Source organism: Trichoplax adhaerens, genomic scaffold (genome assembly GCF_000150275.1).
Source record: "Trichoplax adhaerens TRIADscaffold_3 genomic scaffold, whole genome shotgun sequence".
NCBI lineage: Eukaryota > Metazoa > Placozoa > Uniplacotomia > Trichoplacea > Trichoplacidae > Trichoplax > Trichoplax adhaerens.
The window spans coordinates 6826460-6898548 of record NW_002060945.1 but is presented as its reverse complement, the minus strand read 5'-3'; the positions used below and the strand labels follow the sequence as shown (position 1 = coordinate 6898548).

Below are 72089 nucleotides of genomic sequence, written 5' to 3'. Positions count from 1 at the left end.
TATCGCTTATTTCTTCAAATAATTGTAAGCACTGTGTGTTCAAAGTCCGATTTAAAATTTAAAATTGGAAAGGGATAATACTTCGTAGCGAGCAAATTTACGATAGCCTTTCGCATAGATTTTTATAGATACATGATATAAATTTAAGCGCGACGATGAAATTCATTCAGTTCCAAATCTCCGCTTCTTTTACCAGTTGGGGTACGCATATGGTCATGACCATAGTCATCGCCATGGATATGCTCTTCAATACTAAATCCCATTAGATCCTTACGGGTTAAAATACCGACAACTCTGTAAATACAAACGTTTCAGTAATTATTGATCGTCAGGCAATATTGGGTCCTGCCATAAATTCTATTTGGATAATTAGCTAGCTTACCTGTTAACTTCATCGACTATAGGTAAATGCCTAAGAAATTAATAAAATAAAGTGTTATACGATAGCTATTTTCTTCATACAAACGAGTATACCAAGTATATGTATATTCGGAGTCACAATCAATCCGAAATTATGCTATCTATACTACTTAAGAATACGTTACCTCATTCCCATCGTGCGGAAGAGAATATAAGTTCTACGTAGAGAGAATGACATCTGAATACTGGTAACAGATCGGTTGATATACGGAATCTAGGTATGTAAGTATAGAAACGCATAATCAATAACCATTGTAGTATAGACTTTCGATTTAATCAATTCCAAAACAATACAAAAAGTTTGGAAATGTGGTCCGATATTTCAAAGAAACTTTTATGTTTTAAAAAGTAGTATAATCATAAGGTATTTACAAGATTAAGATAAGATTGTTGGTAAGCTTCATCTGAAGCATATTTCGCCAGGGTTTCATTAAAATTCACTGGCAGAATCGCTTCATGCATCTAGATATATATATACCGAATGGAATGTTAACTTCAACGTTTCGATGAGGTGCTATAGTATTTTATTATATATCGATAATATAATTAATACCATATTATAACGCAGAATGCCAATCTCGTGAGCATTATTTCCAAATTGATCTTCAAACACGGAATCTCCAACCGCCAACAATACCTCTAACTCATCTCTGTAAACAGATTATCAACATGCTATCGTGAAATTACAATTCTAATTAGAAAATAGAAAAGACTAGAAAATGAATTCTCCTGATTTACCTCGACATCATTCCAACAAATACATCTCGGCCACTAACGGCGTCTTTCCTAATGACAGGAAAACCGCCATGCTTAGTTTCTTGGAGCAATCTTGCCAGTTTTGCTACGGATTCGCGCTCATATACACACTGTATTATTATTAATCGTAGCCAATGAGGATGTAAGTTTGTACCATTTATCGGAAAATAGTAAGAACTATATATGCAGTATATTAATATTTACGGCACTCCTAATTAATCTAGGAGACGTACCTTAGGCTTTTTGGTCATAACATCGCCAGCAGTATAAAATTCTAGGTTTAGTCTAAATATTATATTTAAAAATAGACCAATATTAATGATGCACTTATTGCATTATCATCCTAAATGCGTCATCAAACGTAATTCATTCGAACATGTTATGGTGTTCATCGTGTAAGGATAATTCGTTGTCTAAAAACGGAATACATTTCATTTCAAGAAGAGCGTGATACAGCGGATGAGTGATATAATCACCCAATACTTTTGCACTTAATATTGCTACCATGACCAACAATAGAAATTGAATATCGTTGGTAATTTCCATCTAAAGCATTAAGAGCAAAGTAGCATTATAAGGGCTACATTAGTCTCCTTCGCAGTCAATGCGTAGGATAAATTGATAATTTTTAATTCAAGGTATATTATAGAATGGAAAAATTTTGTACCATGATTACAGCTAAAGCCATCGTTAATCTCGATACACCTCCAAAGAACGACGCAGCGCCGACTAACGCGAACGCACCGGGATCCATCCACGCCCAGTAGCCTGCAGAATGAAGAACTAGTTTTCAGATAAATTGTTTATTACCTGCGTCGTAGTTTATGGATAGTATTTCAAAATCTTGCCTGTTTGATGAACACCGAACATAACTACCAATAATCTGCCAATAAGGCGACCGTATAACGCTCCAACAAGTCTGTAAGCAGGTAATTTATATCCGTAAAATTATTATTATAGTATGTATAATTACACATTTATTTGATATCAATATAGTTACGGTCTGATAGTGATAGAAATAGTAAAAGAATTATTATTAAAAGTTTAATCAGAAAATTTAGTGCCAATTGATTAAAGGGTTACTCATAATTTTACTTATATCCTTTACGGTATTTAGAGTCAATACTTCTGTAAAATAAGTAATGTACGAGTTAGCTCCTTACAGCATAGGCACTACAAGACCACTTGACACTGCGCTACCGGCAGTCCAGCAGGCTAAGGTGAAATACAGCACTAACACTGTTGCTAATGGGCTGAAAACGTTAGTCAGATGAAAAGAATAGTTAGATGATATGAAATCACAGCTGCAAATGAAGTGTATTAATAAAATCGGTGGTATAAATACCCAATATCAAATTGTAGATAAGTTTGTCGGGAAAATAGACGATGAATAGCCTCTTCTCCTTGTACTGATACTAGTGAGGCCACTAATGAAAAAATAAAAGTCCTGATGTAGTAGGATGCAGGTAGACTTGGCTTAACACATCCAACTTACCTTGATTATAGGTTTGATTGGTAAAATATACTTGAGAGCTTACGTTCTTCGTTATACCAACAGGACAGGTATAACCAACGACTTCGTTTTCGGTATGAATTTTATACTGGTCTCCACGTCTGCATAGTGGTCCCTGGTAGACATTAGCAGTAGTGTTAACATTCTGACATTGATATGGAGTACAACCAAAGCCACCGGGTAACAGAATGGACATGGTTGCAGTAAGGGTCTAGACAACCAAGATAATGGTAGATTTTAGATTATAATGCGTACCGTGTAGGGCATTGTACTTCATACTTAGATTATAACACTTACCATGATTAATGTAACTTCGGAAACTCGAATCAAGTTTTTTACCCACGTCGATTTAAAGCGTCCAACTAAGCGACGGCGAGATCGAGCGATCTTGATAATAAAATTGACGGTGTTAATACTTAAATTCTAAATTCTAATAAAAATTGATATATTGTAGTTGTTACGTTAAATGTGATGTAATTACCTTTAAATTTAGAAAGGTAAAGAGTGCACCTAATAGGCCTCCAATCATTCCAATAATTAAGGATGGTATGAAAGCCAAGATGTTTAAGGAAATTTCTTTTTTAACCTGTTTCATAAGTAATTATAAATGTTAAAACAATCGTCTCAAATAGAATTACAATACAACTGATAGTAATTGCGAATAAATACTTCGAATAAGATGTATTTTCTCGATTTAAAGGCACCAAAATCGCCTGTATATCGAAAACCTTGAAAAGCTGAGTTGAATAGATCCTGAGTAGTAATTGATTAAATTTTAAAATAAGAACATTGGGATACAATTTTAGTCGATTGGTTTACTGATTTGAAGGAATAATTATTTACTGTTGTAAATGTCGATGTCATGCAGCAGAAAAATGTCATCCAGCCATGCTTTAAGCTCCAAAAAGACGATACTTCTTCCATAGTGAATAGTAATCCACCAACAGGAGCCCCAAACGCTGCAGATACTCCAGCTCCTGCTCCGGCACTAATGAAATTACGCCTATAAATTGTGTCAGTTTTGAATATTGAATACAGATGATCTATTATTATATTGATATTGTGACGCAATTAATAAACTATCAAATACAGTTGTAGAAAACTATAGATGACGTACTCATCTTCTGGATTACGAAATCTTCCAAATATAGGTAGAATACAATTAAGGATTGAAGATTTGGCTTGGCTTAAGCCTCCTCCAATAAGTGCCCTATATTAAAATATTAAATTTATTATATTGGATACGCTCAGTGAGTTAAGTTTAGCAAATCTCGATTGATATTAGCTCTTCAGTACCCTAAATGAATCATAGGTCCTTCAGGTCCAACCGGTAGACCAGATCCAACCGCACATACACAAGATAGAAACTTGATGACTGCAGTCTTTATGCCAAAGACGTTTCTAATAAGAGTACCATTTAAGAACCCAATTAATTCGGGCATGCCTGATCCACCAGCTGGTAAGTGAAATAGCTGTAAATTGTATCAACAGACTTTGTTAGCTATTTAATAACAGTAGAAATTGAATGGTGCAACAAGTTGATTGACTGAATTTGTGCAATTTGATACACGCGTATACCAGTATTTCTATTGATACAGTACTGTAGTTATTAGATACTTACAACAACCAATAAAGAGGAAATAATAGCGAATCCAATACCAATCAACGCAAGCCAGACCCATGCCATTCCAAAATTTCTTTCCTATAAAAGGGTATGCGTATAGGTACAATCAGAACCAGCAACAGTAAAAATTGCAAGATTATTATATTTTAATACTTCAAATTAGGTAAGGATAGGAGTCATAGCTTACCTTGACGTACTCATAAGCGCGATCCCATTTCAAGCTATATGATAAAAGAAAGAACATCTTTGATTAACTGTACACAAGTAATATTGGATATGAAGTATGAAAAATGGCGACAGTTGAATTCATTTCTCTCCTGGATCAATAGGAAAGTAGTACAATTTTGATGACTTATACGTATATCATTCTAAATAAATACTAAATATCTGCTGACTGAACTGGTTTATTTCCGTTACAATTACACTCTTCCATATTACGGTAAATTGCTGGTATAACAAAAGGTACGCTACCATCGTTTATTGCCGAAGGAGGTAAAGGTATCTGTCAATAAATAAGTAATATACATACTCTGCAATAACTCCAATAGTTTGATGCATTAGAAATCCTGTAATACCAACAACAAAACCAATAATACCCATCATTAGCCATTTATCCCAATCTAATCTTGCAGGTTGTTGACGTAGCCATTCCTATATGCAGTAATAAAATTAGATAATTCTAATTGTGTGGTAAAATTTAAAAATTTAGATAGCTATTTATGATTTAATAATTAAATTGCTTTAATGCATCGGAAAATGATTGACTTTTGCAGCATCAAGGGCTTGTTATCAATTTTGGGTTCAAACGGTCATCTTATTTACTGAATGGATACGCTTACATCTTAATATAAATATATATGTCACAGCACCATATGGTAAAATGTCTCACGTTGATCAATAAACACACCCATTTATCTATTTATTCATATTTTGATTACGCTAGATTAGCTGGATTTGATTGCACACATAAAACGGAGTAATTGCAATAGTCAGATTAGCAGATGTATAGGCATTTATGCTGTTTAATTAGTGCCACAGAGCATGGACTGCTAATTATTTTATTATATTTAATAGCACACAGTTCGCTAGCAATTGCTTATACTGTACGTACCAAATGACATATCTTTTGAGTCAATAGGCAATCAACTAATATTTTTAATGAAGCTAGCCAACAAATTTAATTTTATTACCAATGCTAACTTTATGTTGACAGTTTCGCCTAAGGTATTTATTATAAAACTTTCTTAGGCAGTAGCTTAACGCAATGTCTACTCCTCTACAGTAGCACGCTGTATGGTTGTACGTGTAGTATGGATTGCCTTTCATAACGAAAATTTATAGTTACTTGTTGGTGAGAAACCCATAAGGAATTATTAAGTTTGAAAATAAAAATTCAGTACCAGACAACCTTGTTAAGCAATTGATTTCAATACTCAAATATTCATTCATTATTTATTACAGTCCACTAAATCAGAATGAATACGGATGATAACTGAATTAAATGTATAATACATCAGACGTATTGTTTTGATTAGCAATATTTGAGACCGTTATTAATATAATGTGCCGCTAATTAATTAGCTAAAGATAATTGATTTCCAAGATGGGAAAATTCTTCAAAGCTTCAATGGTGTATTTTGGTTACAATATTAGCATAGGGAAATTATCGCACAATTAACAATTTAAAACTTTCATGGAATAGTAATAATTCATCAGTCACTATAACTTTATAGTAATGGTAAAAGAAGAAATTAGTTTAAAATCTGGATAGGGCACTGTGTTTTCAATAAAGCTTTAATCGTCTCATGGAAATTATAAACTTTTATTAAAAGGTTGATGATACCACATTGACTAGAAAGTGTAGAAAGCTATCGCTTGATAAATCCTAACTAATTTTGTGCTAGTCCACCTCGCGATGTGCTAGCCCTAGTTTGTGGTCACTCGACGAAGCAACAGAGTAGGGAAAGTGAGCGATATTGCCATTTTGATGACTACGATTTCAGTACTACGTTTCAAATGATAATGAATGAGACTGTGGACTATAGCAGTATCGTTCATCATACCAATAGCTATTTTAGAAAAACAACAGATCTAACACTTGTAATTGTCAAGTTTCACACAACGGGCTAATGTTACTTTGTGACAATCATGTACATGAAGAAGTAGTTTGGATATTTGCTTCAAGTAGATTGATCACTAATATGATGAGGAGATTAGATCGATTACTTTGTTGATCTTACTTTACATCCATTGTAAAGTGACAAACCTTATAAGCACAGCTATATGGCGGTAAGTAATCGGCGCTTTGGTATTGAGCAAGCAAGTCTTTTTCATGTTCGGTAAATTTATGATTAGAATCGGTACCACCTAGATCGCGGCCCCACTGGAAAAATCCAGTACCTTGATCAGCAAGATGCGATGTACTTTCTGATCGATTTCGGATTTGGACATTTGGATTATCACTGTTTCGATGAGCCATCGTTTGATGGTAGTATCAGACAATACTCTCCTTTGATGTACAAGTTTTGGTCTGCCGTAGAGTAATAATTTCCTGTGGAATAAGAAATGAAAGGATTACAAAGTTTTCCCTTAATACGAGTATATAATTATTATTATTATAAATGGTCGAATCATTCATTAGGTGGAACATGGTTAAAACGATACGATAGGAAATTTTATCGATCTACCAAACTAGGAAGTAGTCCATTAAGTCAGAGAAAGAGACATTAATCCATGAGCAAGTTTGTCGATGAGTAGTAACAGTAATCAATTTATTGGGGTGTTTGATCGGAAATCCTGAGCACAACAACACTCGTCTCGTAGTAGATCAGCTCATGCAATTCAATCATCGTGTGTTTATAGTAAATAGGATAGAAATCATCTATTTCAATTTTAAAGCGGTGATGTATCATCTACAGATCCCATGCACATTGAATGTATTGAGTTTATTTTGAGGGAGTTGATGATCTTGTTGTTTTGTTGCCATGATCCATTGAACAGTTACGTTCTACTGCACAGTCGCTTCCTCATTGAATACAAGTAACATGGATATTCTAGCCAACTTGCATAGGTGTCTTTCCGAGGTCAGAAGTAGCTGTTTCACAGTAGGTATGACAATTATTTCTAGTTGTATAAGCATGTAATACGAATGCATATCTACGTATGTTCTCTTTTTAAAGTCATCGCTCTTTCCTGAATGCCTGACTCATTCATTTTTTCTCTACAAACTCCATGATGGACAAAAAGCAAAAAAAAGCCAAGTTCGACCCCATGTCGTATCCTATGATCGGACCGATATTATAACATGACTCAAGATATGTATGGAAAATATCATCCTGCTATACAAGTACAGATAGCATGGAGTGCTAATATATCTTAAAGTAATGACTCTTTCTTAACTGCCTAGCTATCTAATTTATTCCATAAACTCCATCATCGATCGTAGCAAAAGAAAAAGTTCAAGCGCAATTGTATACGACTACGTCCATCATTTCTTAACGGACGAATACCGTAACATTGACAACCGTTATCAACGGAAAATATCCTGCTCGCAATGACAGTACTATTGCATGAGAAAATATCATCCTTACAGTACCTGTAGAATTGCATTTCTTAGCTAATAGACATGAATTGATCAGCCTACCTTAGAGATAGAAATAGTGAAGAAGAGAAGAGGAATTACCTAGCAGCTTTCTTGCCCACACTCTTGCAACGCTATGAGCCAGCGCGGCGGCGCTGGATCGCTTTAAGAGCTTTGGCCAAGGGGTGGGTGGGGTAGCAGAGTTGATCGATTTTGCTCTATACTGTATGAGAACGTAGAGCACTATCGGGTGTATTGCTGTCAAATCGGTGGGTTCAGAGTGGCTTGTATGGTGGTAACCACTCAGCCACGAAATCGCATAAATGATAGCAAGAGACTTTTGTATGACAACAGTACTCCCTCTTGCGTAGTTCTACTCAAATACTATAGCTAAAAGCGCAACACGATGCTCACCATTGAGCGTGCGTAAACGGCAGTCTGTCGGTAGGCGAGCTACGCAAAACCCTCCTACAACGCTATATATAAGCTACATGACGATGTGGCAACGATTCAAACGATAACGGCCATGGCGGCTTGCAGGTTGCTTCTTTTTCAATATTTTGCTTATTCTCCATGATATCGCAGCCATTCGATCGCGATATTAGGTCTGTTTTATGCGTTACTCTACTCTGTCACTCATAGTAGCTCTCAATGTCGATACTTCCGATAGACATTGAGAAAAGTACCGGCTAAATTGTACCTTGTAATGGGTCACTAAGACTAAATAAACACGAGCAGACGGTGTTCAAATTGGTTTACTCTTCATAGGCGTTTATGTTGCAGTATTGGATAGGATTCAAGCTAATTTATCCTATTAAGGGGTTGCTGGATTGATACTGGCTTAATTTATAGGATTAGCTAGCTACTGTTTACGCTATTCTATGGACGAATCGTCGACAGGATCCGAGCATAAGCTGCATTTAATGATAGGCATACGTACATTGTTTATATTTTTATTTTAAGCGATGACTCATATTGTTACTGGTGTCTTCATCACTTTCTAATAACTAAGTAAGCGAATATTCAGTCACCATTGATGAAGGACTATCGGCTGGTCAACGGACACAGCATACGCCTATAATCATACCTAGCAAAGTAGTTGTGGTAGTTCCGGAAGATGGATTTGATTTGGTATCAATATCAATTCTTATTACTAAGTTATTAGTACTGGTCGTAATGTCACAACAAATTGATAATTTAACTTTAAAAAATGGATAATTTAATTTGACCATCGTTCATGATTCTGATAGCCATACTGAATCTCTTGGAGTAAGCTAATACATAAAATTGATACGATAAAAGGCAGAATCGCTGCATCCAGATGAACCTATTAGCATTGATATATGGGATATGTGATATATAATCAAAATAGAGCATAATCTTATAGTCGTAGTCATAATATTGACGTCATTCCCGATGCTGATGGTCAGGTCGAATGTGTTCGGTTCAATTAATGTACAGTCTGAAATTTATGCGATGGAAGAGATGTATAGTATAGACACATAGTAGTTAGCAGATTAGCTTATTACAATATAAATATAGTATAAGTATAATCATGGCTCTAATATTAATTAATATACTTCCCAATTTTGGTAGCCTTATCCAATATTCTGGATTAAGTTAATATACACATAAATTTAATATCATATTGCCATTCATAAAAATAATTAAAAAAAATTTTTTATATGGTGCACAGGCTACATACAAAAATTAGTCTCTTCTTTAGTTGCAATTTCGGAAGTGGTGATAACTTACATACTATTACAGCTTAAAATAGACAACATATAATTTATTTTACAAAAATTTAAAAGCAAAATATCAAGTATAGTAGAGAAAGATTTCTGATCTAATTACCATAGATCGTACCACCTTTATGGCGTGTATCGGCGATTTGATTACTGACAAGGTTCCATTCTTAAAGGCTAAACAGAAGGGTAGAATATTTTGGGGGATTATCATTAATTAAACTGGATAATTATGAGCAATTTTCTCAGCGTTTTAGCCTAATAGTGTTCTTGCTGCTTGTTATTATCTGTCAAGTGTCTGAATAGTTAGTGCAGTGTTGATTTTATTCCCAGCTAAGGATAATTATGAGCAATTTTCTTAGGACTTTAACCGAATGGCGTTCCTGCTGATTGTTATTATCTACCAACTGTCTGAATAGTTAGTGCAGTGTTGATCTTATTCCCAGCTCTATAAAGTTTTATTTTATCCATATTGATATTGTGGTAACGATTGATTAAATTATGAGCCAAAATCTATTGTGATAATGTTTCTTGAAGTAATTCTAGCACTTGCTTTTCTGTCAAGTCTGCATTTTTGTTGACACAGATAGTTTTATGGCGTGACTTCGAGCCCTAGCATTAAAGTAAATTTCGCATTTAAGTATCCTAATATAATAACCCAATAGAAGACTAATTGGCTATTAGTTTACGAATACTCATTAATCATGAAGCGGCATATGCATTAAGATATTTCACTCACTTTATCTAACAAGATTGAGCTTTTCTTGACTTTTAAGATCTAAAAATAAAAATTAAAGTTCAGCGATGTTAAAGATAATATATGGAAATTGCAAGTAATGGAATCAATAATGTATTATAACATCAAGTTTTGGTAAATATACGCGCTAATACCATCCAATGTCGATATAGACAATAATATTTTAAAAAGTCACAGTATACTGCATGAGATGGACGATTCTATTTCAGAGAATGGGGTGCATATACAGTATAGTAATTACTACTATAATTCAAATCAAAGTAGTATAACTGGATTGTTGATATATCATGAAATAACTGAAAATTTTGTATTGCATACTGATGATAGAAACTTGATCAATTCGCTATTTGCCTCTCCTTCTCTGGCTGGAGCTGCAATTTGGATCCCAATTCCATCGGAGCTAATATCTGCAAACAAAGATATACGTATTGCATTTATTTTGTATTAGCTACATGCTACAGCATGAATTTAACAGAGTCTAAATCACTTCGGCAAACGATAAGGGTTTATTCAATAAACAATATTAGTAATCCTCGAGTATTAGTGGTAAAATACTTGTATAATTCGCAACACGTATCAGGGTTATCATTATTACTTATAATTCTTGTTATATCCTCGTTAGTGCTTTATACGTATTTACTATGCTATGAACTGCACACAAAGTAGATTTATGATGCAACATTTTCGTATTTTACATGTCTTTGATGTTGATCATATCAGAAAACCGATCATACTGGTCTATGCTTACTAGTAGAACAGTCTACCGTGTTTAGTGTTAGCATGCCTATGTGTAGTTATATCCACGTAACACGTATGTATAAATTATTCCGCCACATTTTCCATTAGCTAATATCAGTGCTTGATTCAAAAGTAAAAGTAAGTAAAATCAGTGGTTAATGTAAACCATTTTACAACATTTTCGATTAGTATTCTCACGAACTTACGTAGGATTGCATCTCTAGTTCAATCAACAAAATAAACATGCATAGACTATCAGTATGTGCTTCTGATTCTGTAATACGCAAAATGTCTCCGAAATGATATGACAAGACTTTAACTACTTATTAATCTTGACTTTACTGCATCAATTCAGTTCTTTTACCAAGGACTGATTTACCTCAATCTCTCTAATGACAATGTACTCACGAGTACAATCTTATAATCTAACCTACGACATGATCTAGTTGGGTTTCATTATGGTTTCCAAGATAAAAATGATCATGATGAGAGGGTATAAGCTATCATTTTTACCGAGATTTAATGCCTTATGAAATATACCACAAGGGGTTATAATACTGTAGAACCTATCCACTATAATCACTCCTACTGTACCTGTAACAGCGTTTTCCTTTGAGCCCGGTTTGGCCTTAATCGTAATCAAAACATCGCCAATCTTTGACCTAAAGACGGCATTATCCTAGCGGATAGTGTGTGAGATTGAGTGAAATATCTCATGAGATGAGAGAATAATTACTGTATAAATCATGACGTTTACAACAGGACTTGTCGATTGGCTCAAGTTATTGTTTGCGGTAGGCATTTACCGATGATCATATACGAAATTATGATAATTGTTCTACTCACTGCTCGTTGATTATCGCAAAGCGACGATGGAGGTTTTTCGTCTTGGCTGGTTCTGTTTAAGGTTTTCTTACTTTTTCTGCCGGCCATAGCGATATTCGTCGTGTAATGGATTCGAGAAGCCAAGATAATGCTAACAGATTTCATGCCATAAGACAGATTGTTGCATAAAGATAAAAAATCATGGACAGTCGCTTGACAGCAGCGTCGAAAGTGGAATATATTGATTGGTGATTCACTCTACTTGTAATTTGTAAATTATCTAATATAATCTGTTGTCGTCTGATGCCTTTACTGGGATTTGTGATATTATTCGATACCTATGCATTACTATGCATTCTCTACCTTGACATCAATTGCTAGGTCTAAGAGATGATAACTGTCTTAAGTACAAACTGCTCAAAATAAAATTGATCTGATGCAGTCCAAACCTCTGCAAACGACGTCCAGAATGAATTTAGGCCTGCTGTTCGTGCAGGTAGAATCGGGCTTAGAGTTAGTTCTGTATGAAAAACTAGCAAGCACTAGGCTATTGACTACTCAATGTATCAAGTCCTTGCCAGTGTGCATTAATTAATGAATGAATTAATGATGCATTAGCAATTTGGCATGTCTGCAGAAGCTCGATATCTGCCATCGCTTAGGCGAGTACGACAGTATCATTTTGAGATAGTCCATTATGAATTTAGGCCTGCCGTTCGTGCAGGTAGAATCGGGCTTAGAGTTAGTTCTGTATGAAAAACTAGCAAGCACTAGGCTATTAACTACTCCATGTATCAAGTCCTTGCCAGTGTGCATTAATTAATGAATGAATTAATGATGCATAGGCAATTTGGCATGTCTGCAGAAGCTCGAAATCCGCCATCGCTTAGGCGAGTACGACAGTATCATTTTGAGATAGTCCATAGTAAGCACTATGCGGTCGGTTCCTCTAGTACCATAGTAACTCTAGTACGTTGGTGCTGTATGGATTGATTTACTGTAACTACTTGACTATAGCATTTGTATCGCTTACAAATCCCTGTTTTAATTTTAAGTAGAACCAGGGCAAGTACTCACCAGTAGTGCACAGTAAGCTGGAAATCAATCTCCAATTTTACTGTATCCAAGTCCAAAATGAATCACATCTTTATCACCCAGTCTTGGCGTCTTTTAATAGTGTTATTCCTCTTTACATTCAATGGAATTGCAAGCGATGATGAAAGAAGAAATCTTGTCAGTAAACCTACCACGAATAATGGATACTGTGCAGAGGGGAATAATTGCAAGCAGGAGGAAGAACTACATATCGTGATGATTCTCACTCGGGCTACGCCTGGTAGCCGTTTAGCAGTACGCTTTGAGGAAACAATCAATTCTGTTTTTAAGCACACCACTTCTAGACTACATTTCTTATTTGTAACGGATAAGGACACTCGATCGGTATTACATCAAGCAGTTAACAATGCTAAAAAGAATTGGCCATCTTGTGTCGTCAAGAGTACTACCCATTTTGTGGAAGACGTATTGAAGAAGATCTATTCTTATGTAGAGAAATTTCAACCAATGTTTAGTAGCAAAGGAAGTTATTATAATGATGCCATCTTCTTTCTATCGGTTGCTATGCATAAATTTCTACCAGCACAATTTAAACGTGTTGTTATGATGGATTCTGACTTAAAATTTACGACTGATATTCGAAATTTATTCAACTTATTTCATGAATTTCAACCGAACAATATTATTGGGATTGGTCGTGAAAGTCAACCGGTCTACCGCCATGTCTTTTGGCAGTATAGGCATGAAAATCCCAAGACTAGAGTAGGAGATCCACCTCCACATGGATTAACTGGTTTTAATAGCGGTGTTTTATTGTTAGATTTAGAACGTATGAGAAAATCCAAATTATTTGGTCAAGTTCTTGATGAAAATTTACCGGAAAATTTAGCTAAGAAATACCATTTTCGTGGCCATCTTGGTGATCAAGATTTATATACCTTACTTCATATGGAATACAATGATATGTTTTACGTTCTTCCTTGTACATGGAATCGTCAGTTATGTACGTACTGGCGTGATCATGGCTATAAAGATGTTTTCGATCTTTATTTCAAATGCGATGGTAAAATTAATGTTTACCATGGAAATTGTAATACACCCATACCTGATAATGAAGGGTAATTGACAGTATGTTGCCCTCGTAATTGTATTGCAACAGTTGAAAAAATATCCTATTTAAGGAAAGCGTTTTACTTTATGTATAGTTACGTATAATCACTGTAATACGAAGGTAGTAAGTATTATTGCAAACCAATTTGTGATTGATATATTGCTTTAATACACGACATTAACGTTAATAATTGCGTCATTGGATTTAAATCATATAGGATTAGTGATATAGCTGCTATAGTGGACATAAAATATACAAATACTGTCGATTGAAAAACTCGATCATGTGAATACGAGTAGGTTCTATATTGAATTAGTTTTACGGACCTGGAGATGATCATCACTTTACTAGAACGCCACTAATCTAATGTGCAGGATAGGAATTACCAACTATAAATTATTTTGTAATTTCAAACTGATTACCAAATGCCCTTTAATGATATCCAAGTAATTATTGTTATTATAATGAATGATGAAAGCCATTTTCGCCATTCATCTTAAGTGATGTATACGATTAGTAAGAGTCTTAATGTATTGCGTTTGGGTATCCTTGGCTTCCATTTGAACATATCTTGCAGAGAATGCCTTTCTACTGTATATACTGTACCCGTAGTAGTAATGTGTCGATCAAAAAAACCATATGTAGTGTATAATTGTGCATGTCATTAGATGGAAACTCAAACAATTTTGATATTTTTCTTATATATAGAGTCAATTTGTACTATTAGTTTAATTTGACGAAACTTGATTCTAAAATTACTGCCTTATTTTTTCTGAATTTACATGATAGTATTATTATACTTTTATCGTGCAAATATATACAAATGAAAATTTGATATTTTTTAATCTATCCAGTATTCAATTTGAAATCCATCGAATTGTAAAAGTTATACCCATGAACAGTCTTTCATGCTGTACTCGTGCGTGTATTAAATTTAATTTTTGATGACTTTGTGAGATTTACCATCCTATGCAGCATATCTAATGTTGGCCAGTATTGGTATGCAAAGGTTATTGCAGCTTAGAAAGCTGAATCTGCTGTACGTTGAGTGTACAATCAGCTGTGTATTGAGATATAATTGGAGTAGGAAAGTGTCATAATAAATATAGTTAGATGGAGTAATTTTATTATCAATAGGATGTTTGTTCTTCGTTATAATTTTATGATGGTTTTGAAAAGTGCATATGCAGCAGATATTTCGCATTGTGCTACCTAGTCAGCGATTCCGTGTATTGCTCAACGCTAGAACTTTTAAATCTAAGCTCAACTAGATACCACTTATGATTTACGAGGATATAACTTTAGTACCTTATTTTTAGTCCTAACAGTACAGTATATAGTGCGAAATTCATAAATATCGATACGAATAAGACCCATAGGATTGTAATCTATAAAGCTATTTTTCCATAAAACCCTGAAAAATTACAATCGTGATCGCGGCTACCAGGTTAATAAGCTTCTTGTTTGCTCAGAAAAGTATTTGTAGGTTATGTTAATACACTATCATAGATAATGTTGGCAACGTAGGTAATATTCTGAACCTGTTGAGCAATGTTGATACTGCCTATAGTTCATCAAGAATTTGAATAAAATATAGAAATGTTAATCAATAATAAATCAACATGATAAACGGTATTAATTGTCTCATTTCTTTTAATTACAAAAATTTTTTTATAAAATCTTCATCTCAACGATTGCTCTTGGAATAATGATTATTTTTAGTCTTTACGAAGGTAATCAAGCAGTTTTAATGGGAAGCTCTCTTCATAACTATTACTATGTTATTGTCCAGGTTCTTCACTCAATAACTCAAGCGTTATAATATTTTGTAAGAATCAATTTATTGTTCAAAATACCAAATACTTATACCTTCTTAACGTTATAATATCTGCGAGAATTAGACGTTAAGCTACATTTTAAGAATACCTAACCTAATCGAGCTCAATACACGCAGCTATAACAGGTAGGACTCAATCAGTATCCTTTATTAATAACCTTTGTAAGCGAATAGTGAGTGATGGATCGATCATGTTGGCTATGGGTTTCATGTTGACATCAAATCCACGATTACTCAACCAAATTAAAGTTATTGCTCTATACTGATGAGGGTGTTATTGTCAATCCTAAGGAATGCACAAAGTCCTTCCATTGGAATGGTGGCCAGTCAGTCTTTTGGACTGATTGCAACACCTGCATCTACGTATATGTTTATCCTTTCTACGCAACTAATCCGTCGGTGCCGTTCATTGTAAGACAAAGCAAACAGCAATATCTTAATAGACACATGGTTGCAGCCTTGGAATACCTGAGATGGACTTGAACATTCCTTAGGATTATCCAATTTCCAGTCTTCAGCGAACTATAAATCAGAGGCCATTTTAATGAGGAAAGTTGGTTTGTCGTCTGCCTGTCCAGTTGTCTGTACTTGAATAGGCATTGGGCCATTGGGCATTAGAGTAGCGACTGTTATGTTTCGAGTATAGTGTTCTATACAGTACTTTATTCGATAGAGAATAGACTAGGATATCAAAGCTCAGCAGGGGGTGACTATGCTTGATTGACTGTATGTTCGATATTGATTATCAACTTGCGAAATAATTAACTTAATTTACTATTAGACCGGCTGACATATTTGGGGACCTAGACTAATCGACACTAGGAACTCGGTCAGGCAGACAGACAGTCGTCGTTGTGGGTGGCTCCCGTTGTCCAACGAGGCGGAGAGAAGGTTTGCATGGAATAATTTCCAATTCTCTTCCCTTTCTCTCATCATAGAATCGATTCTAGTGTCTAAAAAGAACTTGAGATCTAGACGATTGCAGTAGATATTATTTAAAGTTGATTTCCAGGTCAAGTTATTGGCTGTTAGCATGAATAGGATACTAAGACGAAGAAAGAAGCTTCGCGCTTACATTCCAGCTGAAGTGGAAGATGCTGATGAAGACGATGAAATATTACCTGATGATTTCGCCGAATTGACTTTTTTTCAAACGGGTAGAGAGTTTGAAAGTACTTATACCAGCCATTCTTACACGAAAAAAGAGCAAGAAAAGCTGTCAGAATATGAAAGTTTTGATTATCTTTCGCCGCAAAGCGATAGCTACCAGGTATGACTTGATGAACGTGGTTCGAGACCGGGCTCCACTAGACGTTGTTAAGATTTAGACCTTTAGACGTACCGCCTACTTATAAATAATATCGCCTACCTTTATGTATTCAAAGTCAAGAAATAGCTTGATGTAAATATAAATGAAAGTTTCCATACATCGTTAGAAGTAGAAAATACACAAGTTAATTAAAATTGGGATAATTACGGTACTCCATTAAAGTATATGCGCATAGAGTGGGTTACCGACGCTCGCACAAATTAACTTTCATCCAGCTTCTTTTTAGCCAATATTCTTACCTAGCAATGGTGCTGCTACATCTACGATGTATAATTAGTACCACTTTTTTAGCTTTTCAAACCGCTGAAACAGCTCGATAACATGCTGCATAGTTTAATTTATTCGTCTATCAGGAGTTCAATGTTGATTTTCAACACTGCATTATAGACCGTTATCGTACGATAGACATCACGCCCTACAGTATCATGTTCAATTAGTATAGATTGATCATAGATTTTAGAGACGTGTAAAATGAAAAAGTGAAATTTTCTAGCAATAATGAGATTGCAAAGTGTCACCAGTTATAATGATGCTATACAGGATTGGTTACGAACTGCTTCCGTCCAGGTAGAATGGGATCGATGGCTTATGATGGGTCTGATTGGATTTGCCGTTGGTGTTGTTGGATGGTTATTACATCAATTTATCGATTTAATATCAGAGTAAGCCACTAACATAATAAACAATTTATCGATAGTCTACCGTATAGTATTTGTACATCAATTTATCGATCTAATATCAGAGTAACTAGTCCAAAAACAATTTATTGACAGTCTGCCGTATCGTGTTTTACTGGATATTCAGAAATAAATAATTACTTAGTGGGGCTAGAATTAGAGGAAACTACGGTTACAGTGTTTTTAATCTAATTTTCTAATATCGGAGTAAGACACTAGTCCAAAACAATTTACTGACAGTCTGTCGTATAGTAGTTTACTGGATATTCAGAAATAAATAATCACTTAGTGGGGCTATGATCAGAGGAAACTACGGTTACAGTACTTTTAATCTAATTTTAATTTTATTAAATGCTGTACTACAACATTACAAATAATGCTTCTATATAATATAGAACGACCTGATAATATGATAAGCGGGTGTTGAATTTTTCTTTCTTTGTACCACTAAATAGAACAAAGTTCTCGGTTGCTGGAAGAATGATCGTGGTATGTCGGTTTTTATTCTAGCGATCTAAAATAATTATACCGAGATTTCTAGGCTATCAATACTTTGATGTGCAATCTTTACATATGAGTATCATCGAGTTATGTAAATTATCTATTTCATTACATAAGTCGATACAATTACTGTATACTGCACATTCTTAAATTTACTCTTTGGTTGGATTAAGAAAATTTATACTTATTTCAATATTGTGTTCTATTATAATTCTTAGGAAGGAAATTTTGGTGTTGCCTGGATCTTCACTATCGGTTATAGCATGCTATTTGTTCTAGTATCCGCCTCACTAGTAGTGGTTAGTACTTGTTAGAATGCTATACTAGCCGTGGCAATATGTTTAGCATATACGATAGCAAGAAATAAATGCCTATTTGCTGCTAATCAAAGTTTGCTATCAATTATCCATTCTCAATATTATTTTTACTCTGTATACAGTCAGAATGTTTCCTTTTATTCCTTGTCTGTAAATAACGTCCTTGCATTGTTTCGAGCTACATATTTTGTAATCTACATCAGCTCTAATTAAGAGTTGATTAATTATTACTCTCCAAATGTTGCAGTTCTTTAGGCCATCGGCTGGTGGCTCGGGTATGCCGGAACTTATTGGCTTCTTGAATGGAAGCCGTATTCGAAAAGTATTCAGTTTCAAGACTATGATAATAAAGTTTTTGTCTTGCGTTTGTGCAGTGGGTTCCGGCTTACCGATCGGCCCAGAAGGGCCAATGATTCATTTAGGGTTAGTAAGTACTAAGTGTGTAAACACTTTTATTTTAAATTGTGCTACCTAGGATGTATGCTTTCTAGATCAGCGTTATAGAAAACTTACTGCCATGAATTATTATACTCATAGTGATTATATGCAATACCAGTAATGATTGCTGTCAAAGATACTACAATACATGTTTAGTAATAGAAGGATCGCATGTATTTTCATTAGAAATTCTCATCCTTTACTATTTACTTCAGTAATGCATGGACTCCGAAAAAAATTAACAGTTTTTTTGGTAGTTAATGAGCTTTGCGATAGTCATGAATTTTTGATAAAGTATGTTAAAACCTTTTAACCATAACTTGACATGAACCTATCAATACATTGTAACCAATCGATAGTTGATTGATTGATAACTAAAGTCAAAGTAATTTCTTGTTGATTTTCATTACACAGAGGTCTTGTGGGAGCTGGACTGAGCCAGTTGAAGTCAGATACGTTTAAAATCAAATTACCTATTCTTGAAAAATTTCGAAATCCGAAAGACAGGTAATAAAATAACAAGTATTGGGTTTTTATGAATCTACCGAACTTCGCATCTATCCCGTAAAAGTGAACGTAGTATGTGAGATCGGATAATGCCATGTAATATCCTCTATATTATGTTATAATTAGACGTGATTTTATAAATGCTGGAGTTGGAGCCGGTGTTTCTGCTGCATTTGGGTCTCCTGTAGGTGGGCTACTCTTTGCTATGGAAGAAGTTGCTTCATTTTGGAGCATAAAGCAAAGTTGGATGACGTTCTTTTGCTGTATGGTATCAACTGCTACTACCGTAAGTAATTCTGCAATCCTGAATACGGTTAATGCAACTAAATAAAAGTATATTTATCATCAATCGTTATGATTGATTACTTAGGATCTCTTCAATTCGGCTTTTGATGGGTTTAAGTATGCTGGTGAATTTGGTGCCTTTAAAGAAGACAAATATATTATTTTCCAGGTAAATTTTAGCTTCTTTTCATCCACTATAGTAATGTTACCGTAGTACATCATTAAATGCTTACATATAAATACCTTTCCGCTGTATTTTCAGGTGAAACGTGGTATATCTATAAACCTTGTAGCTTTTATTCCATCCATTATACTTGGTATTATCGGAGGAATACTGGGTGCTTTCTTCACTTTTTTAAATGTTAAAGTAAGAAATTTCAGATATTTCCTTCTCATTCTTTCACATTTTTTATTAACAATATTTATAATTAGAAGAATTTGGGTAATTCTAAAGATAATATCTTACCTTAAGCAGATATTCGCCATAATTACTGACTAATATTAAATTTTTTTTATTGGTATCAAGATTCGAAGATATCGTTCGTCGGTAATGAAACGTATAAAAAATAAACGATGGAAGACAGCATGTAAAATCGCTGAACCAGTTCTTATAATGGTAAAGAATTCGAATCGATTTGTTTTGGGATCTAAAAATGAAATTCTCAATTTTTAACTACAAAACACTGCGAGTACGTTGTTAATTATAAAATTTTGAATATCTATACTTTTAGGCAATTATGGCTACTATTTCAGTTTTCCTACCTGCAGCATTCCCTTGTACTCCTTTCCGATGTCGACTGGATACAGATACATCCAGGTAAGATCTGATTGGTTATCCATGTTAAACGATCGTACAACAACGAATCTGTTTATCTTTAAAAATTGACCGTTTCCAATTTTATCTTTAGCCCTCAGTGTTTAACAGATCGTAGACACCCATTGCATCTTGAACCGAATGTACAACTATATACTTGTGAAGCTGGTGTTAACATTAACTATAATGATACCACTGTATTCTACAATAGATCTTATAGTCAAGGTAGGTTCGATTGTTATTTGATGTACATTTGTATACGAGTATAGTAAACATATCATAAATACTGTAGAAATGATACTAATACTAGTACAGTAGTTGTCAACACATTTATTTGATTAAAGATTGCCAATGCAAATTAATGTAATCTTTCTTGCTTTTGGCATAATATTAGTTGCAACGTTAATGTTTGTGACTGGTGAAGAAGCTATAAAACATCTTTTGTCACGCAATACCCATTTAGAATTCGATTTTGGGTATGTTAGGAGCGACTTGACTTTATCTTCTATGATAATGAAAATTTTCACATCAATAAATGTCATTTGTACACATGCTAGTAAATTTATAATTCTTTAAAAAATTGTAGGCCTTTAATAGCAATTCTAGTTATTTATTTCCTTTTATCCTGCTGGTCCTCTGGGACGTCAGTCGCTAGTGGTCTTGTTGTACCGATGCTGTAAGTTTAAAGAAAATAAGATTTAATAAAATTGATAGGGTGGCTAAATTTTACGGCAATCTCTATAAATTGGTATAGCTTAATAGGTTCATTATACGGCCGCATTGTTGGACGTATCATGGTACATATGTTTGGCATACATCGTGCAGGTACGCGTAGAAGAACAAAAATGAGATGCATAAAATAAGTATTAATAGAAATGCAACATGCACCTATATTTAAAATTTTTCAATATTCTCTCAACGCAATGATAGGATACTGGACATGGATAGATCCAGGAGCATTTGCTTTAATTGGCTCTGCATCATTCTTTGCTGGTGTCTCACGCTTAACAATGTCATTGACAGTAATTATGGTATGTAAAAGAGTCTGGTTTATTTTATTTTTTTTCTTATTAATAATAATAGAACTAATACTTTGATATAACTTTCGGACATAAAGATGGAAATTACCAATGACGTGCAGTTCTTATTATGTATAATGACTGCCGTCATAATTGCAAAGTGGGTCGGTGATACCATTACCCATTCGCTGTATCATGCATTAATGGAAATGAAGTGCATCCCATTTTTAAACTGGGAACCGGTTATATTACATAACAAGAAAGACAAGTAAAGACTTTACTTACTGCATTTTAAAGAATGAATGAGATGTTAATTTACTATACTTTCTGCTTGTTTAGCGTTAGCATAGAACTTTTTACGGCTGGACAAATTATGGCGAAAAATCCTCTGGTAACAATGTTTTAGTGTAAAATTTATGATCGTAGAGAATTAACATTATTCTATTGACTAGATTCTGCGATCGCGAGAACGCGTTGCAGATATTGCCAAGTTGCTATTGAATTGCCAACATTGTGGCTTTCCTATTGTTAAAGAAGTTGAAGGTACCGAGATAGTTTGCGGAATTATCAAAAGGTAAATGTCTGTAAATGTTTTAAGTTTAAGTGAGATCAATATTCAGATTCTGAAATTCTTATAAATATTACGATATTACAGAATGTGTAAGATGTGTAAAGAGATGTTGTTATTTTAGGCCAGAGTTGAATTTGATAATGTTACAAGAAGATTTATTCGAATCTAATGAAGCAAGTCCTGTTGATGTTCCCGTGCTAGATTATCAGCAGGTAAAACGTTTGAAAATGAATTTGTTTGCTTCTTGGAGCTTGTCTTTATTGATTTTCATGAGTCCTTTTATAGTTTATCGAAGCACCTAAACATCTTGAAAAGCCGAATGAAGGCCCAGTTAAAGAAGCTCTTGAAAAGTACTGTCATGATGAAAAATATAATGACCTTTACATAGATTTGGTAAGTAACAAGTTATGCTGCTATGGGCTATAAATACTGATTCTGCTAAACTGTAATTACTATACAAATAAGTTAAGAGCTCGATAATATTTGTTAGGCACATTATTATGGACAATCGCCGATCTGTGTACCAGAGTCATATTCCTTGTATAGAGTTTACGCTCTCTTTCGAACTCTTGGCTTAAGGTATATTTTTTGACAATTTTATGGTTGGTATAAAATTTGTCTTCTTTTAAATTGTACCTAATTCGATCTCTATTGCTTTCCAGACACTTAATTGTTACCGACACTAGTAACAGGTATGATCATTCCGTTAATTTATACAAGTCGATACGTATACGGTAGCTGTTAAAGTTTGATGATAACTCTAAGCTTATTGTTCTAGGATTTCTGGTATCATTACCAGAAAAGATTTGATGGGCCATAGTTTAGAAGAACGACTTGAACCGTTCGTGAAAGATGCTCTAAAAAGTGAAATGAAAGTGACGGGTGATATTACGCAAGAATTAGATAATAATAATATCAGAGATACCACACAAGAGTTAAAGGATAATGCCAGTGGTACTACGCAAGAGTTAAAAGATAATGCCGGTGATACCACGCAAGAGTTAGGTGATAATGCCGGTGATTCTTAATATTGTTATTTTTACTTGTATAATTATCATATGTAATACTCGTATACTGATAACATGGTTTTAATTCAGTACATGACCACATGTACAATTTCGGATAAATTTAGATGTAGTTTTTGTACAGATTGATAATTTATCCAAAAGGTGATATACGTACTGTATATCTGGACAGTTTTTGCATAATGGAATGATTTTTTTATAGCTGGATTATAATCTTGCAGAAAGTTGATATAATAATTAGTCATTTTGAACAAATCTAAAGTTAATAAAATGTAAAAATTTCATTTGGCGCACTCTTATGAAGCGCAACATTGACTGATAACGGCTGTATTAGACTTTTTAGAGTTTGAATTACTGTTCTGATTGGATGTTATATCCATTTTTTTAAATCTATCGGTTATACATTTAATTTTAGCCCGTTTTGGTTCTTACTTTTAAGATACTGCGTTTTTATGTTATGAATTGTGAACTATTTGATATTACAATTGCAACATGCTGACATATTGACACGAGTTGTAGTCTTTATACACGTATGCGTGTCGAATTGTTTTCCTATCATATGAAATAAATAATTTTGATAATTGCTTAGCATAGGTCTCCATTTTATTCGCTGTTATATCAAATTGAATAGTAGAATGTACAATTTTCAGTAAATGATTCTTACTAGTCGATCTCTCGCTCGCTACACTTTGCGTACTTATACTTTTACCTTTAATCATGGACCACTACTGTTTTTTCTAGTGGTCCATACTTTTACTGTACAATTTAATTGTCCACCGCTTACTAATATGGACGAACTACTATACTGTGTATCACATTTACTCCTAAACGTTCCTTATTTATCATATGTTAGTAAAGTCTGTAATGCTTTTCGAAGTTCATTTCGAATGGGTATCTCAGCTAGTACTGCATATACGAGATACTGTATATCTATACGAATTATAATTATTATTAGTGAAAATGAGTTTACTTTGTATTAGCCAAGTCTCTAATTGTTCAAAATATTTCTCTCGATGGATTAAAAAAAATGAATTAAAAAGTCTAATCATGGAGACCATTTCCTTTTTTAGTAGTCCATAGTCCAATACTGTAGAACACTGAGGACTGCTACAGCACTCCTACTAGAGTTTCCCATATCGGGTGCCGTTCACAGACAAAAATTAAGCTACCCCAGTGCTGACCGTTTATGCGAAGGGAAGGTCCAAAATACTAGATCAGAGCCTTCCCTCGTAACCCCCCGCTAACAGCAGCACTAGGGGTTAAAGAAGGTCCTGAAAGAAAAGTCGGAAGCTTTCCCCAAACTACTATAGATACGTCATCGTTCTGCCCCATATGTAAATGTGCAGTGCATTGTACAACTATGCCTGCAAAGTCCACATACAGTATATAGTATGCACTGAAAAGTCGAGTGTTTTATGATCCACAGTAGTAGACTGTACAGGAAGTAAACTACCGGTTGGTCTCTTCAGTTAATTAATTATATACTCGTTTATTATTAATTGCGGTATTTATTTACATTGCATCATTTTTTCACCTAGTAGACAGTCATCATCTATTATTTTGTTTCGTACAAAACTTGATTGTTGAAATTTTTGCTACCAATTTTAAAGCGATTGATGTTGTAAATTATCCATCATGAGTGTTACTCACGATGTGAAGGGGCTAAAGGAAGATGACAACAATTTTGTAAGTTTTATTAGGATTGATTGATGTTGTAAAGAAGTCAAAAAACTAGTTTAACACCTAATATTCAATTCCAAATGCGGTACAGTTGAAAAATGATTGCATACATTTGGGATTAACCTTGCTGATGGTAGTCGATTGCGTAGGCAAAATGAAGAATAGAACTAGAGATCGAAATGATTCCATAAAGATCTACGTTATATAGTTTATTGTCATATTATTGAAATTAACTGTTTAAATCTTTGTTTTTTACCGATTGTAACTACAGTAACTAGCAATTAAGAATTAATATATTTGTATGCAACTCTCCTTGTTAGTCCTGGCGCGAAGAGATTAAATTAATTTTTGTCACAAGCAGATATAATGCAGTACGCAAAGTATAACGAGCATTGGTTCTACTAGTATATTATAATTTACGGTACGTAATTTACTATCAGATTATTGCGAATCCATCGTTAAGTCTTTCCTTTCTACGTATTGTAGAAATACTTTCGACAGCCATCACAGTGACCACAGTAGTAGTAATGCACTTAGCTTGTCAGGAATAGAAAGATCGAATCACTTCTCCTTTCTAGCAGACTCATTTTATACGATAGCATGTTCATGATCTGCAAGAAGGACATGGACTCGTATGATGTTGCAATGAATGGTGGGATCCTTCTTCTTAGGTTAATTATAGTTATATTAGTCGAGGGAAAATCTCAATTCCAGAAAATGCCTACTATACGTATAATAAATGTACATTATATTGTAGATGATGCTACTGTCTGATCCGCTTGTCAGCAGACAGCACCAATGATATCAAGGAATCAAATTAGTTCTCTTTTTAACTAGTCATTTTGTAGATTAAAACTTAAAACTTATTGATGATCAGTTAAAAAGGACATGCACATTGTACAGTATATTATATTTTAACTATTGTAATGGATAATGATACCCCTCTTATCTGGTTGATAGTTAAAATTACCCTACGAATAAGATCAGCAATTGATCATCATCTCCTGTAACAATTAATTATTATTTTGATCAGGATATCAATTTTACTTCAGTTTCGGCTGACAAGAGCTTGCCATGTTTCTAGTTTCAGTGGTTATGATTGTTTGTCTGCTTTATTTTAAAAATCCTCTGATCATTTCCCTGTTCGTTTGGGGATTATCGGTATTTTGCTCAGCGTTGTCGATGTTGTTTGTCCTTCGGTGTTCAACTATGCGCGTATACATGTTGCACTTTTAGATTTCTATATGTAAACGTAGCGTAAATTACTAATCGATAATGAAGCTAAGTTCTCTTTTTTAAATTTTGATCTTATTAGGATCCAATTGATTCGGACGTGGACTCATCATCAGATATAAGTGGCTATTTTGTTTTAAACACGCAAAGTAGCTTAGATAGCCCTAACATTTCCAGTAGCGACATCACTCATTTTTTACTCAATACTGACGATAAAGCTATAATCAGTGATGCAGATAGTTATTGCTTAGTGGATGACAGCACCCTCACCGATGTAGACCAAGATACGCAATGCAGTCAAATCGAAGCTTCCTTAAATTCTGATAATAAATCTGAGAAAAATGAGTCTACGATTATTGCTCAGGCAGACGAGGCTGTAGAATTAACTACCGATAATGATACAACATCAGTTAACCAGATTGTACCGGATGTGATGGAGGCAGATTCTAACTTTTTGTCTGAAAGCGAAATGACGGAACCGAGTGGCATTATTCCTAACAAGTCTGCCCTAATTGAATCAATCAATCAAAATAAAAAAGTCGTTACTATTGGGTGCAAGAAAGAGTTACTAGCACCTTCAAGCTACACCATTATTGCTGTGATTGTCTGCTTGATTAGCATGATGATTATGTTTCCTATGTTTCAAGGATCTTCTAAGCATATTATTGCCAATGAGATGTCATTAAAATGCGAAAACGACACCCACAACGTGGAAAAACCGAGCGATATTTGTGTTACTAATGAGGTATTCTTACAAAAACATTTTTCTGTGTTAATCTATAATATAAATGAATACGTGGAATGTCTAAGGCATGAAGTTGGCAATGACCCATTAAACAAGTGCAACGCACTATTGCAAAAATTTGCAGACACAAATTATTACAATAAGACTAAATACAACCTTGCCACTCAAAAGTGGATTGCTTCCATAGAGAATGAATTATCTAAACTAACTAAAGGAGTAAACAAACTACTTATTCAGGCTAAAGTTGAAAGAAAATGTGCTGATAAGACTTGGCTAGAATGGATAACTGGAACAAGCAAGAATTTTATGAGTTGGGTAACAGGTACAAAGGAAAACAACAAAAATGGAATCAAAAATAACACAGAACCTAATAACAACAGCTGGTTGCGGAGAACTGGATCCGCTACAAAGACCTGGTTAACATGGATATCTGAAAAGAGTAAGAATATTATAAACTGGCGTGGACCACTAGGTGCATCTAGTAGTCCATCTAGCTATAAAGAGACAATTCAAAAAGATAGCCAATTATCGAAGCATTCCACCCCTGAAAATAGACCTGCTGATAAAAGTGAAAGGAAGATCGATGCAGATAAGATACATAAGAAGGACGAATCATCTAGGGATTTTTTAGCTGAAAATAAACACACTTCTCAATCCTGGTTGACATGGATATCCAAAAAAAGCAAGAAAGCGACAAGCTGGGTAATGGGTAGAAAGAAGGGAATGGGGTATGCCGATAAGTTTAGGTTGAGTTGGCTAATGGGAAAGAGTAAAGATACTACAAATATATTAACAGATGAAAAGAAAACTGAATTAACAGATGAAAAGAAAACTAAATTAACAGATGAAAAGAAAACTAATAAAAACAATATTCAAGAGAAATCAGAGCCAAAATCGCCTAAAACTTCATTTCCTGCAAATGGACATACTGACGAAGCTCGGCTAGCACAGATACTTGAGAAGAAGTGGGTAGTAGATGAAAAGACGGACAAGAATGGTGCGGCTCAAAAGAGCTCAACGTTATCCAACCATTGGTTTCCCAGGAATTCACTGTGGTTAAGAAACATGGGAATATATTATAATCGACAAATGAAGAAAGCATATTCTTCTATTAATCGGATCTTCAATAAGGCCAAAGAAGGCAGCAAAAAAATATTTCGACGCGGCTGACAAATAGCTTGCAATAGTTTTACTTTGAAGGATTTGTTTATTACACCTCCAATAATATTAAAGTATTCCTTTAAGTCTTGTTAGCATTGCAATGTCTTCAATACTGTATATGTAAGGTTTAGGTAATGATTTACTTTGTTATGGTACATTTTTGCGAATCGTATGGCTCTTTATCTTCCGTATAAAAGTTAACTGTAATTGAAATACAGCGGACTGCAGCGAATGATATTTTGATCATTTTATAAATTTAAAATATTAAGGTGATAAGGTTTAGGTAATAGTATCCTGTATCGCATCGGGGATACCTGATATTTGCACTTATATTTTCAGCTTAACATCTTCAAAATGGCTGTATAGTAACCATAATTTGCAATCTCTAGCACGATTTGTTATAAATAAATGTCAAGATTGCATGATAATATACATTTTATATTTTCATTGACTTATTACATCGTGATGTATAATAAAATCTTTTATTATCAAATTTTATTTGCTTATAAGTTTTTAGTTTAGTATTCAGCTTAAAGATCAAGTTTGGACCATCATTTATTTATCTTCTATTAGTGACGAAAAATTAACCTGTATGTGACAGCTATAGAATCAAAGTAAAGTACCAGTACCGGTTGGGCTTTTTAATTAATTCTTTATTTTTTATATTATTATAAAAGAAAAGAAGGTTTCGTATAAGAGGGCTATAAAATCGAAGCAGATAGAAATTAACAATTAAAAAATTACTTTAATGTGTGAAACTGCCAATGTGGAAGGTCATCGTCGACTTTAGAATGGCCAAAGCCTCGATATTTAAAAAGTTATTCCATAGTATAGTACTTTTAATTATGTATTTATTTTTCGCACTAGTAACGCCGTGCAGCTATTGTTAGCTATATATGTTATGGTAATTAATATTAATTACGGCTTTTATTTATATTGGCAATATGCGCATATCTGATAAGTGTTTGCATCCGTTTTTACACTCTACACACACATCATCATCTATTATTTCGTGCAGGACTTGATTGTAGGAAAATTTGCTATCAATTTTAAAACGGCGTGTGTTGTGAATTATCGATCATGAATGCTACCTCCGATCTGAGGATCCTAAAGGAAGACGGCAACAATTTTGTAGGTTTTGTTAGGGTTTATTGATGTTGTAAAGAAGCGTAAAACCTAATTTCACGCCTAACGTCCAGTTTCCAATCCAGTATAGTTGAATAATGATTATATACTTTTTGAATTAACCATGCGGGTGGTAGTCGATTACCTAGGCATAATGAAGGATAGAACTGGAGATCGAAATGATTCCGTAAAGATCTACTTTATGTAGTTTATTGTCCTATTATCGAGATTAACTGCTTTAAACCTTTACTTTTTACCGATTGTAATTAATAAGAATTGATACAATTTTATGGTATGTACTCTGTTTGTCAGCCATGGCGCGCGGCGAGATCAAATTAGTTTTCATGACAGCGGATATAATGCAATACTCGAAGTATAACAAGCGTGGGTTCTATTAGTATATTAATAATTATGACAGTACGTAGTTTCATTGTCAGGTTATTAGGAATCAGTCGTTAAGTTTTCCTTCTTAAGTATGGTAGAAATGTTATTTACAGTCATCACAGTGACCACAGTCATAATAATGCGATCTGTTTGTCAGGAATGAAAAGATCAAATCACTTCTCCTTTCTAGCTGAATTATTTTGTACCATAGCACGTTCATGATCTGTAACAAGGACATGTTTGGTATTGCAATGGTGAGATCCTCCTCTGGCTAAATGTAATGATATTAGTCAAGGGAAAATCTCAATGCCAGAAAATGACCTACTGTATGTATATCGTGGATGATATTACCGTCTGATCCGCTTGTCAGTAAACAGTAGCAATGACTTGGAGAAATCAAATTGCTTCTCTTTCTAGCTAGTCATTTTATATGTTAAAACTTATTGATGATTATGATCAGTTAAAAAGGACGCGTACATTGTACAGTACATTATTATCATGGATAGCGATATCTCTCTCATCCGATTGATAGTTAAAATTGCCTTACAAATAAATTCAGCGATTGATCATCATCTCCAATAATAATTAATTATTACTTTGATCTTGATATCAATTTTACTTCAGTTTTGGCTGACAAGAGCTTGCCACGTTCCTAATTTCAGTGGTTATGATTGCTTGTCTGTTTTATTTTAAAACCCTCTGATCATTTCTCCGTTACTTTGCGGATTATGTGTTAAACTATACGCGTATATGTACTGTACTTTAGATTTTGACGTGTAAACATAGTGTAAATTACTAAACGATAATGACGCTAAGTATTCTAATTTTAATTTTTATTAGGGCCAAGTTGATTCGGACGTGGATACATCATTAGATACAAGTGACTATATTGTCTTGAAAAGTCATAGTAGTTTAGATGGGCGCAATATTTTCAACGGCGATATCATGAATACTATACTCGACGCTGATAATAAAGCTGACGCTATAATCAGTGATGCAGGTAGTTATTGCTTAGTGGATAGCGGTACCCTCGCCGATGTAGACCAAGATATGCAATGCCGTCAAATCGAAGCTTTTGCAATTTCTAATAATAAATCCGAGAATGGGTCTACGATTATCGTTCAACCAGACGAGGCTGTAGAATTATCTACCGATAATGATATAACATTAAGTAACCAGATCGAACCGGATGTAAAGGAGGCAGGTTCTGATTTTTTGTATGATAGCGAAATAACGGAATCGAGTGGTATTGTTTCTAGCAAGTCTGCTCTAACTGAATCAATCAATCAAAATAAAAAAGTCGTTACCGCTGAGCACAAGAAAATGTTACTAGCACCTTCAAGCTACATTATTGTAGCTGTGATTGTCTGCTTATTTGGTATATATATCATGATTGTGTTTCCTATGCTTCAAGGATCTTCTAAGCATATTGTTGCTAATAAGACGTCATTAAAATGCGAAAACGACACCCATAACATGGACAAACCGAGTGATAATGGTGTTGCTAGTAAGTTACTTTTACAGAAACATTTATCTGAGTTAATTTCTAATACAAAAAAATACTTGGAATGTCTAAGACATGAAGTTAGCCATGACCCATTAAACAAGTGCAGCGCACTTTTGCAAGGATTTACAGACACAAATTATTACAATAAGACTAAATACAACCTTGCCACTCAACAGTGGGTTGCATTCATGAACAATGAATTATCTAAGCTAACTGAAGAGGTAAGTAAACTACTTATTCAGGCTAAAGTTGAAGGTTCTGTACATAGTATACAGCGTAGTCTGTGTAAGAAACTTTTAAAGAAACAAACGGTAACGACAAATGATAAGGGTGATAGGAGAATATGAAGCAGGTCTATCAGAAAATGAGAACACAGTATACAGGTAGAAGGCTACAGAGATATAGAAGAGGATTCTACTGTCTGACGGAACAGAATAAATGCATCTGTTATTACATCTATATTATAACGTATAATTTTATACGTATGGCTACATTGATATAATACAGTAGAATGTCGATTCATTTTACTGCAATCCGTAGATGTGTTAATAAGTCTTGGCTAGAGTAGATAACTGGAACAAGCAAGAATTTTATGAATTAGGTAACAGGCAGAAAGGAAAACAACAAAAAAGGAACCAAAAATAACTCCGAATGTTCTAATAGCGGATTTCGGACAACTGGATACGCTGCAAAGACCTTGTTAACATGGATGTCTGGAAAGAGTAAGAATATAATAAACTGGCATGGACTACTAGGTGCATCTAGTAGTCCATGGAGCTGAGTAATAAATAAATGGAAGGACAAGCGATAGAGGCGATCCAAAAGGATATCCAATTATTGAAGCATTCAACCTCTGAAAATAGACATACTGGTAAAAGTGAAAGAAGATCGATCTAGATAAGATCCACAAGAAAGACGCATTATCTAGGGATTTTTTGAACTGAAAAGAAACATACCGATCAATCTTGATTGATATGGATATCCGAAAAGAGCAAGAAAACGGCGAGTTGAGTAGTGGGTAGAAAGAAAGGAGATGGGACGCAAGTAGATTCAAAAGGAATAGAGAATCCATTTCCTGAAAAAGGAATGGGTATGAGGATACATTTAGGTTAGGTAGGCTAATGGGAAAGAGTAAAAATACTACAAATGTGTTAACAGATGAAAAGAAAAATAATAAAACAATATTCAACTAGAACCATCTAAAACTTTATTCCTGCCAATAGACATACTGATAACGCTCGGTTAGCTCGGATGTATGAAAAGAAGCAGGTAGTAGATGAAAAGATAAATAAGAATGATGCGGTTCAAAAGAGCTCTAAGTTATCCAATTATTGGTTTCGAATGAATTCGCTGTGGTTAACAAGCATGAGAATATACTGTATTCTGATCGACAAACGAAGAAATCATATTCTACTATTAATTGGCTGAGAGATAGCTTGCAATTGTTTTACTTTGAAGGATTTGCTTATTATATCATCGATAATATTAAAGTATTCCCTTAACTCTTGATAGCACTGTAATGTCTTAAATATATGTAAGGTTTAGGTCATGATTTACTTTGTCTTGGTACATCACTATGAAACTATGGCTCTTTGTCTTCCGTATAAGGTTAACTGTAATTGAAATACGGGCTTTGATCATTTTATAATTTTAAAAAGTTTAGGTGATAAGGTTCAGGTAAGAATATCTTGTATCTCATCCAGGATACCTTACTTGCACTTGCATTTTAAGCCCAACATCTTCAAAATGACTGTATAATAACCATAATTTGCAATCTCCAGCACAATTTGTTGTAAGCAAATGTCAAGATTGCATGATAATACACGTTTTTATTCATTTATTATATCATGGTGTATAATTAATAAAATCTTTTATCATCAAATTTTATTTGCTTTCCAATACCAGCACATCATTATTATCCATAATTCATTCTTATATCCTTCTGCCTGCGTCCTGTAGCTATATGGCGTTTGTTATGGCCTACAATGTACTGACTTGTACCGTGGACTAGCATCTAGTAGTTCATGTTTGTACACTATATATAAGATTTTATAACATTATGTTATGATTAGGCCATTTTAGCATAACATTAAACATTTAATTGTGAACAACGCTGATAGTAAGTATAGTTCTATCATCTATTCGACACTATGCTTTATGCAATGGCTATGATAACATACCATCTAATGCATATGACTGCATTTCACACTGCAACATACAATATGCTCGTACGGTAGGACAATTTCGAGCAGGTTGACACTGCAAGAGAATAATTAGACCTTTTGCATCCCATAATAAATAACGAAATGTATATTGAAGTAAAGTGAGATCTGAATAAAATAACATTGATAACAAGATTGCCAAAACTAGTAAAACTATGAATATCGAATGCCAAGACAAGCGAGATCGTAATCACGATCCATCAGAGACACATATTAAGGTCAAGCTTGATTTTCTAAACTGAGATGTCATAATTTCCAAAATTGCTTTAGCTCCAATTTAAAATCTTCTATTGACACGGAATATAAAATTACTGCACTACGCATTACTATTCATTGACATGGACTTAGAGATCTAGAAGTTCATGGCATTGAGTAGGCAGTTATTATGATTATGCAATGACAAAGACTAGTTAAATAAGTAGGAATGGAATCGCTAACCACTAGCATGAAAAGTTGAAGATATACTGTATACTACGTAAGGTAAAATACTTAAAATTAGTCTCTTATTACAAGTGCTCCGTATAGCCCCATACTGTACTTGCAAATAGATGATTAATCAAGCTTTGGTCTTGATGCAATCTCGACTGCACACCAGTGTTTTATGCTGCACGCACGTTTGTTTTTGCTGCAGATATTTAGACTCGTACATTACACTATAACATTCTATAATCTTTAAAATCTTAATTTCTTCCTGTCTGGATTAAAATGTCAGTTGCCATTAGCTGGTTAAGCACACATCATGCTAGGTATGTATTGACCATTACATAAAGATCCGTACAATTTTGCACAGTGGAAGGCAGAAGCACACCATAATCTACTTTGTTAGTTTCTTCTTTTCCATGCAGCCGGCTGTACAATATTTGCGTTATGTGCTCAATCAATAAGCATTTAAAAGCAATAATATCCTTAACATTTGTTAACCGCATCTCATCTACTGAAATCATTGCTATTACACTTCCTCATCTTGTTTTACATCAGTCAGTGCTGATTGCTTGGGCTCGTTGTTTTTGCGATCTTGATGACTTTGGTTTAATTCTTTTTCAGTTAATTCATTCAGAAGCTGCTGTTGAAGCATCGGTTTAAAGATGTAGATTCCACTGACTACACCAAGGACCATAGCAAAAATGACCTGACCAAAGTTTAACCTTATTGGAGCTCGAATCATTGCTTTTGCGTGCTTGGCTGATGATATAGCAGATAAATTATAGTCAATAAACGAATTGCTCCTCGATTTTGATGGTAGACAAGATGTGTTAACAGCTTTACTCGCCGGCTAGTACAGCAACAATAGTGGAGTGGTGTAGCCTACCAATGTGTCTATAGACTCTATAGTTCTGTACAGTATAGAACAGTGCTATAATCGTAAAAGCATACTATAGAAAATGCTGTAATTGGAAACACGAGTTGTATTAGGAGTTAGCTCGACCAACCTTTGCTCCGGAGTTACTAGTAGCAAATGGCTCTATACAGTATAATAAAGTATAAAGTAAACACCTTTTCTATCGTAGTGTATGAACAAGGGAAAGAAATTAAAAATGCAAAGTGCCTGGTATGAATTGTAGCAATATAATGTCATATCATGATGTGGTAACATCCAGTGCCAGTGCACAACTGGACTAGAGTATGGTATATACTTTAGGCCAGCAATATGCCCATAGTAAAACTTGGTGATGAGAGTTTTTGCTATAGCATTCTATCAGTCTCAGTCTGCTCTGTGCCAGAATAGTAACACTTCTACTCAAAACGAGTCCTACACCCTGCTCGTGATACTTTTGTTTCAGTATACGTACAATATATATAAAAGATTGTCCTAGCAGACTAGATGTTTGCAAAGCTTTTACTGAACGGACTGCCTGACGATGCTATTCAGCAACAACTTTCAATGATGATTTATTGACAATTCCACAGCAAATGCTATCTGAAATTATCGAAATTACTCTATCTCTGATAACTTCACTCTAGTTGTTTTGATCGATTGTATTAACTGATTATCTTGAGTACTGAGTTGATTTCAAAGTGCTTAATATAGGGTAGAAATAGATAAGGAGAAATCTTATCAGCTTCAATTAGCTAATCAATATTATTATCTAACCTTCTAAAACTGCTCTACTGTATTTTCGATAAGTTTGGCTGTTTTTATCAGTTGTGTGAACAGATGATCTCCAGTATTATTTAGCACTTAGCAGACTCACAAGTATCATAGTGGAGGAAAAGAGATTTTATCAGTGTCCAACTACAGTAGTAAACACAGCAATAATATTGAACGAGCAATTTAATCGATCTGTCAAATACTATCAGCTCAGTCTAGTTCTTTTATCGCGTTTGTTAACAAATTACAATTATCTAGAGGATTTAGAGAGCATTGAAAGGTATCGTTGTAGATTAAAAGCATTTCAATCAGTGTAGGAGAGAAAAGAGAGAGAAATGCCCTTGTAAATCTCCTCGATCGATATATTTGGAGTATGAACAACAAACCTAGTAGTCTCCTTGAATTTGATCTACAAATGCAATAACGACGACATGTTGAGGACTAAGTTACGCTTGACCATTGAGAGAGACAGATTGGCTACTGACCTCAAGATCAGTCTTTTTAGTGCAGCATTAAGAAGTTTTCGTTTTGACAGCGTTTTACGTCCTTTCCCACAAACTTACATCAGGTTTGGGGAGAAACAGATCGATTCATTGGTAAGTACGGAATTGTAATCACTCTACTACTTATCCTATTACAGACTACATTTAAATACTTGCAGTTATTACAACAATAAAATTAGTTTTAATCAACGCAAAATATTGTAGTCGCAACAAATTATTTCAAGCCTTGAATGGGGTAGCAAATCTCAATAGGCTGATTTGAAGTCAGAGACACTGATGACATTAATAGTGATCGCTTACCACGTACAACAATACTTTACCTCTTAAGATTTAATGACCTGCAAATTCGTATAAAAGGATAAGTTAATCACTTCAATACAAGTAGAGTACGTAAGATAATAATTAATTATCAACAAAATCGCATTATCCACTAGTAACTTTCTGCCTCGTTCATGTTATGACATTTGTAAAATGTAAGATCAACATTTGCTAAACTAAAGTACGTATACTACATCTTCATAAATGTAGAGAGAATCATTTCGTCAAATCCCAGGCATTGGCGAACTACTTCAGGAAGAAACTCGTCTATCGGCTCATTCTATTGAGCTTTTAGAATGGCTACTAGTTGAAGATAGCACTTTCGTACACCTAAAGATCTTACCCAATACTAAGGTTAGTCATATCCTTACCAAAATACTGTACAATATTTACCGTAAATCAAGAAGAATTCTCTATAAGCAGTCCTTACTAGCAGTGCATGATATGTATAACTGGGCGATGCTATCTATGTTTTAGCCGTTAATAATTATTTGATAATTATATACGTATAATTCTTTTCTTATTGGCTCGTATATTCGTACTGCCCAGTTGGAAGAGCTTCTAACCGCAACTGGCTTTCGTAATGGTACCCGCCCTAGCTTAATTTTTGATATAATCTATAAAGGAAAAAGTTCTAGCAGTCGTTTTGACGAACTTAAGAGCCAGTATGGTTCTTTTTATGGATTTCATGGCAGTGGTGTCGAAAATTTCTTCTCCATTCTACATGTTGGTCTTTTATCACATTTAAATAATGTAAGTTGAAATTGCAATTTGTATACGAGTCACGATCAGAAGTAAAAAAAGAACTGTAACTTTTTGTATGAGATATCGCTGATCCTACTGTCTATCAATATTAATAAAGTTGCCATTCTTATGCGATAGAGATCATTATTTGGTGAAGGAACTTATTTATCAACTGATTTGGATGTTTCCTTAAATTTCTCTACGACCGGTTCTACATGGGATAAAAGCATGATTGCCAAATCTATCTCATGTGTTGCTGTTTGTGAAGTTATAAAGCATCCTCGAATTCTTGCAAATCAAAATAAGTAATTGCTGTTTAAATTTGGTGGAGACTATTTAGAGTTATTTTATTTGTAAATTATACATCAAAAGATTTAGTCAAGTATTAAATGTAAATTGTGATTGCTGCTTACTGTGTGACGTAGGAGTGGTACTGAAAAATATGTGATAGTTCAGGATAACGATTGCTTAAAGGTCAAATTTTTATTAATTTATCCCGCTGCAAGTAGTCCAAGGCAAGTTGTATACATTTGCATTTACATGATTTCATTCTTTTAGTGAAGGAAATTCGACTAAATTAAATATTCTGTCATTTACAGCAATGGCCGATGTACTGTAGCCCGACCTTTCTACGTTAGATACATCTTCATCGTTATTTTATCAATGTATTTTGTTGCATTAATTTGGATTGGCTTTTCATCCAAGCGTAATATTGTCCGATATTAGATAAACTGCTCCTTTGACTAAGGTTAGCCATCGTCTAATGTGACTTTTAATAATTATAACGAAGTACTTTGCCATAACAAAATATAACAGTTCACTTCATAGCACGCCAATTTTCAAACGTCTATAATCAACTATTCCTAGTGGAATGTGCTTCTTGTGCTCTTCTCGTAAATGCACTGTTATTATAGTTACTTTATTATGATTCAATGTGCAATGCCATACCAAAACCTTGACAATTGAAATCTGTGGTAAAAGAGAAAAAAGATGGGCATCTGGATAATAAGATTGTATTTATACTGCACTATTATAGGGGAAGATCATGTTCCCTCCATTATGCAGATTGCGCACTGAAAACGAAGCCTTCATCGAAGCAGTTGGCATGATTGTATACTGTAGCGTTTATTTGTACACATACGCGTATATAGCATATTTTTTTAATAATTCCCGATGTATATGCGCGTATGCATGTAGTAATTTATTTGTACGTGTACACTTTATGGGATGATCGTTTATGCGTACAAGCATGACCTAAATAGAAGGAGAACTAATCATTAACAAACCTGATGATTGAATATTCAGGCTATGATTATTCTAATGAAATACTTCCTAATCGCCCTGATTACGACAAGAGCTAATTTGTTACCCATTATAGCCAAAGAAGTGTTCTATGGCTCAAACTCTTTCTCGTCTTATTTATATAAATATTTACCGATATACAGTATTATACCATATCCATATATTGTTATAATATATGGGCGAATAGGATGATTGGTTTTAAGTCGTTTTCCTACAAGAACTACCAGCGTTATATACTGATGCTTGATTGTGTAATTATTTATACAATAAATAATTTCAACGGGAATAATTCATCACATACTCGTATATCCACGTCAGCATGCTAGAAACCGTCATTTGAATGTACGCATGTCAATACGCAAAATAGGCATTGTTTTTCTATGAATTAATAGACTCTTGTACAGGATTTATAAAGCAAATTATTACTCGATTTGCAAAATTTAAATAAACTCAGTATTTGTTAACGCTGAAATTTTATTTTTACAGATAAATCAATTATTCTAGATTACAGTAGATTTCTATTACTAACAATAATCTTAAATTCTACTGAATTATTGGAAGCATAAATTATGCAATATACAAATTGAATAATTAATGCCTGCAATTTGCGATCTACGAAAATTTTCGCGTATACAGGACTAAATTTTAACATACTGTCAACACTATTCTGTAACACTATACTGGAAAGCAATTATCCATGTTGGAACGAAAATTTTATCCGCACTTGATAATAAAACAAATATACCTTTATGTTCCACATATAGTATATCATTACAAATTCAAGAGTCAATAAAAGGAACTATTTCTAGCTATATACAATAACACTCGGATAGGTAAACTCGAGAAGGGCTATTGAAGTTATAATTTAGATTGCCAAGATTACCGTAGAAATGTTTTCATAGGTAAAAGTGTAAGAATTGAAGTCGTTCATTACCTCCGTAGATTGATAACCATTTAAATTTTACAAACGATAGCTATAATTAAGGTACTTATATGCAAAGATCTAAAAAAAGATTTTACAGTACTGATACACTATATATTAAATATTTTTTGGTGGCAATAAAACTATGCGAGATATGCTATTTACGAAAAAGGAAACGTCGCTATTTGTATGGAAATTAGAGTTGGCCAAGATATTCAATTATCCATTAGTTGGCAATCCAGTCCATAATTCCTTTAATTGTACCGCACATTCTAAATCTCGCAATGCCGCTTTCGCCTCATCGTCACAACTTTTATGCTTTCGTCTGGCTTGTCGGATAATGGCTTCAGCTCCAGCTTCTAGAAAAGTATTGCAATATTCCCTAGATCTTGCCACTATGTTACGAATAGCTAAGCATCCTTGTTTCTATCGTGTGAAATCAAGAGCACATGAAGCTTATTTTTTTCAAATAGCAATAGGACATATGCGACAAGAGAAGAATTTTTTATTTATATTAACCTGTACGCTTTCTACATCTTCATGAATTTTCATAGCTTTTAAAATGAAATCAGCACCACCACATGATATAATCTCTGCACAGTGTTGCGGATGTCTCAATGCAAGTGATGCGAAAACTGCACAGGCTTGCTCTGCAATATGCATATGTTTAGGATGCCTATCCATAGCGGCTATTATTAACGATACGCAGCTAGAATTTACTATTGCGATCTTGACATCGTCATTGCCAGAGATTGCACGAAGTAGAAAACATGATCTTGCGGCAATCATCTACAGTATTTAGTTCAATAATCAATTTATCAGAGTAACATAATAGAGTCTATATACAATACTGCGAGATACTTCATATAGTATATACTGTAGACGATATAAAAATTCTACAGTATTATCATCATAGAACGATTACTTTATTCCATCGGAATTCCTTGCTACTAGTGTTACCGTACTGCACATCACAGCCAACTCCGGACTAATACGAGTAAGCTATCGATTAGTTAGCACCTACCGATTCATCCATTCTTTCTGCTAGGGCTTGTGTTACCAATTTTAATCCGCCTAAATCAACAACTTGTTGGCAATATTCATTCCTAACCGCTAATTTAGCAATTGTAGAGCAAATTTCACAATAGATGGTTGTATCTTGGTAATGTAACTTAATGACTTCGATTAAGAGTTCAAGACCATTACATTCACTAGCTATCATTTTAGCATGTTCGTGAGCCTTGCCAAAGGGCACTCTTATATCGTCATCTAAAGTTAACGTACGGAGTGTTGAACATGCTTCTTTAATGACAGCAATTTGAGCCGTAAAATGACGTAAAACCGAAATTAAGTGTTCAATTAAGTCACAGCTAACAAATTTTTGACGATTGCTTTCATGCATAATACACGCAAGGCGAACAACGTTGATTCCGGTTTGCTGTATTAACGAATCATTGAAGTGCATCTTTAAAATTTCCATAATTAATTGAATGCCAACATTATCCATTAAATCTGGTTGGCCATCGATAAGTGAAGCCATGGTACGCAAGGCTATCGAAAGGCTGGAAGGATTGTTGATTACACTTTGGCAAAGTTTATACATGATCGAATAAGCGCCGTTAGCTGCGGCAACATTTCGATAAGCAGCCCCTTGGCATGATTGCTCTTGAAATAATTTGCAAGCATCTTGCAATTTTTCATCATTCTTTTCTTGCAGTTGATTATTTAAGCTATCTTGTATACGTTGTAGTGCAGTTAAAATAGGATGACGAGCTTCAGATCCAGATTGTTGATCATCGGATGCTGTTGCTGCTTGTTTAATAATATTACTTAAATTGACTCCTTGAGATTCAAACTGTTTAATAGCATCCTCTACAGCCTCTTCCGCATCCATCTCGAAATCATCTATATTTTCCTTGACTACGGCGTCAAAAGTTTCTTGTGTAATTCGTTTGGTAGCCATGATTACCGGTTAAGAAGGTTACAGCTAAAACGATGCAGTCTAATGCTGTCTATTAAAATGGAGTCAAAAAGTCCTTGGCTAATAATTGCTGTTTAATCTAGCGCTGGAATCAATATGAATGACCGATTTCCATCAGCAAATCGTCGTCATCAAAAGTATCGGTACCAGTACTGTACTTTGGCTCCATTGGACTTGTTAGGCGAGTTTACTGCGAAGCGATTGTGATGAGTCTAAGTACTGTACTGAACGGCGTGTGAGAGCACCTGGATACAAACGAGTGAAAGTTGTTGCCACAGCGATATGGTAAACACAGCTGCAAAACACGGCTGCGTAGGCACTTGAATTCGCCTGTCACAGACGTACAGGCGTACAGACATGATGGCGTTGCATGACCTCGGCTAGGATTAGTCAGTAAGCCTGAGGTGGAAGGAAATTATTATTATGGTATTTTAAAGACATTGCAAAGCGTTGCCGATGCCTGTAACTAGTACTGTGTCTACTAGAAATGAGGTTGTTTCTAGAGGGTCTTTACTGTACTACTGTGGAATGGAGACAGTAATTGTTTATTTACAGATGCAACCATCTGAATGAATGTTTTTTGGATACTTCTCTGAAAGTGTTTTACTAAAATCGTCGTGTTTGCATATTTTTTTTCTTACTAGACATGTTCACAAGGGCATAATGCACCAGTAGAACAGTTTCAGTGAAGTGTACAGTACACAACAAACATTTATTCTGATAATTATGTATGTATGGCGTAGGTGTAAAGATCAGGTTTGGTCCTTTTTTAGTCGCCAAACATTAACAGAATCGTACTTGTATTCCATAATCATGCGTCAATTACGCTATATGATACTGCAATAAATAAAAGCTCGTAGCATGTACAAAATTGTGAAACTTATGACTGGATGATGTCGGTATCGTTTATTTTTTACAGTCTAAAAGCTGTATACTCGGTGAGCGTATACCTTTTATAAGTTATGGATAAACCTCGACTATTTCAATCGTACGACAGTATGATTCTTGTTTCGATCATCCTATTGACGTAGCTTTCGCCTACGTACAATTTGTGTATTATTAAAATTGAGATTTTTAGACATAATAACCCATGAATAATATCGATCATCGTTCCATACAGAAAAAATCTTGTTGGCTCAACACTTGCTGTCAGATACGATGCGATTAATACATTTTCACTGTATGGAATAAATCAATAAAATAAAAGGAAATGAGTTTGTATGATTGGAATATTGTGTATTTTGGCCCTTGTCCAGTTGGGGTGATCCATTTGACCATCACAGTTCACATTTGTAACATTTCCTTTCCCCTGTTGGTTGATGAATGGAGAGGAAACATGCGCATGATCAAGATGATGTTTCATTGGTTGATGAATTACTCTTAGCCAATGAAAAAATAGCGCCATAATTTGAAAATTTCACTCGTCACAGTTCACGCGGTTGGTTGACTGTACCGTACGTAAATAGAGTCACACGCCCCTTGCTGGACTGTCACACTACCGTATGGAGGATGACCTGACCAGGTATTCTTTTTGTATAGATCAGACTGAAGTACATCAACGTTTAGACACACACTACAGACGGCAGCTGAAGCGAAGACAGGTCGTGCTGTGCCTGTCATTTTGCTGACGCAATCCATTGAACAAGACCTTAGCTACACAATCTTCTGACTGCTGTGTATGGGCTAGTATCCATACTGGTGGTGGCTGATCGCGACGGTTGGAACTGAAAATTGTTTGCTCCCTTGGCTAACTGCTCACTCCTAGTGTCACTCTTACCCTGGTCACCTTACAGCAAGTAGAAAATAGTTTAGTTCGCCTGTGTGTTACATTATTTTGGACCAAATTGGCGAGAAAAAGATTGTAGAATTATTAACCTTGGTTGGTAGACGACTTATCCATTTCCTAGACTAATTCATTTTCAAATTGCAATCAAAATGACTTCTTACAAGAACGTAATCTACTCGGATAAATACTTTGACGAAAATTTCGAATACAGGTGAGGAAAATGTTGTCAATCAGTTGCAAATTGCAATTCACCTGTCCAGAAAGGATGACGCTTGTAATGATGACAATCGTGATTGCATGTGACGGTAGAACAGTTGAACAAATTCACTTGCGTCAAGCGATAGTTGACCCTCAGCAAGTCAATCTCACTGTATGACGGTTGAGCAGATGAGATTTGGATTGAGTCGCCATTGCCTGCAGATGGCGAGCAATTAATTCTCTCTCTCTCTACCCTTGGATCCAAACTTTATTTGAATAAACTGAACAAAGTTGCACCGTCAATTTGATCTCCTTAATAGTGGTAGTATACTTGCTAATAGGGAAGATTTGTTTTGATTTCCAATCGATGGCTACTCTTATAGTCTTAGTAGTTGGAGATTTGCAATAAGGAATTACTTTTTCACTGATTCTAGTTCTAATTCGTATCGTGCTCGATCGTGGTGCAGCTTGGGCAATATAGCACTTGAACAGCCACTTTTTCGCTTGTCTGCTGATTCTAACTTCAACGTATCCATTAATCTTTTCTCGCTACTTTTGACTTGTTGTGCAAATAGACTTCAATCATCACTTATTCACTTGCGAATGGATCAATAACTTGAATGTATTTACTGATCTTTGCTACTAATCTTTGACTTGGTGTGCAATACTTGAATGCTAACTTGTTCACTTACCGACCGATTCTAAAATAACACTTTTAAACACAGTCGACCGCCTAATCCTTATCGCGAGTTTTTACTTGTTGTGCAACGGATTACGTTTCAACTTGCCACAACTATAAAAGACTCAAGCGATACCTACCCTAGAGAACTAACTCAATAGTTTCATCATCCTTACTCCAATAGTCACCTTTCACTTATCAACTAATTCAACTTATAACTTGAACGTATCTTACTAAACGTCTTAAGTACTTGACTTGTTGTAAAGTATAATAGACTACTTTCTCAATTAGCGATATGTATATCTTTTATAGACATGTTATCCTGCCAAAGGATATTGCAAAGAAAGTACCCAAGGATCATTTAATGACTGAAGATGAATGGCGGGGTATTGGTGTTCAGCAATCCAAGGGCTGGATTCATTATATGAAACATGGCCCAGGTAAAGTATTTGGACTAGACTAATATTGTATCTTTATCATTTTATCTTGAACTAAACAACAAACGATAGTATCATATTAGGTACATTGTGTATAGTAATCTCCTTGCTTAGTTTAGCGCTTTTCTTCAATGCAGTATGTGCATATTACAAAAGTGGTATCACAGTAGTGCAGTTGCAGCTTTATTACATGAATTGAATTTTATTGATTTATACGGTTGCAAGATAGAATTTGGACTACGATATAGTTATAGTATATGTGCACTACAAATAAAAGAAAGAAAAGATTACGATACCAGATACAATTTCAGCGATGGTAAGACATGATCAAATTGAACAGATGAAAGTAAAACATATTATATCACCAGAAAAGTTTTGTGACCCATAACAAAATTGGATACATTAAAATTATTATGACTATTAACTATGAACATACCTTGCGGTAAAATAACCTTTAACCCACATGTATGTACTGTCCAGTTGTGTACTGTACATTAGCAATATCATGGCCATATTAACTGGAAATCGTATTGCATATATTTGATTACTATTATTTCCAACTCTTTCGGTTATACCAAATTGTATTAATCAAAAACACTTTATCATTTACAGAACCACACGTTTTGCTATTCAGAAGGCCTCTATCAATATCCAACAATTAAATAAGAAGCCGTAGATATTAATCGAAATTTCACTACAGGACCTGGAATCCTGTACTACTAGCATGTACTGTACATTTAACTGAAAGATCTACAGCTTCATTCTTGATGATTTGGTTATCTTTCAAATTTATGTGTGTTATATATAGCAAAAGTTGATATGTAAATTCTTGACGCTAACTTTATCACGAATTTATGAATTTGGCATCAAGACAAGAACATACAATATCTGATACTTAAGATATTAATTTCAATTCTAACAATAATGTTAAAGTTCTACAGTGAACAATAAATACTGTGTCACTGTAGCTTTTTAACATGATTATGCATTACAGCACTGTAATCTGAAAGTATTTATAAAACCTTATTTTAGTACCTGTGTAATTAGGTTATGGTTACCTGTAGCTTGTAATATCATGAATTGTGTTGTGCTTGGTTAGCTATACATTGGATATAGTCTGCAATATTTTTTCATTCGAACATGTGATTGTTGTCGATTTGTCAACGATTTAATTATTTTCGAATGACCCTTATGATTATTACTGCTTGTATGGGTATGCAGCTAATAAAATAAGTTAATGTTAATAACCGTCACTATTGATCGGGCTTCTTGAATTGCCTTATACTATTTTACGACTATAGAAGAAAGTATGGATGCTACTCGATATTTACGAATGTCGAGATTATAATGTACGGAAGGATATGCAGATACGAAGATACTCGTATCTATCCTTGGAGAGACTTCACTGTAGAAATAATCATATAGCAATTAACAGTCGATTGCGCCGCCTTTCCATACTCGCATGATCCTAACTTTATATGGTGGAAAGAACGCAATTATTCGACTACAATTCATAATCACATTTACATGGTAATACTATATTAATTCGTGAATAAATACTCTTTAAGCTATTTATCTTTTGATTCATTGCCAGATATATTGTTCGATAATTTCCTATAAATTTCCAACCTTTATACAGTACGTATAAAGTTTAGTAATTTTACTTTCTCAAGTCCAAATACTTTACTATAAGCATTAATTTCTTGGTCTTATACGAGTACTTTATATATTGTGCATCGCTATAAAATTGCTCATTTCAATCAGCTGGATAGAGAAATATTTCATTCTTAAAAAGTTCAAGTATTGTACGTATGTTATGAAGCTGCAAAAGGAGATTTTGTTGATCACAAAAAATGCCCTACTTGATTATGCAAATTCAGGTTATTAATTGAATGCTATGCTACACTGTAGCTTAAGTGTAAGTCATTATTTTTTTCTCGCTAAAGAGAGGCTATAGATAATCTGGCAGTAGAAGGTCGCGTAGTCAAGTGTGCAACTTGATCTTATGCTAGGCTATTCCTTAGGACTAAAACTATTTTCTGACTTCCGAAGATAGACTATAGGTACCATATGCTGGTAGTAAGTAGTTTGCACCGCTAAATGTGCCCTCCTGCGATAGTACTATCGGATAAAACATGGAAGGTAAATATTGAATAATCATGGTCATCGATAAGGCAGTAGTAGCTTATTTTTGAAGTTTGGCTTAACAAAATTGCATACATGGCGGCAATAAAATGATTGTTCGATATCATTATATCGGCAATATCAAAGCATTGCATGACTACTAATACACTAATAGATTTAATTGTTAAGCAGGCGGTTAATTTCATTTCATCTTACCTTTAAACAAATCATAATACCTCGGTTGGTCTCTTTCTGCTCTCAAGGGTAGGAGCGTCAAAAATCTCTAGCAAAAAGATAATTTGATCAACAATTTTAAGCCACACACGTACACTAATTATCAACGATTGCACCAGTCGAGTACTTTATATATCGAATTTAACATAATATTTCATAAAGAACAAATTTCTAGGGAGCGATCCTTCTACCAAGTGCCCCTGTTGTACTAAGACTTTATCTCAGGCATCTCATAATAAAGTTCTTTCTCGTTAAGCTTCTTAATTGCCTTAGACAGAGGCCTTACGAGCAAATAATCCCGTATACTGCACTGATAAATTTTTTTTAAAACTGACTTTTGCAATCTAGTTGTACGGTAGGCAGCCAGTACCGTATTAAGGTAAATTTGACAATAGTCATGTCCTTTAAAGTAATCATACTCATACTTCTTAGCCTTTATAGCAAATTTAGTCTTCTCATCTACAATATATACAATTCCTATCATTCTACCTAGTTAAGTAATAAAAATCGTTGATTTCGTATATCTTAAAATAACGATTACTTTTAATATCGAATTTATTTTTATATCTTTTCGACAATCTGATTGCTTAGTAGAAATATCACAAGAAATAGCTAGATGTTGCGTTAAGAGAGGTAGAAAGATAAGATAAATGATCGTAGCACTGCACTTTCTGCTATAACAGATGATAGTGTGAAAATAAAGTAAGGCATAATCATACTAATTTATAAAATTTATGACATTAAAAGGGTTAATAGATCAATTTTAGTATTTCTGTAAAGTAAAGAATTGAAATAGGATAGACAAGCGAGTAAAAGTTGATCAACTGACATAATAACTTTGACAATTGTGCTGATACGTCTACTAACAACTTCAATCGTATCTGATAAATGCTTCTACGTGTATATCTACCGATTGCATGAAGAATGTATAAAATTTAACAATTCGCTGAAGAATCGTATCTGCACCGTTAGGTTTCCTATTGCAGAAAAGATCGGTTATACTGCGATAATTTATGAGCTCCAATTTGAGATTTGAATGGAATCGATTTGCTGAACAAACCTTATTGACGTATACAGTACATAAATCTTATGGATATGAATCAATCCTGAAATTTAAATTTCATCCGTAAATTTTCTAAAATTGATGCAAGGATAGCTAATTTATATGCGTAACCCTAATGATTTCTTTGAGTTAATATTAATCAAATCAACTGTAGCGGTAAACCGATTAATATTTTTTAACGATTTACTTCTTAACAATACTGCATTCGCTAGCTAATCTTCCTATTCAGTAGCATTGCCAATGTAGCTATGTAACTATCGCTCGCCAGGAGCCAATTTTGTTCTAGAAAAATATCCATTTTTGTTTTATTATCTCATCTTTGTCAATAATACATCAGTATATGTTATTACGGGTTATAGTAGCAATTTTAGAAACGGATAAAGAAATTTAATGTTTCAGTACCGAATCTGAAGAACAAATTATATACACATTATTCAGATCCAATGATCATTAAAATGCGATTGTAATCTCAATTGATTTGTTTAAATATTATGATATTTGCAATCATAAAAAAGACAAACATGACATCCAACGTTGTACCTAGGCTTGCGAAGTTATTCACAGAATCATTGTATTGTTAGAATGCTGAGAGATTTTTTTGAAACAACTGTTTCAAATGATTATAGATTATTAAACGATACAATAGTTATAATATAATATTATTAATCTTAGATTGATTTGCGTTGTGAATGCGTAAATTTCACGCAAATCAGTCGATGTAGTACGAAATTAATGTCATCATTCGTATATAACAGTATAGGAGATTTATGATAAGAAAAGGTCTAGCAGAGCCTAAAAACTATCTACAGCCTCTGTATCTGCTGTATTACTCAAAAATATCATATTATCAGGAAACTACAATTAAAGGTGTTCAAGGGGATGATCCTTACAAGCACAAATAAATCTAACTGCCTGAAAATATTTAATTTCATTCTAAACAATGTATGATGACGTTTGAGCCTACCCTTCCTTCAGGAAAATGGGTGTGGAAAAAACTTTTGTTCTGTATAAGAAGTTTGAAAATCAGAGATTGATAGTAACATCATACTTCATTGAAGCAGAACAAAAATACAGACCTTTTTATAATGATATTTCACTAAAAATGTTTGTATGACCTGGAATTAGAGATAGCAATAAATCAGTAATTCGAATTTTCTGTCACTGTTCGTTATTTCTCAATCGACTAGCTTATTGGATGTCAAGGTTTGAAGTACATATTGCTATATAACAATTCAAATAACACATCTTCAAGCTTACAGTAACTAAGTTATCAAAAAATACAAGGCAATTCGGAGGAACTACATTGTTCGTGTCAGAGCTATTAAACTTTCGATTAAGCCAAGATGTAGGTTCCAAAAAGAAGCGATCAGCCTCATCAATATATCCAGGTCTATTACTAATATTAAATATAGCACATTTAAATCAGATTTCTCTAGAATACTATAAATTAAAAAAAACGAGAACCAGAATACAATTGTAATTATACCTTGGAAGACAAGTTAAGAACGATAGCTCGATCTTTTTATGAATATAGCTGAATGAAAGTGATTATTTTATTAAGAACAGTTAACATCTTATTAATAACTAAAAATCTGACGTATACATCCAAGTCGCTAAAAATTAATTTTTGCGCTGTCTTTAAATTAGTCCCTGATAATTGACATGCCATTTACTTACCAATAGAACGGTGTAGAGTGGCAAGGCATTAAAAACATTACGGAAAATCTATCAGTGTTATGTCTCTATTGCATATTTACAAAATATTAAAATAGTAAGCCTCAATATGAATACATATAGTTATAGAGTATATAGATTATACAATTTATTTGCTTAGTCTAAGTACATGGAATACCTCGCTTATGGTTCGAATGTGATGAATAGCATCTATTGTGCCTTTTTGATGAATACGACTTGTATATGCCGCTGCAGCGATGTTTGTTGTTAACAAGAATGTAAAAAACCACCAAAATGAATGCCGATTGCGTGTTACAGTCGCGTCTTTAACTTTCCACATAATGCTCAAATATGATCCTATAGATGATAATTATTATATAATAGATCAGTGTACAGTACCGTGGTAAATCTACTGTATCAAGCATAGCTTAATTTTTTACTTTGCATGCAGATTTTCATTGAGGTATCAAGCAATTGATGCACAGTAAGTACTATATTGATTCGGAACTTACCACAAAAACAAAGTACAAACGGTAGAATTGAAAGAATAAATCGAAATTCTTTGTGGCTGAGACAACTGCAAAACAAGAGTTTATTTTCAACGCAAGCTATTAACGGAACATTTTTTGAAATTAAGTAGAAACACCAACGATGAACAGATTATAAATTAAAGATTTTCGAAATCCTAAAGTTGTTATGAGTTTGAATACCTATGTATGAGGATATCCCACAATATAATCCAAATTAGAAAACGTTGACGAACGTCAGATTTTAAAACTCCGCCAATGAAAGGGATTGTTAACGTTCCGGCAACCACAAAAAAGCCTTGGCTGAAATACCTAAAATATAAGAATAAAGTAATTTTGTTTTGCCAACATGCTTTGAACCATAAAGTACATGCAATAAGAAAGCAATGTTAACAATCACTGCGAAATATGACTGTTACCAGTGCCAGGGGTTGCTGCCATAGAATTTCCCAATATTTTGAAAGACGTTGTAATACAAGAAGTTGTATTGAACAAACACAAGCTGCCAAAAAACAAATGATAAATTTATTGGAGTATTCGCAATGCTGCCAATTAGCAGCTATTAGAGGAAACAAAATACGATTAGTTATCTCCGAAAATTAACCATATGATGTCACGAACCTGCTTGTAGAATATGTAATCAATAATTAATGACAAGCAGAGAAAGATCGAGCTAGAATCGTTTTCCAAATATAATTTTGAGTATATGCATTTCATGTGGTTAAAATTTAGGAAACTAATATTATTAAGTAGGATAAAAGAATATAGATAAACTTACGCAATGGGTATAACGTCCACAATTAAAAATTTACTTATGTTTTTAGCATGCCATATCATATGCCATATACACAACGGCAACCATATTATTGCTGAAGTTGGCCTAACGATGAAAGCAATGGCAGCGAACGATAGAGCTATTTTACAACTAGGACTCCTATAATCATTATACAGATAATTAATATATTGGTTTTTAAACTGCAATAAATCATCATTACTCTTTATCGTTTTTCCAAGGCCATGGCCAATAACAGAACCCAATAATGGTAATTATAGTTTCCAAGGAATTGGTTAGAGTTCGCGTGATACAGTAAAAGTTAAACCAGGATATTAAAGAGCAACATAGCTATTCATAAATGAGTAAAAGAAATTACCGTTGTGACTGGTTTAATGTAGTTAGAATGATATTAAATTTGAAATAGTTCTATAGGATACAGTCCATCGAGCTGCACTATTATCAAAAAATATTTCCGCCAGTTTGTAAATGTGTAAGTCACCCACAGCGGCGAATATTGATTGTAAAAGGCGTGGTGAATATATCTGTTGGTAAGCAATGTCAAATTATATTATTAATGGCACTCACAGTTAATAACACATTACATGTAAAACCAATCGATAAACTAAAGTACATGGTCTCAACGAATTTAAATTGTAGTTATTGGTACATGCAACATCACAATATACACAAAAAATTTTCTAAACCTACATCACACTCACCATAATGAACCCTTGGTCGATGTTAAGAAAGGCTAATAATTCATATAAAAAGGAAAATAGCATCGGATACGAAAATCCACGTATACGCTCCGTCCATTCCCAAGATAAATAACCGTAAGTAAGACAAGTTAAGGAATAAAAATTTTAACTCATTAAATACTACGTTATCTTTACTATAACCCTTACAAAGGATGGTGCAATTTTAAATTTATTCACTAAATTATGGCACCGGACCCAAGCACCCTATCCAGTAATGTACTTATTACTTGAATGGATAACTTTTTCGAGAGTAACTGTGTCTCTAGCAAAAATGTATATTACTGCGAAGACATAAGCATTATAAGCTTTAATTCAACGATGGAATACTTCTTGGATATCCAAACGTATGATAGTGTGCAACTTCTAAACTCTGCCAGTATTCATCAGGAACATAAGAAGTTTGTATACAGCATGCATTGACTGCTCGGAAAGCAATCAAAGCAATTAGTAGTAGCTTTGGATTATGGAAAATTCTATTCCAGCCATCATTGTCAAGTGAGGCTTTCTTTGCCACCTTTTCGCTAAACGATATGGGAGCTATTTTTCTTTTCTTGACAGTGCTAGACATTATTTTTCTCTTCCTTTCCACAGTATCTAGATAATTGTATAATTGAAAGTTTATGAGACATTCTAATTAGGACGATATGCTAACCTGACGAACATCATCATACATAATCCAGTTTATGACAGTAAGATCATGCATTACTGTAGTCTAGGACTAAACGATAAGCTATATGTTCGTACATTAGCTCTATCTATAATTTGTTTTGTATTAATACAGCCCTTTAAGTTATGGTAATTATTATCGCTACTTTCTAACATAAGATATCGAGATCATTGTTTATTAAGTACCGTTGTATTTCTGTAATGGAAAGTAACATTGCTTGCAAAATCGCATACCAAATGCACTACTACTGTAATTAGTGACTTTGTCATGGTAAGGGGTCTTCATGCAACTGACTATGGTGATGACATCCAATAGTATTAGAATAATGTTCTAGTAAATATTAATACACTATGTTAAGGAATGTAGCAATTATCGCAATGCTAGTGCCAGCAATCGATTTTCAATCAAACTCAAACGCGCGAACTATCCCAGATGAATAAAAATACAACTACAAGCTGTAGAATTAAGCCAGTGTAATAAAATAATATTAGATCTTCTATTAACATCACTAACAGCAAATAATTCTCAACAAATACAGTCTCAATTATACTACATTGGTATGATATCGATACCTGCATAAGAAACTGATCTACATCATCCTCTACGCGTATACCAGTAACGGATTGTCAACTATCGTTCAAAATCTAGATGTGCAACCCCGGTGAACATTATGAGCTGAATACGTCCAGTAGTAGCGATTGAATCCATGCCATAAAATACAGTAATAGGCTTACTCGAGTATCATTTGTCCATTTATTATTCTCTATGACTTATTAGCCGAAGACTTGTACAGTAATTTGGTGTTAGGATATTGATAACGATGGGCACATTAGCCTGTTGGATGAACATTAAGAGCTGAATAAGTCCAGTAGCAACGATTGAATTCATGTCATAAAATACAGTAATAGGCTTACTCGAGCACTATTTGTTCATTTATCATTCTCTATTACTTATTAGCCGAACACTTGTACAGTAATTTCATGTTAGGATATTGACAGTGATGGGCACATTTGCCTGCAGCAATAAAAGTAGATTGGTAAAAAGTTTATGGAAATAATGTAATGCAGAATTTGGACTAGCTGTAATACGAGTAATTTGGAAGTTAACCGATAGCACCATAATATCAGCAAGTTAACTCAGTTTGCTGCTATTTTTTACTTGTAACATGCCAGGAATATAACGTTTACTTAAACAGCAAGAAAGAGGACTCTAGCTACAGTTGATGAACATTATTTTTATGTATACTGCAGCATATAAAAGAGAAATGACTATGAGCTAATATTGAAGAATGAGCAATCGAGTATACGAGTATTTCTGCCATCGATCATCAACAAACGAATAAAGCAAGTAGCTAAGCACAGTACTACAATATTGCGAGCTAGTAAAATTATAAATAACAGATTTATACTACTACGCAGTCATACCTGTTCTTCCATATAGGTTTACAGCTCAGAAAGCAAAGTACAGCAAGTGGTAGGCCTCGGCAGCTGCCAGCTCCATTTCTTCTTCTAGGGAAAACTAGGCTGCAAGGGCTATTATATAGGTTAGACCGAAAATATATCGTATGGATTACAATATATGGTTACGTATGGTGTGCTAGGTAGGTAATGGTGTCCAGTACTGGTTACAGTATGCGGAGAACGCTCGGAAGATTATTTGAAGCCTTGGACAGTTTAGAACGCTCAATTTTACTTCAATGACCAGTAATATCTTAATGCAGACATTTATTTCTTCTATCATTCGATGCAACAGAGGATAATGATTTGAAGAGTACAAGTTAAAGCCATTTTTAATGTATAATGTAAAGTAGAAAGGAATAAGATCGCCATTTTCTGCTTCAATTGATACTTTACACTATACGATGGTCCATTCAGCCAGTTTGGTGATATGACTCGGAGTGCTAACCGTAGAAGCTATTATTTTAATACAGAATACTATCTTTCTTCTTCAAAATTAGATACTACCCTGTCTACAGTAGCGATATCAAAGTAGATGCGCCATATTTTGACTTGAATATTTCCTTTCTCTTGCATTATTGCTCATCGCTATCCATTCTAAATTCTGACATAAATGGCGATACAGTTATGAAGAATATGCTATAAGTATTCTTGAAAGATCTACATTCTTAGTCTAGTAAAATGAGGTAGCATTCACTATAAATGTAGCGTACAATTTATCGATATGGTGGACGAAAATGGACAGTTATTCGACACTATTCTAGCCAAGATAGCTGATGAGCAGCTTATTTTCTCGAAGTACTCCGTAGGCTGTATAATTGCTGATATATTTTGACCAACATAGAGCAACTTTTATTTTTCCTATTCATTATGGCATTGATTACGCACTCGAAAGAAGGATAATGCTATCATAAGTGCTATCATAAGTGCATCATATTAACATAAATAAGTGCTGCAATGCGGTAAGTAATAACAGCTCTAAATAAATAATATAATCATGTTAGCTGCTACTTTACTAGAATACTTTTCTATCCAATAATAAAGTTAAAGTGAATATATCGAGTTGGAATAAAGGAATCCTCGAGTTGTAAAGCCTTTGATGTTAAGTTGATATTTTGTAATCAGATTTACTAGTACATAGAATTTATTTCTAGTGCTTATTTACATGTATATTCTTATTTATTGCTGCAACTAATTAGCGATTAGATTGATTATTTTGGCTCATAGCCATCGCTTAGCAATTCTTATATTTTTTATTGCTATCAAATGTATATTATACGAAGCCGTAGCATCAGCTACGGTTAAATATCATATCATGTACTGGATAGAAATCAACATTTTCCTATAATTATAGTAGCTTTTTCCCGACTTTAACTTTACTATTTATCTTGACACTCGAAATCAATATAATTTCCAGCAGGTTTACATGAATTTGCCTACACATTTATAGTACAAATCATCATCATGACTAAATCAATGTTCTTAACGTATCCTACAATTCCAACTTTCTTTGGAAATATTTGAAACACACTATTACTGAATACTTTGATGTATTCATGCTGCATGCAGCATGTGAAATTCATTTCACTATATCGCGTGTAGGAACAACTGGCTAACGTCAAGAATCACTCACCAAGATATAGTATTAATATATCTTATTAATATCTTGATATTGGAGAAGGTTAGAATTTCCCTTTATCATTAAATCGCTGGTGATAGGATGTCGTAACTCTTACTAGAAAGACTCACAGTCTTAATAAATAATATTTATATGTCATTATTGCACTAACAAGTCGAATGCCTAAACCACTGATCACTTCTGCTCTTTTGGAATATTATAGTCAACGCTTTATTTACTGTTTATATTCTTAGATAGCTCTTCTGGTAAGCAAAAGACTTTAAAAAGTTTGGGATTGACACGATTATTTCTTAATATTAATAATGTCATGCTACAATTTTTATTTTAAACATGAGTCTCACTTCCTGACAGAGAATAGAAGGTTTTAAATTATTTACAAGCTTTATTTGATGACTAATCGTGCAGTTTATCTTATTCAATCAATATGCAGGTAAGATTAAAGAGAGCACTACTGACTATTAAAGATACTCTATAAAATTCGACGATTACGATGTGAAAAATAAATATATCGCAATATATTACCGCATCAATTAATGCAGAAATGATGAAGGGGATCAATGTTGTTACAGTATTTTGATTGAATTAATTGATGTGTAATTTAAACAAACCTAGAGAATTAGGAATATGTTACAGAGATCACAAACTTACCGCATCTTTACAATTAACGATGCACTGTACTCTAATATAAACAAATGTCAAGTAGCTTGATTGATTGATTGACTAATCAATCGATTGATCTTAACCGTTATTATGAGATCAAGCTTTAAATTCTGCATTAAATCAACACGCTTACCCTTTTATCCAAAAGAAACATGCGTAAAAACAAGAAAAAGTGCCCAAATTGACACGCAAAAAAATGAAATAAATGATTATTCGCGTTTACATTAACAATACAATAACATAATGATCTTTTATAGTTTTAAACAGCATAGAATGATCTAATACTTTGATGATACAGTAAAATAAATAAGCTAATTGGTAAAAACACTTAATTGGTAAGAACACTTAATACGCAGATTTATTTATTAAAAGTAAACATACAAGATTAACATCCTTATATAGAAAAGATCGCACGTAATAAGCTCTTGTAAATGAATAAACAGGGGATTATTGAATAACCTGGTACAAGCAGTTTAGTATCTTTCTTTAGCTGCACAAAAAGATCACATTTCGTAATTAATCACTGTCATAATAGCGATAGCGGCAACAAGAAATAAAAATATACAGAATCAAGAGTAGATGAGTCCTACATTTTAGTCTATCGCTCATTCTCTCATAATATTCTGATATTGGAGTAAATACTCGTATAATGCTATAAATAAAAACTTGTGCAATAAAACTCTTTATTTAAAGCAAACAGTCTTTATTTCAAAGATTTGGTCAAAGATAAAATCCCAAATACTTTTTTTATTACCACAGTTAGCATCAACAATTAGATTCTCAAGAATTACTTCATTTGTACTGTATCGTCAAAACTATTAATAGCGTCGTTATATTTATTTAACTAAATATAGTTTTAAAATAGTTTCCGTACCAAGATTAATTTATAAGAAATGTAAATGATTGATTGCAATAATTTTACGCTCACATTTTGATATTCATTTGGTAAATAAATAATAACAATGTCAGAATGATGAACAAAGACTTTTTATAAATTAATTTTAAAATACATGTTACCTATTCAATCCTACTGTACGATTTTATAGTCCATAAGTATAGTACCATTGAAATTTATTTCTGATATTAAATGTTAGGGAGGAATATTCGATTGTATTTGATAAAAGTAAATCCTAAATAATCTGAATACTTACTATATCAGCGCATCCATTGAGGATTATGTAGGAAATTGATTTCATGATTCCATTATTATCTCTATTGGTTTATTATTAATCTATATTTATAGAAGTTTTGTCAATATTATAGTACTTTTATTGTAATCTTTGATTAACATATTTTATTCTTTTTATTTTACGTAATCATACTAGATTAATCACTGGTAAGATAAATTGAAAATCAAAAGTTTTTCTAGTAATTCGGTTATTTTTGTAATTACGGACATTATTGCACGCTAAAAATAAAGCTTTATGATAATATTTATAGCAAAATAATTTGCGTGATCAATGTCCCTTCAATAGCTTGGCTACCTAAAATTAAAACTTTAAAGCGCTCAATCCCATTTGCTGCTATTATTCTATCCTAAAACGAAACTTTATGATGATATTTATAGCGAAAAGATTTGCGTGGTTTTATCTTTTCGATAACACAGTTATCTAAAATTAAATATTACAGTGCTCCACCCCAATAATTACTCTAGATAATATCTGTTGAACCATATATTTTCAAGTATATTCAACCTTTAAAATTTGTTCAATGTATTTCCATTTACATATAGATTACATTAATACTTATCAAAGTCTCTTGCACATCTATTAGTACAAGATGCAATTAATCGTAAGAAGTAGTATACAGTAATTCACTATCAATACACTAATTGTTAAACCATCTTACAGTAAGACGCCATAAGAAAGTTTACAAAAATATTAATAGATTACTATTAATAAATTAAAGGATATGTACGCAAGCAATTGGAGTCGGTATTTAAATAAGCCAAGATAAAATATTCGTTGCTGGATGTGTAAAAGGAATATTTATAAAATGGCTAGAATTATGACTTCTTGTTTACTTTGCCCATTTACCATATAAATTACCGCAGTTCTTCCGCCTAATGCAATTCATAATCGCATAAACTTACCGACAAACACGAACAATTTTGAGATTACATTATAGACGGATACTTATTTCTTATTGGTGCTTAACAATGATTCAAGTTTTGCCGAATAATGGCATTGAGTGTAGCAATTTTGATTACCTTTTATAGTCGCTTTACCTTAATGCGATACCGACGGATATATCTTCTTTTTAACCTTTCTGTATGTATTATGCAATAATATTATAAGCTCTAGAGATAACTGACAATATGCAAGTATGTTGGATAAACTTTAGTGACAATTTCCGATTAAGAGTTGCCAGCAACCGCCGTTCTCTTTGTAACACTTTACGGTAATTCTGGTGCCGGAATTGAAACCAGAAATTACTAGCACTGATTTTCATGATATAGCTCTTGTTTAGCATTCATGAACATAACAACATAAATTCAATGTACGTATACCGTAATGCATTTATATCGGGACTAAATACCGCATACTTTATGGTTTATTTCATACCGCTGATTGATATAAAAATAATTATGATCGATACTATCAAAATGCATGCACTCTTCTATGTCAAAAGTACTTCGTACATCTTTCAAGGCAGGAGGGGGATTTTCTTCAGATTCACTTAATTTCATGAAGTAAAAATAAGGTGGGCAAGATTATCCGGTAAATAGGGCTAGTTCATATAATACTACTTACTGTACAGAGAAGATGACAGATTATCAATACATTCTTTTGCTAGACATGATTTCCTATTAATATCTTTACCTTTCAACTTGTTTCCCTTCCGCCTCCAATCTTTTAACAAAGAAATTTTAAGCCCTAATTTGATGCGCATAACTAGAAGTAGATATGCCGGTATTCTTACTTCTACTTATAGTTTTTTACAATCAATTTTTAAAGAATAGTCCATCCTCCGATATTATTGTTGCATTATTACTACTATGTACCGTCAATCCATTCAATTAGCTTTGTATATTTATTCTAAATGTTAAGCTACAGTTATTTTTATACATCATATACAAGCTCATTCATGCGAAAAAATAGCACAATAAAATGAAAGTATCGTTTTGTTATTTTTATTTATTGTGACGATATTCGACAATCGTTATAATAGCACCCATGCATGAAGAGATTTAAATCGAGGTTACCTTAATTCTTTTTAAGTAAAAATACTGATTACTATAATTGAATAAGTTATGAAGTGATTGTCATTTGCTTCCAATTTTAACTGGAATCGATTGCATAGTATTTATTTTCGATATTAGTTAAACAATTAAGTTAATGTTGTTTCTGTTGATTGTAATGAGTTAATATCAGCGATATTAACTTTGTTCAGATATCTTTATTATAAAACAAAATTGATCAATCCTACAGCACTAACATATAGAAATGAATATTAGTTAAAAATTTTCAGCTAAAAGAATATTGCACCATTTTGTTCCATTTGTAGGCTAGCAAAAATAGCATACTTAGAATCTCTTGTAAAGGCCGGTTTAGCATCAAATGCTAATTTCTGCTCTTAAACATCTACATTTTGAATGAAATGTACAAATCATTGTACATCCAAATCTTGAATAAATTCTTGCAATTCCGGGTTAACATAGGAAACAATTTTGTCTATGATACTTACTGGCAGTAGCAAGGTTATAAAAATTTCAAAATCGATCTCATCATTCCCATATTTCGAATATAAAACTCCTTAAATGTCATCTTAATTAACGAATTCTAGAAATCTTTATCAACCGTAACAAACAAAAATTATTTATGTTATTTCATTCTCTCAATTGGCAGTAATCGACGATAAAATGAAGCATTACTGTTGTATATGACTACTATTGGTTGACTTCCGTATGTTTAAGATAATGATACTGATTAAAACATGTTTTAAAATTCCCGATACATATTTGAGCTAAAGTAAGAATAATTTATTTCTACCATGATAGGGTGCTATCCAATTCAAATTTATGTCGGTTAAATTATAGTTGTAATCACAAAGTAATACTGATATTCTGCATATTAATAGATACAATCAACATAAAATAAGTCAATCACAATTTAGAAAATAAAATCGTATAGCATTGTAGTTAACAAAGTACAAAGTCTAGAACATAAATTGATGAAGTTTTATTCGAATATCATACAATATCAGATTGCGCTTTACGGATAACGTAGATAAATATTTTAGCTACTATTCGAGTGATACTATTAGTGAGGGTTCACTTCAGCTTTAGTCACGATAGCGATTCCTTGATAAAGTAATAGCATTACCGTGTTTCAGGCTAGATGAATTGATTTATGGTATACTACTACGATATTAGAATCAGGGTCGCAAAAGATGATTTGATTAACATTACTAATGTTATCGAGGAAAAGTATTACTAATGAAATATTCTTTAGGAAAAGTGATATTTGATATCTATAGTAAAGCTATTAATCATCACAGCGATCATCATATTAATGATATGCTACCACTATATTAGGATCATGCTCGATGATTTAATCAACCTTACTGAAGAAATATTCTGAAAAGTAATATTTAATATGCTAAAGCTAGTGATATTAATGATATACCACTACTATATTAGGATCATGATCGATGCTTTGATCAATCTTACTAATGCAATGTTTTCTAAAAGCTATCAATCGTCACAACAATCACCATGCTGATGATATACTAGCAGTATATTATGATCGATGATTTGATCAACTATTAAATGATATCATCTTTTAGGAAAAGTAATAATTGTTATGGTCATGCTATTGATCATCATCAGCATTGATTGAAGGTTGTATGCACAGTAAAAGCGAACATAAGACCAAATTATGAGTTAATAATAGACGCGCTGATTTATTGACTAATTTCATCGTCTTGGAGGAATACGATAACATTGGAGATATTACTGCAGACATTAGAGACGATGCTAACATATATTATTATTAAATGAACAAGTAACGGCATCTAAGTACATCTTTCGACGAAAGAAGCTAGCACAAATACGGAGTAATTAATTATATTGGATAGTATGTAGTATACATTAATTTAACAACTTTCAGTTTTTCATATCATCAGAATGTTATTAAAATAGGAATTAGAATAACAATGACTCAGCGCACAGATTCTCTTATAAACGTAATGATAGGGCGTAAGCTAGTCATGGCTATAATACCATATCTTCATACAGTATAATTTTTATAATGACAATAGTAAGGAAATAATTAATCATTGGATAACTTGCATGAACAAATGCAAGGTGGTCCTAGGTGATATTGAAATGATTGTGACAATGATAATTTGTTTTAATTTTAGATAGCATTCTAAAATTGAAATTTAGCGACCGATATTTGTCGTTTACATTGGATAATGCCATGAAAATGTAAATTCTAGTCGAGTATATCATACTCTTTTGTATAGCTATCCAAGCTATACCGCTAATATCTGATTATTACAATTGAATAATTGATCTACTATTGGCCCTAGTTAATATTGGTCTACTTTTACGTAGGCATAGTCAATTTACTAGTAGATAGATAAATATTTTAGCCTACGAATGATTAATAGAAGTGCTACATTTTCCATTCTAATTAAAATAAATAAGGCAAGTGAAAGTCTCTTGCAACTGCTACACTTTCAATCATCCACAACAACATTTGATGAAATATGAAGTGGAATGATCATGTTCACAAATTTAGTGTTAATTATGAGTATTTCTAATTATTTGCATTATAATTACAGATACAATATAATAAACAGCTACCCATAGACTCTAAATTGAAATTATTTTATATTACTTTTGATAAATTCTTCTTAAGAATAATCATATTATCGGGAGGGGAAATGAAATAGTAATTTTACGTCAGCTTAGTGTGCAGCTATTACGGTCTATTCTTTTTTATTCTTCGCCATCAGCGCTAGCGGTGATTGGAGCAGGTAATGGAGTAGTATCGCTGACACCAATATCACCTCCTATTTTGGAATTATCTGGGGAGTTTTCATCTTGGCTGACTAATGAATCTTTCAATGATCGATAGTGGGCATCATTTTCTATCATTGAAAAATAATCTGTTAGAAAATAGATGTTGACTGATTGATGACAAGTAATTGATTCAGCTATTGGTATTTACCTTTACAAGAGCCGTTATATTGTGATTTAATGAATGTTTTAGTTTGGCAGGAATGCTGATGCATAATACACCAGTTTTTATAAGTTTTACCATTGTTGCCACAAATTGGATGATTGAGAGAGACATTGCATGGAAGATTTGAACAAGTACTGCAGCGGGGGCTATTGGTCTTTGGATCGGTTAAACAAACTTTGCCATCACTACATTGTATATTTTGGCATGTATTCGATCCTATCAAGATACAAATTCATCATATAAGACTTTGTGTGAACAAATTTGATGAAACTATAACTTAGATGCTTGACGTAGAGATAATAATAGTCCATAAACAAATTATTAGTTTTAATATCCACTCATTTATCAGTACCAGTACTAGTAGAAGGGTAAAATTTCCCCTTTGTACAAGTAGTTAAGTAAATATTTGGCCATATGATATTATTAGGATAAAATACTTACTGTGGCATTTTCCTTTGTAAGCAACTTGAACTTCTACACCTCTTCTGCAAATGACTTTCCTCAATGCACATTCGTTAACATAAGTGCGACCATCAGTGCCACAAACATGCTCATTAGCAGAGTGATCTTTTGGACATCTGGGATTGATTTTACAGGAGACACACATTGCTTTAGGCGTAAAGCTTGTCTTAGGATAACACATTTCATTGGGAGAGCAACGGATAAATTCGCAAGAATCTATGAGAAAAAAATCGATTCAAAAAATAATGAGTAATAATTTATAAGAGCTGAATGAAACATTGATCAAAATGAATTCGTGTCATTTCTCCCTACATAGAACAATTCAATGAATAGGTTGAAAAATTCAATACGATTGTAGCTTACCTAAACAAATTCCATGATACAAAATTGTTATTTCATGGCGATTGGTGCAAGAATCTCTTCTCATAGCACATATATTGGGATAAGTTACAAACCCTTTTTGCTCATGATGTGCACAAACAGGTCCATGATATTTAATATCTGAGCAATCAGGTTTACAAACACATTTGGGTGCTCCATTGATCATTTGACATTGTTGTCCAGTCTCGCATGTGACTTTGGAGCAATTTTCTATTAATAAAGAAATTCATTTTAATGCATCGAATCATGATATAGAGATATTAAAAAGATGTAGGAGAGTTTTATCATATTCCTTCTTGAATTCAAATAGACGATATATTGAAGCCTGATCGATCGTATTTTAAATGTATTGCATATATATGTACTACAACTAGATATACTTGTTTAATCGGAGTAATTTAAGAAAATAATAAAACTAATTGACTGCATCATTGAATAAAATTCTGCTAATAATTATTGAATTCATTGTCCTTGTCTGAACTTGTCGATGAGTCATTATTGTCATGCACGTGTTAAGAGAAGTTTCTTTGCAATTACTGGAATAGGATGAACTCGTTACTTTAAAGCTAATGAAGAAGCATGCACTAGAGGCTATTGCATCTATTGGAATAAGCATAATAATAATTATCCTATTCTACGGTCATCATCACCTAGTACTAAAGTGCACCATGACTTCCATCATGAGGTAAGGCAATTAATTTATGAATGCACTATTTTGACCTAATTAAGTACAATAGAGAATGTGGACTTACGGTAACATGGTGAACATATGACAGAGAGTGGCATTCCAATCGATATTTCCCACTTTTGTTCCGATGCTAAGTCTCCTTCTCTATAGCCAGTATTTGGGCGGCCATCATTACAACAGGATTGACGTGTGACAGCTTTACCACTGGTGATTAATTGTCGGCATAGCCCATTATCATCTTGCACCCAACATGATCCAGCTATTATTGTAGAAGATGATCAATTTGGTTAATACAATATATTGCCTATTTTAAATTATCTTATTAATGTAGTACAGCGATAGTTTTAGCCGATAGTATGATTATTATCGTTATTCAACTATCGAGTGTTTAGAAATAATGTGATGTAGGTCATTTACAGCAAGAATTATAAACTACGTTACTTCAAGTCGCGGTATTAAATAAGTAGAAAATAAATTCTCTAGCTATGAATAATAATTGCAAATTAGCTATGGATGAAAAAAATGAATTACTTCAAGCTATTGAAGAGTAGAAAATAAAATTCTTTAGCTATTAATAATAATTATAAATTAGCTATCGATAAAATATTGTAGCCTATAAATATTATAAATAATGTACTAGATTAAGACAAGCTAGCTGACACCATGAACTTGTGATGTAAATTTTTTTTCTTTTAAACATCATCATCATCAATTATGTATAGTACAACTAGATGTGGATAATTAGTGCTAAGGAATTATATATTCTATCTTAAACAAGTACGATGGGCAAAGTAGTACATTATCAATGCGTTTTATTTGTTCAAATGGAGAGTTATGAATACTTTCACGTTTTTCTTGTCACACCCACCTTCGCTACCATTGATTCAATTATTCATTTTAGTAATTTAATAACTGTAACATCACAACTGCTAGTGTGCTATATGATAATTTGTAGTATGATATATACTCTTTAAATGGCTTGTTGTGATGGTCAAAGATGATAGAATATTACTGGAGATGAATGTAAGCATAATTAATGCGTAACATCATCCGGTAAATTAATCTAGCTGGCACTACATGAAATGAAGGTAGACATCTATTTCTAGCAAATATCATTTTAATTTCATCATGGCATTGTGGTGATGATCGCCAAAGATGATGATAGCAATAATAAGGGGAACAAGTTTAATCGATTAATCTATACGTTTCTCTTTGACTACTGAGAATCGATCAAGTTGGACAGTACGCTGTATTTTGAACAAGTCATCATGTCGATAAATATCCCTTTTGAAAAGGGTCCTTACCTTGGATTGAAGTCATGATGGTGGAGATGATGACCATTGCGAAGAATAAATTCAATTGGGTCGTCATGTTGCTTGGTATCTTGTTAATAATTCAATCAGTTATAAATCTAGATTGTAAAATCAAGCATTAAAAATGTTCAATGAATGACTAATGGATAGCAATGGCGTGGAAACGTAGACTAGGAAAAGAACAACTATGCATGGGGTATATATATACATATATCCTGTGCACTTTTGAAGCAGTAGTCTAAAAATACGCGTATTCTATTCCAAGAATTCAAATCATTTTGTCTATTATTTAAACATGTCATTATTAGAAAGCAGACGAATAGATGGAGTAATCTATTGACTATAAAAGTTAAAGAGACATATAGGTTGGTATAGATGTATCCCATTCATTGTAAATTTGAAAAAGAAAAGATGAATGAGTCAGAAAGAAACGGAACGATGATGATCAAATCGACTTATTGACATTAATAATAAGTCAAGATAAAACAAGTTTATCATGTTGTATATTACAAGATTTGATCATTATCATAATAAGAAAACATCGAATCAAGTAGGCTGGCATCTTGAATCAATACAAAAAAAATGACTAAGATAGCGTAAAAAGAATCTGATTTTAGACATGGGAGGAGTCTAATCAAGATTGAATTGATGAATAAAACCAGCATGGCCAATTGGCCATGCCCTATCCAATAAATGATGATAGTAAGGCACAACTCGCTGCGCCTACGGAGCTTTACTGCAATGAACGACAGAAGAAGGGAGAAGAAAAACACAATAGATTGAGAAAGTATGGGAAACTGTTGATCGATCATTTTTATTGACTATATTGTATCGGTCAATGGCGAGTAGACAATAAATTGATGACCAACTTGAACTGATGACTATTGATTGTATACAATTTTCCTCCAAATTATTCACCTTATTGATGAACGTGAGATTACTACTTAACTTACCAGAAGAAGAAAGGAAGAATTGCAATGATAATGCAGTGGAGAGATACAGAAGGCTTGTCTCAATGAGTCCGTCAAAAAACAAGAAAAAAAATTTTTTTTTTTCCCCTCTTGTTAATGGTCCAAAATGCAATGGAGGATAATGGCAGGAGTAGTAATGACTTGCAATAGGTACTTGACAAGATGAGGTAGGAGGAATCGAATTTTGAACGATCCAAATGACAATTTCAACACAGCAGGTGGGGTTGAGGAGAATCACAAGCAAAATGGAGATCAATTCCTTTGCTCTTTCGACTAAAGGTAACTAATGAGACGAGTCAAGTTTGAATTCTACGAGTTCTTAGCTCTTTGCCAACGACGAGTTGATTTATGATTCGTGAAAGGCCAGCTCGCTTCTTTATATAGTGTGGCCTTCCACAATACATTGTATGACCTAATATTGATGAACAATATTGATTGATTGTTTACATGAGTTAATTTCCCTCTGATCTTCAGCGGTATGTTTGGCGGGCTATCTAATTATTTATGTAATCATTAGAGTAATTACCAATTTGACTCATAGTTGGCATTCATTTCTATTAGTAATTCAATGGAGGGGCTGGAAAAATTCAAGCATGACTTCACATTCTAACAACAGTAATATTACAAATCTGTCATCCATTAACAGCAAATACTTTGTAACACATTGAACAGTGGGTAATACAAGTTAGTCGTTAAAACAGTTCCTATGGTGCTTGGAAATGGATTACTATTGAAATCCACATTGAGTGGGTTATGACGGAGAAAAAAAAAAAGAATGAAGGAGAGAGAGAGAGTGGGAGTTAATGCAAAGTAGGAAACAAGGATCCACCGACACTGTTGATGGAGGAAAGAGAGTTTGTGTCCTATCTCGATGTGCGTGAGTGCGTGACATAGAGAAAGAGTTTTTTTTCTCTCTCTCTTGCTATCAATGCATTAAAGTCGAGGAAATAAATTATTATCATTAGCTACCGACGATCGGTATGGAAAGTGTTGATGATAAAATAAAGCAGAAAGAATATCAAAATAAAAATATTCATTTTTATTCAATCATTAGTCATCAATCATCAAGAGAGGGGGGGGGGGTAAGGGGGAAAAATCTTATTGGAACTCCTTTTAATTCGATCAATCGACCAAATAAGCGATATCATCTTCAATTCTAGCAGTGGGGGGTTATCGTCTCTTTTCACAGGATTAATTACACCTATTGGATGATAGCGACGAGTTCTATTTTTGAACCGACTAATTAGTTCTCCACCCTAATGATTGGAATACAAGGCAAAATAGATCACTGGTCTACGCAACAAGCGCTAACGTTTTATGCTTTCAACTTGATTTGAATACTCTATCGTCATGTTAAAACATCATGTATTGACTAGATTAAAGGGCTAATTATTCTTTTCATTCCATTCCTTATGCGTGGTATAATCATTCAATATTATCAAGAGTACACACCAGTTCATTAAAATAACTCCAATAATGACTCAATTCCACTTCCATATTTATATTTATCCGCATCAAGTGATATAATAACTTGATTATGATGACATTTATGTAGGAAATAGAATGAAGTGAATTTATTGAGTGCAAAATCCAGTAACTGAAACTTCCCTACTATGCAGCGTGGAACAGCAATAGTCCATTTTATTTTTTAAATTCCATAACAATAATCATTTAAAAGTAGTTTAAAATCCAGTATTCACTGAATGATTCACATAAAGAATAATTTTGATCCTTGCCTGCCTTTCTCCTATCCTTATCGAGAAAACAACTATTCCTTATATCCCGTATAATTGAAAACAGAGGCGAAGTATCCTTGATCCTCTATTATCACTTCCACCATCTTGTTTTACTGATTGTCTATCCTATCATTGATTTCTATTCTACTTTCTATTACTTTTATTTCTACTTTGATCGTCAGCCACTGTCTGATCAATATTTTCTATCGCTTTTTTTTCATTCTTCAGCTAAACAATTTGCTTAGCTTATGCAAGGTGATTGGAAAAACATGCATTTTCCACTCCAACTGGAATTGGACTATTCATTATTGGAAGTATTTTTCCTCTCTTTCTTCCTTCCACCTTATTGTTCACGCTTTCACAATCAATTCAATACTATCTTAACGAGTTGGAGAATAGGGAAGATTACATGAGACATGCATCAATGATTTCATCTTCCATATCGGTGAGAATTGTTCACGTTGATAGACAGAAGAATAGCACGGAACAGAACACTTCTGATAGAGAGTAGAATTGTTTTTTCTAAAAGTAGTACATAAAGAGAAAGAGGGATATCGATATCTAGTCGTCTCTCTCTCTGCATATATCCTGTCTACTTTAGGATATAGAAAAGGAAGAACGGTGATAACTAAAAATAATCGAAATTGACCAGTAGAATTTCCAACTAAGTTAATAGTAATCGTTTCCGTATTAGGGTCACGGTAGACGAGAGAAAGTAAGGTGTGCAAGTGTAAAAGTAAATAAATTCTTTTCTTCATTTCCGATGATTCAAAAATGAATTGGATAATTTTCATAGGAAAATACCGTCGATAGCGGGATACTGCCATTGAGTAAGGGAATATTTTCAACTTGTACTGACAGTCAATACAATCGTGCTTTTTTAACTTTTGAATGCTAATTATAGTAAATGGACAAAAATAAAAAAAGACTACAGACACAATGGGGAGAAAGAAAACATTTAAGCGTTGATATTTAAATCGGGTGCAAAAAGAACCCTTGGTGGTCGCGATATTTTCCCATTCAACGTACAGACGTAGTAGAGACTTTTCCATGTTGATTTCAATTTATCTGAATGATTAATCATTTGTTGATTTAATATCATAGCCTTGATATACCTACAGTATGAATTAAGCGAGGTAACATCAATATATCAATCAATCATGATGGATGATGATAGCTTGATTCCAATAGCATCGATCAAAGCTGTACTATTCTCGTTCAATTCTCATTTCGATGATAATATCGGTTCATGCACAAGTACCTTTTATGAAAATGATCTTGTACCAATGGATAGAAATGCATAGAAGGATATGCAACAGTTATCATCACTTTTGCATCTTCATTGACTTCGATCATGCTGACAATAGTCAAGATACTAAAAATCTTTACCTTAATGATTCAATGATTTTATTGCATGATCAACAAACACAAGCTAGACGACAGATGATTTATTCCTTGAATAGTTTGCATTTGTCGGTCAATATTAATTGATCGCCAACTACGGTAGCGTTATTGTTTGCCTATAATTTCGATAAATCTTCGGATATCTCTGATGATTTTCAATCTCGACATCAACATTATATATTTGAGACAGTATTCAAATAAATATAGACTGATCTATTTTGGTCACTATTTTCTTCAACTAAGCTTAAAAAATTCTCAGAATGGGTAATTTGTTTCCCTCTCAATAGGTGATGAGATAGGATAATTAGGATGCTATAATGCATAAATAGAAGTTCTCAACGCGACAGCAAATTACCAAATTGTTATTGTTAAGTCAATGTCTTCAAATTATGACTAACAGTATCAACATTCAAAGAGTTCTGGTCGTTGTATAGACAACGAAGAAGAAATGATTACTGTAATTGCATGGATCGGAAGTATCTTTAGTAGTAGGCTGAGGATGCTAAAAATCAGACGTTTAATTAAGCTGATCGATACATTTTTATTTCATTTAGACTAGATATGGAAAAAGGAGCAATGTCGAGAATACACCACGAGGGTGAACGAGAAAAATAGCTTAATATTATTTTAGTCACGTCATGATTGTCTTGATTTCTTTTCTTGATACGTATCTATTGATCTTGCTAAGAAAAACAGAAAAGGAATAGAATGGGTTGGTGTAAAAAATGAATTCATGGCATTCCATCTTTTTCCTACCATCGACTGTCTCGTTAATCTGAAATATTATTTCTTTCTCATGCCCATTATTATTATTGTATTTTCCATCATTTAATCAATGAGAAAATAATGGAATTTTGCGGTTTGCGTAGTACATAATTGAGTTAAAAGAAGAGCATACGTTGATTGATTCTTCAATAAAGATAGATACCCATAATATAGGCTACTATCTACAGCTAAATTTTTAATATAAGCTATTGATATCGTTTATTTTATTTGCAATACGTCATAAATATATGATGTAATGATTGTATTAATGATCATCGCCTAATCAAGCTGAATTAGATTTCTATCGAAACCCAAGAATTCATTAAGATGATTTTGGACTTTGAAAGATACTTAATTAGATATTTTTGTTTTCTAATTTATATCGAAAAGACTCTTTACAATTATTCAATTTCGATACTGAGAAAGCAACCATCAATTATTCTCCAAGTATTAAAAATAACATAATCTCTAGGTAGTAGCTCAATTTGACTATTTTTTTCTTTATTTTCATAAATTAATTGAGTTCAATTAGCTGCATTAGCTAACCCTATTAATCAATTGGATCAGAAATTGCGTTTTCTATTCTTATCGATTATGCAGTTAATGAATGGGATAATAGTATGAATCAGTTTCATGCAGACGCAAGTCCAAATTGTTTTTCAAAGCTGATCACGACATTGGATCAATATTTTAAGTGTGTCTCCCGTAGTGGACCTTGTTAATCTTTTCCATTCTTGCTCTATCTATTGGTGAACAACATGATAAAGAAGGACAAGAATCTTCATGATCAAATGAATAATGAATATGTGATGATAAATTTATTCTTAAGTTTGAATATGTCGTAATGGATTGTAACCCAAAGAAATCTTCTACTGTTTGCACCATTTTTTTTCTTCACCTTTCAATAATTTAATCGACTAGATAGAAGCTTTTCCCCTTATTTTTATTACCAAACAATAATAGAACTCTTTTCGTGCTTTAATACATGTCGATATCATTTAAATTAGAAATACAAACAAATGGATTGATGATCGATTTATAGAATGGTATAGGGAGGAGATTTTCCATTACTTGAATCAATGAGATCCAATAGTACATAGAGCAAGAGTATGAAGAGGAGCGTGGGCTGATTTATTAGCTCTTCAAACTTAGACAAAACAAATAATAACTGAAAATATTCAAAACAAAAAGAGGAGAAAACTTTTTTCCTTCTCACAATATTAACTGATGGAAGCAATGCAAGATAATTGATTGTTTTTTAGGTAAAATGGAGTTTTATTGTAAGATAAGAATAAAATTGAATATATTATTCAAAAAAGTTGGAGAGGTTAGTGAATATGCGTTCAACTTCAGAATAGTTATTACAACGGTAATCGTATCTAGCAGAGTCAACATTAAATATTAAACTCTTTCCTCTTTTCAAATCCTAATAGAATGGATATTACAATTTTTATAAATAGCTAATTAGCCATTTAATAGAATAAGGAAACCACGCTTTCTTTAGCCATGAGTTAGGAGTCATTTTATTTTTATTTCTTTTTTTTTACTTTAAAGGGATAAAATCGATGAAGGGGATTCAACTTGATAATTTGCAATATTAAATAACTCTTGATTACTTGAATAGGTAAAATTAATCCATATTTTATATCTCATAACAACCATGACGTCAGTTTAAATAGCATGCTTAATCAAGCGGAAAATTAGCTTATTAACTTCCTGCATTAATATTACAACTGCTTTATATTTTTAATACACTCTTCCGTTACTGATAGCGCATTGAACAAAAATGATTAAAAGTTTGGGGTCAAGATAGAGCGATGTCAATGGATTGTATTCTTGTATTGAAATAATCTACTTACATTCAATCGATAAGGGGATAATTTAATTTAAATTAAGCTTACTCGACTGTATTGAATATCCCTACTAAAATGAACAAGATATTATCCACTCATTGATACAGAATCAACGTAGGATGGGGGATATGCTTATTGATCAATGATAACCAAGATGATTTGTCAAGATGGGCGACTATGGAAAGATATTTTTTAATGAAGAAGAAGAAGTCAATGCTAGTATCAAAATATTATTTTTTTTATTACCTCTATGTAAATTGGACTTTAGTTCTACCGATCACG

The 72089-nt window shown here is 33.4% G+C and overlaps 11 protein-coding genes across 11 annotated transcripts; 6 read left to right on the top strand and 5 right to left on the bottom strand.

Annotated features, from left to right (window-relative positions):
* Window positions 1-143: 143 nt before the first annotated feature.
* On the bottom strand, window positions 144-6792 carry TRIADDRAFT_54759 (uncharacterized protein; the record flags this gene model as incomplete). Its single annotated transcript, XM_002110557.1, has 19 exons — window positions 144-294; window positions 383-412; window positions 546-634; window positions 974-1070; window positions 1159-1286; window positions 1410-1461; window positions 1553-1722; window positions 1844-1944; window positions 2672-2900; window positions 2987-3076; window positions 3171-3275; window positions 3359-3442; window positions 3533-3692; window positions 3807-3899; window positions 3986-4161; window positions 4311-4391; window positions 4501-4534; window positions 4843-4964; window positions 6580-6792. The coding sequence occupies 19 exons, from the start codon at window positions 6790-6792 to the stop codon at window positions 144-146; spliced, it is 2205 nt and encodes a 734-aa protein (XP_002110593.1).
* A 3359-nt stretch (window positions 6793-10151) lies between these two features.
* On the bottom strand, window positions 10152-12066 carry TRIADDRAFT_54758 (uncharacterized protein; the record flags this gene model as incomplete). Its single annotated transcript, XM_002110556.1, has 5 exons — window positions 10152-10250; window positions 10378-10416; window positions 10714-10802; window positions 11728-11812; window positions 11980-12066. 5 exons carry the CDS (start codon window positions 12064-12066, stop codon window positions 10152-10154), a joined length of 399 nt encoding a protein of 132 aa, XP_002110592.1.
* Window positions 12067-13620: 1554 nt separating this feature from the next.
* Window positions 13621-14136, top strand: TRIADDRAFT_50070 (uncharacterized protein; the record flags this gene model as incomplete). Its single annotated transcript, XM_002111082.1, has 1 exon — window positions 13621-14136. The coding sequence occupies one exon, from the start codon at window positions 13621-13623 to the stop codon at window positions 14134-14136; it is 516 nt and encodes a 171-aa protein (XP_002111118.1).
* A 2859-nt stretch (window positions 14137-16995) lies between these two features.
* On the top strand, window positions 16996-23449 carry TRIADDRAFT_54756 (uncharacterized protein; the record flags this gene model as incomplete). Its single annotated transcript, XM_002111081.1, has 24 exons — window positions 16996-17232; window positions 17833-17954; window positions 18425-18458; window positions 18689-18769; window positions 19035-19210; window positions 19640-19732; window positions 19859-20018; window positions 20103-20186; window positions 20280-20384; window positions 20544-20633; window positions 20749-20834; window positions 20926-21056; window positions 21226-21307; window positions 21418-21507; window positions 21586-21656; window positions 21762-21862; window positions 21949-22118; window positions 22190-22241; window positions 22303-22424; window positions 22543-22633; window positions 22707-22814; window positions 22912-23000; window positions 23084-23113; window positions 23200-23449. 24 exons carry the CDS (start codon window positions 16996-16998, stop codon window positions 23447-23449), a joined length of 2655 nt encoding a protein of 884 aa, XP_002111117.1.
* A 1632-nt stretch (window positions 23450-25081) lies between these two features.
* On the top strand, window positions 25082-28274 carry TRIADDRAFT_54755 (uncharacterized protein; the record flags this gene model as incomplete). The annotated part of the gene is made up of 2 exons (XM_002111080.1): window positions 25082-25132; window positions 26442-28274. The coding sequence occupies 2 exons, from the start codon at window positions 25082-25084 to the stop codon at window positions 28272-28274; spliced, it is 1884 nt and encodes a 627-aa protein (XP_002111116.1).
* A 1430-nt stretch (window positions 28275-29704) lies between these two features.
* On the top strand, window positions 29705-32062 carry TRIADDRAFT_54754 (uncharacterized protein; the record flags this gene model as incomplete). The annotated part of the gene is made up of 4 exons (XM_002111079.1): window positions 29705-29763; window positions 29986-30028; window positions 30615-31502; window positions 31883-32062. 4 exons carry the CDS (start codon window positions 29705-29707, stop codon window positions 32060-32062), a joined length of 1170 nt encoding a protein of 389 aa, XP_002111115.1.
* Window positions 32063-36023: 3961 nt separating this feature from the next.
* On the top strand, window positions 36024-37466 carry TRIADDRAFT_54753 (uncharacterized protein; the record flags this gene model as incomplete). The annotated part of the gene is made up of 4 exons (XM_002111078.1): window positions 36024-36188; window positions 36624-36767; window positions 36963-37166; window positions 37296-37466. 4 exons carry the CDS (start codon window positions 36024-36026, stop codon window positions 37464-37466), a joined length of 684 nt encoding a protein of 227 aa, XP_002111114.1.
* Window positions 37467-39600: 2134 nt separating this feature from the next.
* Window positions 39601-41344, bottom strand: TRIADDRAFT_54752 (uncharacterized protein; the record flags this gene model as incomplete). Its single annotated transcript, XM_002110555.1, has 3 exons — window positions 39601-39807; window positions 39901-40170; window positions 40406-41344. 3 exons carry the CDS (start codon window positions 41342-41344, stop codon window positions 39601-39603), a joined length of 1416 nt encoding a protein of 471 aa, XP_002110591.1.
* Window positions 41345-43297: 1953 nt separating this feature from the next.
* Window positions 43298-45124, top strand: TRIADDRAFT_21990 (uncharacterized protein; the record flags this gene model as incomplete). The annotated part of the gene is made up of 3 exons (XM_002111077.1): window positions 43298-43359; window positions 44338-44465; window positions 45075-45124. 3 exons carry the CDS (start codon window positions 43298-43300, stop codon window positions 45122-45124), a joined length of 240 nt encoding a protein of 79 aa, XP_002111113.1.
* A 1370-nt stretch (window positions 45125-46494) lies between these two features.
* On the bottom strand, window positions 46495-52320 carry TRIADDRAFT_54751 (uncharacterized protein; the record flags this gene model as incomplete). The annotated part of the gene is made up of 13 exons (XM_002110554.1): window positions 46495-46583; window positions 46803-46869; window positions 48848-48886; window positions 48960-48998; window positions 49141-49279; window positions 49370-49417; window positions 49561-49625; window positions 49736-49914; window positions 50070-50134; window positions 50268-50396; window positions 50863-51018; window positions 51579-51610; window positions 52270-52320. The coding sequence occupies 13 exons, from the start codon at window positions 52318-52320 to the stop codon at window positions 46495-46497; spliced, it is 1098 nt and encodes a 365-aa protein (XP_002110590.1).
* Window positions 52321-61987: 9667 nt separating this feature from the next.
* Window positions 61988-65136, bottom strand: TRIADDRAFT_63780 (uncharacterized protein; the record flags this gene model as incomplete). The annotated part of the gene is made up of 6 exons (XM_002110553.1): window positions 61988-62139; window positions 62220-62450; window positions 62676-62912; window positions 63060-63287; window positions 63830-64024; window positions 65070-65136. The coding sequence occupies 6 exons, from the start codon at window positions 65134-65136 to the stop codon at window positions 61988-61990; spliced, it is 1110 nt and encodes a 369-aa protein (XP_002110589.1).
* Between the last annotated feature and the right edge of the window lie 6953 nt (window positions 65137-72089).